The 72089-nt window shown below is 39.9% G+C and overlaps 1 long non-coding RNA gene across 1 annotated transcript; it reads left to right on the top strand.

Moving 5' to 3' along the window:
• The first annotated feature begins 28830 nt into the window (after positions 1-28830).
• On the top strand, positions 28831-42967 carry LOC116655683. The gene is made up of 3 exons (XR_004310749.1): positions 28831-28896; positions 28937-28939; positions 42951-42967. It is a non-coding gene; the product is annotated as an uncharacterized LOC116655683 (long non-coding RNA).
• Positions 42968-72089: the final 29122 nt, after the last annotated feature.

Consider the following 72089-nt stretch of genomic DNA (forward strand, 5'->3'; position numbering starts at 1 on the left):
TGAGTTCCGGGACGACGGCCGAAATTCAAAGATGCCTCCCCATCCAGATCATTTTTCAAAAGCTGGACCCTGCCACAAAGGCCAAATGGGAAGACTCTTTGGCAGGAAGCACCGATGATAGCCTGCCAGCTTGGGAATCTATGGCTCGGTTTCTGGAATAAAGGTGCCGTACCCTGGAGACGGTGGATTTGGCCTTAGCTCCGCATTTGTCAGCGAATCAAGCGGGCCGACGTAGGCCATTTAACAACCGATCCTGCATGCTTCGTGTGCCCTGTGCGGCATCCTGGCACACGCTGTGCCTTCTTGCCCAAGGTTTCTCGCCTTGTCAGTTGAGGAACGATACGATGAGGTCCGACGTCTTGCCCTGTGCTTTGTGTGCCTGAAGTCTGATCACTTAGCCCGCGGATGCTCATCCCCCCGCTGCCCAACTTGCAATCAACGACATCATGCGCTATTGCATCCTTGCGAGCGTTTATCTAGCGCCACTTCCGTTCCTGCTTCTGGATCGAATCCGGCCAATGTAGCTGGGGTTTCGACCTCTCAGGCTCCTACTGCTAATGCTCTTGATGCACAGGATCGCACCGCTAAAATAGTGTTCGTGCCCACCGCCCACATTCTCGTCCGTGGCAGATCAGGAGCCTTTCTTCCTTGTCGAGCGCTACTTGACTCCGGCTCCCAAGTTCATCTCATCACATCACGGCTGGCCAGCCAACTTCAGCTTCATCGGTCCAAATGTTCTGTAGCAGTGACTGGCCTTGGAGACGCTGAGTTTACTACGGACGGAGCATCGGTTAACGTTTGCCTGAAGTCTCGCCTATCCACGTACTACGTTTACATTGAGGCAATTGTGGCGTCTCACATCATAGAGCGTCAACCTGGCCTGAACTTAGATGTGTCCAATTGGAAGGTTCCCGCCAATGTGATTCTAGCTGACCCGGACTTCCACCGAGCTCAGCGTGTGGATCTGCTGATTGGAGCAAGGCTGTTATTTGATCTGCTCTCAGTCGGGCAAATCCTGCCTCTGCTGCAGAAGACACGTTTTGGATGGGTAGTTTCTGGAGGAGGCTGCACCCCGGAACACCCTCGCTTGGCCGCCTCATGTAGGATGATTCCTGCTGACCCAGCAAACTCTGTTGACGATCGCCTCGATTATCTTCTCCGCCAATTCTGGGAAGTAGATGCCTGCGTTCGGGCTACTAAGGAGGAGCTCGATTGCGAGGCCCACTTCATCATGCACCACGTCCGTCTTGAATCTGGTGCCTATTCAGTTCGTCTTCCAATCAAGCACAGTGTGGAGCTGCTAGGGGAATCCTACGCACAGGCTTTGCGTCGGTTCCATTCACTTGAGCGCAAGCTGGATCGTCATCCGAATTTAAGACCCAATATTCGTCTTTCATCAAGGAATACTTGGATCTGGGTCACATGCCTCTGGTGCCGCAGGAATTGCGAGGTAAGTGCCAGTATTTCCTTCCCCACCACTACGTCCTGAAGGAAGAAAGTTCCACTACTAAGCTGAGAGTTGTGTTCGATGGTTCGGCAGCTACGGCCTCTGGCTATTCCCTCAATGATGTCCTGATGTCCGGCCCCGTGATTCAGCCTAAGCTTTTTCACACATTGCTTCGATTTCGGTCTCACCTTGTAGCTTTGACTGGGGACATTTGCAAGATGTACCGTTGCGTAAGGGTCTTACCGGATGATAGTTTTCTGCAGTGCATCCTCTGGAGAGATTCTATCCACGATGACGTGAAGGTTTTTAAGCTCGACACCGTGACGTATGGCACAAAGCCAGCGTCTTTTCTATCTGTTCGCTCAATGCACCAGCTGGCTAAGGATGAAGGTGCCGGTTTTCCCGTTGGCCCTCGTGTTGTCCTCCAGGATTTTTATGTGGACGACCTTATATCTGGTGCCCCAACGAAGACTGAAGCGCTTGAGATAATATCTCAAACAACGAGCCTGTTGAACAAGGGTCAGTTTCAATTAAGGAAATGGTGCTCCAACATCCCAGAGGTTTTGGAAGGCGTACCCGAAAGTGATAGAGAGTCATACTTGAAATCGGACGATGGCAGTCCGTTCACATAGACTCTTGGATTAGCATGGGATCCTTCTGCTGACCTGCTGCTGTTTTCCTTTGAAGCTCTTCAGCCCACCGCCAAACCAACCAGGAGATCGATACTATCTTCCGTCGCTCGGTTTTATGACACAATGGCGGTTTTTTGACCAAATTAAGCGAATCAAGTTTCCTCGGTTAGTCATACCCTACCAAGAAAGGCTGGAGGTCCTTGGGTTCTGCGACGCTAGCTTAGATGCGTATGGAGCTTGCGTGTACGTATTGTCAGGTTCTGATTGTCGGCTGTTATGTTCAAAGAGTCGAGTGGCACCCATTAAAACTCAGACAATACCGAAGCTAGAGCTATGTGGAGCTGAGTTACTAGCAAGACTGATGGCTGAAGTTGCTGATCTTAGGACATATAAAGGAGATTATTATTGTTGGTGTGACTCCTTGGTTGCCCTATCCTGGATTCAAGATGAACCTGCTCGGCTTAACGTGTTTGTTTCTAATCGCGTTTCTTCCATTCAGGAGCTTACCAAGGCAATGAAATGGCTTTATGTTCCTACAGCCGTCAACCCAGCCGAGCTACCACTGGTTCTCTTCCCACTGAGCTATTAAACTCCCAGCTTTGGTCCCAAGGCCCTCTTCGTGGTTCCAAGGATGATTGGCTTACCAAGGCAATGAAATGGCTTTATGTTCCTACAGCCGTCAACCCAGCCGAGCTACCACTGGTTCTCTTCCCACTGAGCTATTAAACTCCCAGCTTTGGTCCCAAGGCCCTCTTCGTGGTTCCAAGGATGATTGGCCCATCGCTATTGTGGCCGAAAAGGCAACCATTGAACTTCGCGCCAGGACTCTATTGGCTACGGCTCCACCTAGGGATATCGCCGCATTGTCAAGGTTTGCCAACTCGTTTCCATCCCTACAGAGAGTGTTCGCCTACGTTTACAAATTTTGCCGCCGCATCCGTCACGAAGGGATTTCTGTTCAGGATCTCAAAGGAGGAACCCATCTGCTGTTGCGCGTCGTCCAGCTTACCGAGTTTAAGGTAGAGATAAGCTTACTAAAGTCACGCAGATTGTTTCCGCCCTCAAACCCTCTGGCCTCGCTTGCTTTCTTTGTGGATGATGATGGTTTGCTTCGTGTTGACGGGCGATTGCGGACGTCATCTGATCATTCTTCCCAGAGGCCATCCCGTCACTTCGGCTATAGTGACTCACTTTCACGAGAAGAACCTGCATTCTGGCCCTCGGGCACTAGTGGCGAAAATCCGTTCTCAATCCTGGCCCATTGGGGGGAGGAAGACCGTTTCAAGGGTTGTGAATAAATGCGTACGCTGTTTTCGCGCAAAGCCTCGTCTACTGGAGCATGTCATGGCCGATCTTCCTACCGAGAGGGTTGAAGGATTCCAATGTTTTGATGTCACCGGTGTGGACTTTTGCGGACCGTTTTTCTACAAGGCAGAGACTCGGAATAAGGGCCCTATTAAGTGTTATGTAAGCGTATTCATATGCTTCAGCAAGAAGGCAATCCACTTGGAGTTGGTTAAGGACCTTTCCACCGCTTCGTTTCTGAGCGCCCTCCAACGTTTTATTTGTACGCGACGTAAACCCAGACAGATATGGTCGGATAATGCCACCAATTTTGTGGGAGCCAAGAATGAGCTAATTTAGTTAAAGCGAAGATTCCTCAGCCAGGATCATCAGGCTTCTCTGCACGAGTTTTGCCTGTCTGAGTCTTTTGAGTGGCGATATATTCCTCCACGCTCTCCCCCTTTTGGTTTTTAAATGGCGGACCGCCTTCAACATTCATCGAGCCGGACCTTACTGCGCTAAACTTTAATCGGCTGGATGGGTGGCAGAGAGTCTCCTTCCTACAGCAGGTTTTCTGGGCTTGTTGGAAGGAAGAGTACCTCACGCTGTTGCAGCAGCGTTCCAAATGGCGCACCCCTGGCCCTGTAATTGCTGTTGGAGACATAGTCCTGGTGAAGGATGAAAATCTACCCCCAATGAGGTGGCCTCTGGCCAGGATACTGGAGCTGGTTCCTGGGCGTGACGGAGTGAACGGTGTAGCCGTTCTCAAAACAGCGGTTGGAATGACTAAGCGTGCGGTGTCACGATTGTGTCTGCTGCCTGTCAAGGATTCGGTTGAAGACCCAGCCTTCAACGGGGGGAGGATGTTGAGCCAAGCAGAAAAGGGCGAAGCTGCGTAAAATAAGTTACATATATCATAAATCTGAGTAGCGGCGGCGGGTTATCGGCAGTTCCGGTTTTGTTTACTTCTCCCCCGTTCGCATGCGCTTTGCTGGTATTTGTAGCGCATGCGCTTTGGGGAGCTTTTTGTAGAGCTGCTGCACACTAGCAAATCTTGCATTTGTGTGCGTTCATATTGCTAAATTCATATTACTAAGCTTTGCCACTTGTATTATTGTTATTGATTTGAGCGACTGCAAGTTGGGGTTAGAGTTGAACCCCCGAGAATAAATATTGAAATTGGATTGAAAAATTGAACTTTGGATTTTAATTCATTTGGCCGCTATTATAAACTATTAATAGCCCAACACGGACAATGAACCAAGTTTCACTTCAGCACAATTCCGATCATTCATAAGCAGAGGTGGTCTAGTAATACATTTCGCTGATCCAAGACACAGCACTTCGAATGGGCAAATTGAAAGAGCACATTCAACACTTACAGAAATCGCTAGATGTATCAATGACGAATATAATCTTACAGATTATTCCGAAATAATTATAAGAGCAGCTCAAATGTATAATCTGACATTTAATATAATAAAATAAATCATAACGAAATCCCAGTTATACTACAACAAGCTCAAACTAATATGCACTCATAACGATGATAAAAAATAAAAAACATATAATGTAGGAGGGATCACATACGAAAAAAAATATGGGGAGAAAAATAAACTAAATCCAAGATACAAAAAACAAGTAGTTAAAGAAGATCAAAAAAATAAAGTAATAATAAATAACAGGAATAAAAAATTCATAAAGATAATATTAAGTTTTAAAAATACTTTTTCTTATACAGGTGACAATGATTTTTGCACTACTACTATTTCTGATCATAGTATAAACAACATCCGAAATAATAAGCAAATCATGACTTCTTCCTTTACAAAGACAGTAAAGATGTTCTGACCTATGACTCTTATGCTGAATTATTTCATGTCACAAACATTAGTTTTTATAAAGAAATTATTGATACAGAATACAACCATATAAAGAATACTAACAATGATAAATTATATAACAATTATATGTCGCATAAGTTAAGCCTTCTCCTCGCGGGGTCTCGGGATTTCTTTGTTCGTTCCCCTGGTGGTGTGCCATGCCTTGTTCTAACTGATGCAGCGAGTCCTCGTTGCTTTTGTTGCTCATCTTTTGCCAAATAATGTTAGCAGTAAAGTCCATACGTCTAGCTCAATACGAAGCAGAGATGAAAAAGAAAGAAGGACCAGATCTAGCAACACAACGAAGCCACACACGGCCTTAGTTCGCAAACTAAGTCCTCATCATACCAGGACTGATATATTTCAGCCCGACCAATGGTCACACCTTAAAGTCTAATGTCTAACGAGAGACTTAATTACCTCCTCTCCGACAATGCCATCCTGACATATACACGTCCTCGTGTCTATAATCAACATCTGAATTTCATTCCACTTTATAATTTTATTAAATGCTTTCAAAGAACTTAATCACATAATCTTAACTTCATATAATGTTCATCAACATAACTAAACTTCTATTTTTAACATATCTCTTATGTTCTCTAATAAACCATTTCCATACAAAAGATCAATAAATCGTTTTCAAACTGTACATTAATCAGTTAAAATGGTTACTTCGTAATCCAAAATACATAACTAAACTTTTAAAAGCCGATTTTCAAATTCTTCGCCAAACACATTGGCTTCACACATTTTTAAACAAATTAAATTGCCCATCGCCCAAGAACACGGCTTCACAAATTCATTAATCTCATTACTCGTCCATCGCCCAACAGTTGGCTTCACGAATTCATCAAACAAATCTTTCGCCCATCGCCCAACACTTGGCTTCACGAATTCATCAAACATATTTCTAAAGCAACTCTCGTTCATCACCAATCACATGGCTTCACGAATTCATCAAACACATTTCTAAAGCAACTCTCGTCCATCGCCAATCACATGGCTTTACGAATTCATCAAACACATTTCTAAAGCAACTCTCGTTCATCACCAATCACATGGCTTCACGAACACTTTCTTTTTCAACAGACTTTTCCAACTGATATTGTTCTTTGTAATTTACATCAAGCTCTTCTGGAATTTGCACTACCGGTAACTTTCGCAAACTTTCGTGTGGATACTTGTAACGCCTATTGTTCTGTGTAGACTTTAAAACGTATCGGTCTCCGTCCAATACCTCGACCACCAAAAAGGGTCCTCTGAACTTAGGATCTAATTTAGTTTGCTGTCTCTCGCTGTTTTTAAGCAGCCCAAAGTCCCACACACAGAACCTTATTACTTTAGCCTTATTTTTATCAAATTTTATCTTCTCATATCTAGCGGCGTTCTCCATGTTCTTAGCGGCCAACTCCCTTGATTTAATCTTGTCAATTTCATCTTCGGTATCACTAATAGGTATCAATAGGTACCCTTGTGGTCGCCCAACTTTACCAATCAAAAGTTCTAAAAGACTACACTTAGTGCTACGATTAACTGTACAGTTAAGAGCTAACTGTACATCCCCTAGTGCGTCCTGCCACGATCTAGAGCTTGTCTCAACAGCCGTCAAAAGATTCTTCAGTGTACTCATGACCCTATCAACTTGACCGTTGGCTTGACTTGCGCCCGTTCCAATTAGATGTAATTGTATTTTTTGGCTAGAACAAAATTGCACAAACTTTGTGCCCGAGAAACTGCGCCCCTGATCGGCAATTAAACGTGATGGTACGCCAAAAATGGCAATCGAAGATTTCATTGCGTTTATACAAGTATTGGCATCCAAGGAAAAAGAGTGATATAGATAAACGTATTTTGTAAAAGCGTCGATTTGTACAATAATATATTCCTAACGATCGCTTTTTCCGCTCAATTTACCCGATATATCTATGTGAATTGTGTGCCAAGGAATGCTTATTTTTGGAATTGGGTGTAATTCCATTTGAGGTTTTCCTAACGTACCCTTAGACACTCTGCATGTAATGCAGTTTTCCACGAATCTTCGAACATATTTTGCCATACCTGAAAACCAGTAATGATCATACACTTTATCAAGTGTTTTCTCCCAACCTAAATGCATGATAGACTCAAGCACCTGATTTATAACTGACCAGCGAAAAGTACGAAGAACTACAGGTAAAAAACGAGTTCTTGAATTCCTTTGAATCTGTCTATACAAAACATTTTATCTAATTTCTCATAGTGGCAACTAATGCTAATGGTAAATCGTCATTCTTCAACTTAGTTAAGATTTCTGATATTTCTGGATCCTTTTGTTGTTCCACCAGTATCCAGTTCTCCGATATTTCTATTAAATCAATTCGTTTTGCTTCTACCTTATTTGGTATTGACTTATTTTTTTGACACACCGGGTTCCTAAATAAAAAGTCAACGTGTGCCATACGTTTACCTTCCCTGTATTCAATTTCGAATTCAAATGTTTGTAGGAACTCCCACCAACGATAAATCCTAGGTGACAACTCGACTTCATTTTGAAAAGATTTGATTGAGTGGCAGTCAGTAAAAATTACGAATTTTCTCCCATGTAGATAGTGACGAAAATGTTTTACTGCATTCACAACGGTCAACGTTTCCAATTAATATGATGTATATCTGGACTCGCAGGGGCTAGTTGCTCTGCTAAAGTATTCAACCACAGGGGGTTTATAGTTTATGCGGTGCAAAAGGATGGCACCATTCCCGATAAAGCTGGCGTCGGTATGCAGTTTTATGAGAAATTGAGGCTCAAAAATAATAAAAACAGGCTTATTTGTTAACACACTTATGATTTTACTGCGAATTTGTTCACGTTGAGTTTGCCAATCAAATCTAATTTTTTCAGATGTGAGAAAATATAAAGGCTTCATCAGTTGAGAAAACCCTGGAGTGAATTGACGAAAATAAGACGCTAGCCCAATGAACTGTCTTAAAGATGTAACTGACTTTGGTGGAGGCAACGCCACTAGCCCAATGACGCTAGCCCAATGAACTGTCTTAAAGATGTAACTGACTTTGGTGGAGGCAACGCCACTAGTGATTCTATTTTGTTAGAATTTGGTCGTACCTCCCCCACTTGTATCTCATAGCCCAGGTAGCGCACTGAAGTTCTCAAAAAAAGCACTTTGAAATGTTAAAAGTGTATCCTGCCTTCACTAAAACGTCTAATACAAGTTTCAAACGTTCATACGCTTCTTCCTTCGTTTCTGAAACAATTAATATGTCATCCATATAAACAATTACAAACGAATGAGCAAGACTGCCGAGTGCCTTTAATAAAAGATAGGGAATGTTGCTTTAGCAATGATATTAAAATTTACTTTTCATTTTCGACCATTTCCGTTTCAATATTATCAAAATTAGTAGGTTGAATGGTTTCACAAATGTCTACAACTTTCGAATGAACAATTTTAAAATTATCATAGGAGACTTCTACTGTAAACCCTTGAGCCAATGTTTCTCTGCCGATTACAATATTATTTTTCATACATTCGTCTGGTCATGATGTTTGTGAGGTACTATAGGTATTGGCATTACCTATCCCCTTTAAAGAAATAACGTTATGAATTCTCTTACCAGCTAACTTATTAGAAACGCTTTTCTTAATTCAGCACTCAGCTCCCGAATCAAATGTAATTGGAAATCTCTCACCATTGACCAGCATACTCGATTGAGGCTTAACTATAGCGCATAGTTCCACTCTTTTTTTCGGCTCTGACTCCAAATCCAGCGTTCTGCACTTTTTTTTGACAATTAGTGGCTATGTGTCCCGGCTCCTGACATCTGAAGCACGTTACGTTAGTCCTTCCATGGCTGCGCTGACCGCCACTTCTTTCCAGTTGTCGAAACCTGGGATCCGGATATACAGTCTTGCTTTTTGTGGCCTAGTTTTCCACACTGGTAACATTTGATTTCCGCAGTTTTAGCTCGCTTCGTCTCTGGTTCCCAGTTCGTTGCATTAGGGCGCTCTCTTAGCACTGAGAATACTTGCAACTCCGCTTGAAGTTCTCGTCGATTGCTAACATGCGTTGTGTGTATCATTCGCTGCAAACGCCGGTCAAAATTACCCATGTGCCCAAGAACCAACGCAATGGAAATTTGTTCTGAACTCAAATTGCGAAGTTTTGTGCACAGTGACGTCACACAGCGACTTGCAAAAACAGGCAGGCTTTCGCCATTGCCTGGACGGCTATTAAGAATATTTAAAATGACGGCGGCCGGCGTCTCTGAAGTTGCGCATCGCTGCTCAAACAATTGCCGAAACTGTTGCCAAGTTATTCCCGGGTAACATGTTTGGGATAACCATTGCGCCGCTGTGCCTTCCAAAGCTTTACTTAACGCTAATATAAAAGCGCTGTCACTTAATGGTTTTCCTCGTAAGATGATGTCGACCGTAGCGCACCACTGCGTGCCATCCACACTAGCAACGTCCGGATTATATTTCGGCAGGCAAATCTCACTAGTCGGTTGCAACTCACTCGCCGGCATCTGTAGCCTCTTAACCAGTTCCAGAAAGTTCAGGTTTTAGAAGTAGTTTGGTTAGGGCCGTATCCCACTTCTGATGTCGGATAAGTTAAGCCTTCTCCTCGCGGGGTCTCGGGATTTCTTTGTTCGTTCCCCTGGTGGTGTTCCATGCCATGTTCTGGCTGATGCTGCGAGCCCTCGTTGCCTTTGTTGCTCATCTTTTGCCAAATAATGTTAGCAGTAAAGTCCATACGTCTAGCTCAATACGAAGCAGAGATATAAAAAAAAGAAAGAAGGACCAGATCTAGCAACACAACGAAGCCACACACGGCCTTAGTTCGCAAACTAAGTCCTCATCATACCAGGACTGATATATTCCAGCACGACCAATGGTCACACCTTAAAGTCTAATGTCTAACGAGAGACTTAATTACCTCCTCTCCGACAATTATAAATTATATAGAAGATGTATTAATCAATTGGGAACTGTTTTAAAGTGGTTAGCTGGCACCCCGGACCATGATGATGTTGTAACAACAGAAAAAAAATTAACGATCTAATTGAAAATAATAACAAACAGCAAATAATTAATTCCAAATTGTTTGAAGAAATAAAAACACTGTCATCAAATTTAAAATCAGTCTTTGCAAGCCAAGAATTACCTTTAAGAAAACATCGCTTACACCTGATTACTTATGATTTACAAAATTTAATGGACACAATAACTTTAGCAAAGATTGACGTATTTAATACAAAAATCCTTAACAATGATGATATCGTGGAAATATTAAAACATGAATTAAGACCTGTAGGTATTACAGACTTAATGGATATTTCAGAATTTAAAATGGCTTTACATAAAGAATTACTTGTCTTCTAAACGGTGAAAAATCATTGTGTAATAAAATAAGAGAAAAAATAAAAAAATAGATATAATTCAAGAAGGTGCTACATTAATAATTGGAAATAATATTGTAAATGATTCTTACTTGCAAGGATCATATCTTATAACGTTCAATAGTACCACAATAATTAATAATATATCATATACGAATATCGAAAATAAGATATTACATTACATTACGGCCCATAATTATAATAATTATAAAATATCCAAATATATAATATCAAACCGTTCGGAATCATCATTTGATAATATCAATACACTAAACCCGTTTATTTAAATTAAAAAAACAAGAATACCATTAACACTTATTGTAATAACACTATCGTCAAAATATTTAGTTTGGCTAGCAATTTCAAAATTAAGAAAAATTTATTTCACCATAAAACCACGGCTTAAAAAAAATTTTGAAAGAAATAATCTGCCAGACGAAGAAAAACCAGAAGAAAATATCGTGGCAGAATTAACGGCTCATTTAAACTCCATCTCTGCACCGTCTTTTGAATCAGGACGCTTCAACTTAGAAGGGGAGTGTTATCCAACCCCTAGTTTGACTAATCTAATACAATATATAAACATTATTTTAAATCGCAGAAGCCTCTGCAGGATGAGTCATATCCTATTTATCAAACTTACCATTATTCGTGTCTGAGAACCCCCAAGTAATTATCCCAGACTTAACATCCAGCTCTAACTGTAAACATATTTCTAAAACTTTTTCGCGGTCTGAGCCAGACTGATAAACAAATGAACGGCTCGCCGTCGCCAGTCCGAATTTGATATATCTTCCGATCTTATCCCTTTTCACCAATGAGTCAATTATTGCATCAGCCAATTATCCGTTTCTCTTTATGTCTCTTAGGACAATTGTTTAGATTTACAAATAGCCCCTTTTGAGGTCTCTCTCTTAAGCCGAGGTTTGACGGTAAATCGATATTGATAGCGAAAGCAGTCTTAAGTCGGGATTAAACCAAGCCTGAATAAAAATATATCGGGCCTGACACTGATGGGATTCCATCGGAAAATATTGCTTCACAAGCTCTTATAGCGCTTTGGCCTTTGTGAAATACTCATTCTCTGAACTTAGGGCTAGCTCATGGAGCTTGGCATCATTTTTTTTTTAAATGGGTCCCTGAGTGAGTGAGCTGTTGGAGTCTCCCCTCGAAGTAGTCCCCTTCCTTGAGTTTACGCTCTGCGGAGTCCTTAGTGAAGTTTCTTATTAGCCTTTGGATGGATATGTTGCTTTCCATTTGTTCATCAATGAGCTTTTGGATTACAGGGTCTGATTCTGACCCCATGGTTGCCCCATGGTATCTTTTTTTTTTTTCGCTGAGTTAAATTGCGTTGCGGCTTGTTTTCAGGTTGTGATCCTATAGAAAAGGATCACATCGGGGTCATCAATACATAACGGTAGGTCCCGGAGTAGTAGTCAAAGAACCTATAAAAGTTTTGACTAAATGTAAATGTATTCTGCACTGGACTGATCGGGTTGACCAGGCGCTTGCTGTGATCAGGCTGGAGTTGATGTGCGATACTTGAAGTCCTGGGTTGGTTCTCCTCAAGAACGGATTTTACACAGGAGCTACTCGAAGTAGGTTCGATGACGCAAGTTCTACTTGTGGTCCGTATACACTGAAGCCACTCGAAGTAGATAGTATTAAGAGAGTCCTACTGGTGGTCCGTTTTACACAGGATCACTCTAAGTAGATTTGTTTTAAGAGAGTCCTACTTGTGGTCCGTTTTACACCGGATCACTCGAAGTAGGTTGGTTTTAAGTGCCGTACCTTGAAACTGAGAATCGAACCGATCTACTCTGTATTCGCAACTACCTTTATTTCATAAGAACAATTCTTATATAAGATTCTAAATTATAAATAACTAAGTCCAGGAAAGGTCAATGTTATGAACGTGTTAATGCCAATGTTAATGCCAGTGCCACCCACCTCTGTGTCTGCTGACTCAGATTGCTTGTTCATGCATTGATTCTAAACGCATTTCGGCTTAGCTAGCTGGCTGTGATTGCTTCGGCCAGTCGGTCATTCTTCCCGCTGACACTGCTGATTTCCGCTTCTGGCGCCGTCTACAGTGCTGAATTATTAGGTTTGATATTGTTTTATGCTTATTGCTAATTATTACTAGGGGTGCCAATAGATTGGAGGGGCTGATTACACAGGCCAACAGCAAAAAATCTCCACCCATAATTTCACCTGCAGACATCGCGAAAAGCCGCATCCATCGTGGAATATGGCAAAAGAGTCCTTCCACTATATGGCATGACACCGAGACCCCAGCTCCAAACCAGGACCCAAAACCACAGCCCAAGAAGAAAAAATCCCAGGATATGCCGGGAGGACCAATGGCGAAGCGGTTGCGCACACAGCCAAAGCGATCCTTCGCAGACATCGCGAAAAGCCGCATCATGCTCGGGGTTATCGACAGGGGTAAACCCGACGGTAAAGTTCCAAGGGATAAGTGGAGATGGGAAGAAGCAGCCCTAGCAGAAAAATGCTTGTAGCTCCTGGCCCGGGAACCAGGACCCCCTCCTGTCCTGTTCAAAATGTTGAAGGTTGAACTGTCAGATGTCCTTACGGATTCTGCAGATAAACCTCCACCATTGTAAGGCAGCCTCAGCTGAACTGCTGCTCCATCTGGCCGATAAATAGCCGATAGAGCCGATATAGTCCTAGTCCAGGAATAATGGAAAGCAGGAGGTAGGGTTTCTGGACTAGCGAACAAGGAGTACAAGCTAATAATAGCTAACATTGAAGGTAAAATTTGAGTCTGCATTTTAGCTAAAAAGCACCTTAGCACATTTTTGCTCTATAAATACAGCAACGAAAACAACGCGGCAGCGCGTTCCACCTTGAAGTCCCAAACGACTCCTGTGCAGTTACTGTCGTCTTAAATGGGCTATGAGAGGCCGGAACCCCCCGACGAGCTACTAAAAAAGCTAGTACAGGGCAGCGCTCACCACTCACAATTGACGAACAAACGACTGCGGTGAGTCTCTTTTCAACTTTATTCTTAGGTCAAACCTTTTCCTCTGCAATAAGGGAGATGTCCCCACTTTATTAATGCAAGCCGCAGGGAATCTATTCACACTTGTATCGAAACAGATACTTAGCCACGTAACCCTTTGGGAGGTCCTAGACCAAATACAGGACCACAGGTTAGGTTTTTCAAACACTGTTCAAACAACTAAACACTGTTAAAACTATTGCACCAAAGCCACCTGACTATCCTCAAAACGTGGATAAAGAATTCACTAAGCCAGCAACAATACCCTCAAAAAAGCACGTCCAAGAACAAAACCAAAACAGCGAAATAGGCCACCCTGGTGGTCTTCAGAGCTAGCGACCGGCCTGCTTAAAAGCCGGAAACGTGGAGACACTTTGGACCGAATACAAGGTCTCTTTTGTCTTTGTAAAAAGTCCATCCGCAAAGCGAAGCGCTCCTCATGGAATTCTTTCTGCACAGACATGGAAAACAAGGCCACAACTCTTGGCTAACTCGGCACTTGGACAAATACAAGTGGAGGATCTCTAGCCACACTGCTAGAAACCCACTTCCCAGGTTCCACCAGGTTTTCATAAAATTTGTTTATTATCTTTCCATAAACAATCGGTGTTTCTTTCTATTAACATAAAAAATAAAAATATAAAAAAAATTGCAATTCATAGATCCGTATCGCTTTGCGTGTGCAGTGATATATTTGGAGGTTAAATAATAATTTGATTAATTTTTCTTCCAAACATAGCCCTGCTCTGCTTCTTCATCTCTAACGGAGTTGCTTCTATCCTATTGCTTCTACTCTCGCTCAATAGAGATTCTTATCTCTATTCTTTGCATTTTAACTAACTCGCACTAACTGCTCTCTTTAATCTCCCCCTTTCGTTTCCCTGGTACAGAGGTACAAGGTTCATCAATAATATTAATAAACTAGCAGTACCCTGCAACGTTTCGCCGTGGCATATTGTTGTTGCACGCATAAAAAATAAGTCAAACAAAAAAGAATAATTTTCAAATTAATTAAATTCGGTAATACTTGTGGGTATACAATATTCTTTGTTTCTCCTCCTTAATCATTCATTATTATTTCTGTATTTTAGTACATAGGTTGCTCTTCACTTAAGCACCTTGTGATACACGACATTTTTTGTTTTATTATCAGGCGCAAAAACAAACAACGCAGATGGTCTTCCGACCCGTGAACATGCCACGTATAATTGACCATGGGAAAAACATGAATGTTCTAGATTTAAACCACAAACTTTTAAGGATTGGCCTTGTGATTTGTTGATTGTCATGGCAAATGCAAGACGTATCGGAAATTGAAGTCTTTTAAATTCAAACGGCATATCGGTTGGGATCATCGGGATCCTCGGAATGAGAACTTCCTCACCTTCCTATTAATGATGAATTTTCCTATCATTATCGTAGCGTAAATTACATTGTTCATCAATTTACTAACCACCAAACGCGTACCGTTGCACAGTTTTGGTTGGTTTATGTTTCGAAGCATGATTACTACGGAGCCAACCTTTAGGCGTAAATTGTGCAGATGGTCGTTTATCTGCTTTGATGACAACTTTATAGTCATCATTTGGCATGCGCTCTAAAGCACTCTTAAACAACCTGACCAACGCATGATGTTCATGAAGCAGACACTGCAAGTCTTGAAGAATTGCTCGCTTCATTCCTGCATTGATCCCTAGGCGTCGATCAAGTTGTTCTTCCATGTTGCCCATGAAATATATTTGTAAAAATTTATTCTGTGTATCTTCGAAAGGTAGTAATGATCCAATTCGATGGTGAATCTGTCCTTGTATCTACAAAATAAAAACCAGATTCTTTAACTACATTCTATGTAAGTACAAAAATAAATACCTTAAATGTCGGATTAAAACCTCCTTCTTCGATAATGTCTGCCCCAAATGACGTCATTTGGAAACAACTATTGTATTTTCGAGTATTTGCAAGAAAGTGGCGTGATTCTTGTGTTTCGCCGCAAAGCAATGAATACAATGGCTCTTGTGGCGGAGTCAACACTGGCAATTTCACTTTACCATTAACGCAGCATAATCCAGGCGTTTCTCCGGAAAACTTTAATGCACCACAATACTCGCAAACAACGTCCATTTGCCCAATGCAAACGCTAGGATGCAAGCTGTAATCATTGCTGCAATCGTATCGAAACGCAGCTCGATTCAAATCAGCTAAATATCTGCGTCGCAAATTGAAATCTATTTGAGAAGCACGAAGTCGAGCCATACTATTGCGGCGCTGTTCACGTGCAATTTCTCGTTCTTCTTCAGTCCTTTCATATGCAATATTTTGTATTCTTCTTGCATTACGGCTTTGTCGGGAAAGATTCGACCGTCTTGGTCGCGGCATTATTAATTAAACTTCACTTCACTTCAATCCACTTGTTAATTATTTATTTAATAGAAATAGTTTTAATATTGATTTCAGCGCAACACAATCTTTTTGGTTCGTTGTTAAATTTGAGAGCCTGACTATGAATTTAACTTCGTTTGTAACTGACATTTTGACATTTGACATTTTCTTCTTAGCTGTCTGCCTAAATAAAAAAGTATGGGCCAGGGAGGAACGCTGTCGAACGGGACAAAAAGTATCCTATGTCCTTCTCCTGGCTCTAAGCTACCTCCCTACCAATTTTCACTCAAATCTGTTCTTCCGTTCTTGATTTATAAGTGGTGTAACATAAAACACGATGTTCTTTTATATATATATATAAGATTAATTATTGAATTTTTAATAACTTTTAATAAATAAAATATTTAATTTTTAATAATTATGGAATTTAATAAAACTTGTAATAAGACAATCTCGTCTTCCCAGCCTACCATCCACTGCTGGCTTTGTGAAAACGTTTTACACGCTAAGTGTGCCGGGTTCACGGCCTCAGTTTTGGATGCAATCTCACGTAGGTCTGGACTCCACTTTTGCTGTGACGGTTGTCTTGCTTTTCAGGACGAAATGAGATCGTTCATGGCGAAAAGCGGATTCAAGGAGTTGATTAGTGGTTTTCGTAAAATCAATGACGAAATGCGCTCGATACACAGTTTAGTAGTCTTCAACTACTAAAATTCGGCATCCGAATATCTCAAAATTAATGAGCAATTGTCCGATATGTCCACTGTGGCATCGCTTCAAGTGATCCCAGACCCAATAATTCAAACCCCCGTAACAGTCACCAAACAGGGTAATCAACCGTCCCACAATTATACAAGACAATTTCATGCCCACTTTTAAGGTATTATATAAAAATATTCAAGTTTGTATTAAAATATATATATAGGAAATAATTAATGGCCAAATTTTAAAAAATCACAGATACAAGGACAATTTTATCACTTACTGGGAACTCTGATACCACTACCTGATGCAGATCATCAATATTTAGTAATATTCAGTATCATCAAATATCAGTAAAATTGCCACAATTGGTCTCAACACCAGATCCTTTACGCTCTTTAGTTTCTGGGATTGGAAATGATTCAAAGCACTTCTTGACCAACATTCAGAAATATAACAAGTGTTTCCAGATGACATCATTTGGTGCTACTAATATGTGTATTATACAATTTTGCCCACTTTTAAGGTTGTTTGGTCATTGAGATTTTCCAATGACTTTTATCCAAAGTAAAAACAAAGTAATTATTTGTTTCGCCACGTTATAAAAATGTTTATTTATTCGCATATGAAATCGAGACAGAAAGCTCCGATTTATGATGCGTATGCACTGAGATAAAGAGTTCAAGTGGGCCCGCCTTTTAGCATACATAGATCGGGCGAAAGCTCGTTAACTTAATACAACAATAAAAATAAAGCCGAGCGGCTGAGAGTCGGCTTGCGACTAACAACAGGGATTAGAAAATGACTATATGTTAAACTATAATTAATACATTTATATAATTAAATATCTTCTTCAAAAATAGTTTGAAAAAAAATATATTTTTATTTGAGTTCCGTTTTTGATACAGTGTGATTTTTAAAACTGCTTAGAATTTTTGGAGTTTCAGAACTAACTTAACTTTGGGGCTCTAAGTCCCTTTTATAGCTACCCTTGCTGAAGCTTTTTGCAGATCAAAGCTCGAAAGAAGCTTTTCTCTCAGAGAGGCTTTGTTTTCTGAAGGAAATCGATTGAGTCGGAACCTATTACTTGAGGTGTCAGTTGACGTGGAAGACTTTGGGTCTCAATTAATCGAGGTGACAAGAAAATGTGAAATTTCCTGTGAAGTGGATGCCCAGTTAAGAATGGTTTGAGCTGTTTAGTTTTATTTCACTTAAAAGGAGTGAGAAAGATTTGAGTCGGGATTCTGTTTACCAAAATATTGTTTTGGTTTTCAATCTGAAGTGGCTCTTAGAAATTGGAAATCTTAAATGAGACTGTTTTCAGCCGAATTGAAAAATTAAATGTTTATGTTTTTACAAAAATTGGAATGATGCAATTTGCAGCTGGATTACGAATTTCAATACAAAAGGCTTCAGCTTCGGTTTACAAAATTGGTTTACAAAATTTACTGATATACACTTAAAGAAATTTTGTTGATATGTTACTTCCCCATCCTTAAGAATTTATCCTGTCCTCAGGCGGTTAGTTTGGGGTATAACTGTAGGTCATGTTCTTTATTCTCTGAACTTATAGTTTCTTTTTCGGGAGTTATAACCTTTTGTTTTTTATAATTAATTATTATCCTTTTTGGGATGTTCTTAAATTTATAAATCAAATATATGATTATAATAATAATTATTACTACTAGTAGTATTAGTAAAATTGTTAGTAAATTTGTATTGTTTTGAGTGGTTTTGGAATATTTCTTTGGCTACGATATACGATAAAGGTTCGAGTTTAGTTATGTTGTTGTTTACATAAATAGTTCGGGTGTAATCAAGCATAGTATTTGTTATTATTACATCTTCTATTTGTATAGAACAGTTGAATACTTTTATTATATTGTTTCCTTCTGCTATTAGATCTTTATTTATACAATTCTGATTTAACAAAGTTTTTGGTAAATTCCATGTTATTATAATGTTGGGTTCAATATAATTTAATTCGAAGTTCTTGTACATTTTTGTATATCTACATTCTGTATTTGTTTGTCTTAAGAGACCTATTATACATTTATTATTTACTATTTCTTTTGTTTTTACTTTAAAGACTTGCTGATTTTTTATGTAATATTTATCATGCAATGTTTCGGTTATTATATTCTGATTCTGATCCGGATACGGTAAAATTTTGTAAATGGGGGTTTTAATAATAGTACGAGGAATATGAGAAATTATCAATATTTCGTTAGTATTAACTTGTAACCAAGTAGATGTTTTAATATTTAACAATTTTTCTGAATTAATATATTTAAGCGGGTCATGTTTTAGGAGCTTTGGGTTGAATATGCCTAATCTTGTAAATTGCATTCCTAATTCAATGTCTTCTATGTATTCTGTAAATTCTTGTAAATTGAAAATAAGGATTGCTAACCTTTGGTTTTCATTTTGGTTTTCATTTAAACGATTTACTGTTTCTATTCCTTTATTAATTGCATCAATAACTTTATTTAATTCGTTGATCTGTATACTATTTTCGGACAAGTTATCAATTTTTGATTCTAATTCTTCCCTATCTTGTTGATCCAATGTGCCAAATAAATATTTATAAAAGGTACCTACAAAATTTGCAAATCCTCTTTTGTTTCGTTGAGCAATTTTTATTCCATTCATTTCTCTATTTAATTTTTCTTTTAGATATTGAATTTGATCCAAATGTTCAAATTCTCGTGTTTGTTCCATTAGATTTTTATAAGTTTGTTCAGTTTTAGTTAAATTGACTGTGAGACAATGATATTCATAATTAGTGGGCAGATCTATGTTACCTGTTTGGAAAATTAAGTATCCATTTTTTGCTTGAATTGGATTGATATCTATGTTCTGACACATGGCGTGATATATAAGACATAATAAAGTTATTATATAAAAGATAATTTTATTAAGCTGGGTTGCTTCCGGTGGAAATCTGGAATTATTATATTTGCTGGTATTAATTTTCTTTTTCTTTTTAAATTTCGATTTATAGTGTGTGATTTCTCTACCTCTATTTTTTTCTACATAATGTTTTTCGTCAGTTTGTGTAATTTGGCCTGTCTTCCTAAAAGGATTTGTTGTTTTAGATTTTATAAGTGGAGCTTGTCTATACCTAGTATCAATATCGAATGTATGACGATTTTTATTAAGCTTGTTTATTTTCTTTATTTTATTCACTTGAATATTATAACTTGGAGTTCCGGCGAAAATAAAAATGTCTGCTGGTGTTCTACCTGTAGAGCTATGTTTTGTTTTATGATTATAAATATAAACGATTGTTTCAAATTTAGTAATTATATTTTCAGGATTCCGTTCACAATTTATAATTCTTAATTTTTCATTAATAGTTTTATGAAATCTCTCTATGTCAGAAACGCCATTTTTACTTGTGGTTATAGTTATTCTTACATCTTCTGATTGCAGCCAAAGTTGCAATGCTGAGCACATAAATGCAGAGTCTTTGTCGGCTTTAATTTCTTTTGGTTTACCCATTACATTAAATATCATGAGTAATGCCCTTTTTGCTTCTAACCAATCCCTACTGTTGACATTTATTAAAGCAGCATATTTGGAATAAATATCAATGCAAGATAAGAATTGTTTATTATCGATCATGTAAAAATCTATAACATATTTTTCTCTGGGGTTAAAGGTTTCTGGGGTTAATTCAAATGTAAGTTTTGTATCTCTGTGTTCTGTTTTAGCAAGGTTACAAATTTCACACTCATTTATAATATTCTGAATTAATCTCTGATAATCGGGAAAATAATATTTTTCTTTAAAAAGGCTTGTTTGTTTTTCTATTCCTGGATGTAATAATTCTACGTGAGCTTTAAGGACAATTTCCTTGAATTCGGCGAATATTTGGACATCTGTTAATATTGTACTAGTTTTCATAACTTTGGTTAAGTTGTTTGGGCTGATGATTTCTATATAAGCATTTTGAAATATTATGAAGTCCATTTCACAAGGAAAATAAATAACACTTTTTTTAGAGCACAAATATTCTTTAATTAATTCTTTTGCATATTCATGGGTCATTTCTTTATAAATTATTTTAAGGTTGGTTTTATGAAAGTATTGGCTCAATTTGACTTCATTTGAGTTTCCTCTATGAAATTCAATTTGTCTATTGTAATAGTTTAAAGGTCTTTCCGTTATTTCTATATAATTCTGATTGTCTTCATGTGCACTATGAACTGTTGCTATTGTGGGTAATGACTCGGTATTATCCGGTGTTTCTCCTAAAAAATTTTCTTCTAGCTTCACTCTTGACAGAGCATCAGCTACCTGGTTTTCCTTTCCCGGCAAATATTTAATAGTGAAGTCAAACTCGTTTAATTTTATTCTCCATCTTTGTAGTTTCATGTTTGGTTCTTTTATATTATGAAGCCAAACTAATGGTCTATGATCGCTAAGGATTTCGAATTTTCTACCAAAGAGATAAGACCTAAAATATTTAGTGGCCCAGACTATAGCCAGAAGCTCTTTTTCTATTGCTGAATAATTAATTTCATGTTCATTAAGAGTTCTACTTGCATAACAAATAGGTTTATGATTTTGCGATAATACTGCGCCTATGGCGACATTGCTAGCATCTGTTGTTAAGGAAAATAATTTTTCAAAGTTAGGGTAAATTAAAATTGGGTCTGATGTAATAAGAAGTTTTAATTTCTCAAATGCTTCTAAATATTCTTTATTGGTTGAATTTATAGTGGAACCTTTCTTTAAGTTTACAGTCATAGGTTTTGCAATTTTAGCAAAATCAGGTATGAATTTTCTATAAAATCCACAGAGACCTAAAAATGATTTTATTTCTTTTTGGGTTTTTGGTATTGGAAATTTTTGTATTGCCTCAATTTTTTGGGGGTTTGGCTTTATTCCTTCTGTTGTTATTATATGTCCAAGGAATTCAGTTTCCTTTTTCATAAACTCACATTTGTCAAGTTGAAGTTTAAGATTAGCTTCTCGAAGTTTTGAAAACACCTTTTTTATGGACAATATGTGTTCTTCTAATGAAGTAGAAAATATAATTATGTCATCCATGTAAACAAGGCAATGCTGGTATATTAAATCTTCTAATAAATTGTTCAAGCAACGTTGGAAAGTTGCAGGCGCATTTTTCAGACCAAATGGCATTCGTGTGTATTCGTAATGTCCATTTTTAGTAGAAAAAGCTGTTTTTGAAATAGAATTTTCATCCATTTGAATTTGATGGAAACCCTTGGCAAGGTCAATTGTTGTAAAATATTGACACTTTCCAAGTTTGTCAAGTATTTCATCCATAACTGGTATCGGATACTTATCATCAATAGTTATTTCATTTAGACTTCGATAGTCTATTACTATTCGAAATTTCTTTTTACCTGATGCATCTTCTTTCTTTGGGACTATCCATATTGGAGAACAATAAGGGGATTTCGATTTACGTATTATTCCCTGATTCATCATTTCTTTAATTTGGACTTCTACTTCTTGATCATAAGCTTGGGGGTATTTATAAGGTTTTTTGTAAATAGGATCTTCATGTTTGGTTTGGATTGAATGTTTTATAGCACTGGTAAAGGTCAAATTTTCACCTTCCCTGTACTGGATATCCCTAAATTCAAATAAAATGTTATTTAATTTAGTTCTTTCTTCTTTATTAAGATGATTTATTCGAAATTTATTATTTTCTTCTAAGTCATTATTAATTGAAAAATTAAAAGATATATCCTCAGATGAAGGTGGACTGAGATAATCTTCCAATGTTTCAATTTCGGAATTCTTGAAATCTTCGTGGTTATATATCATGGAAAAAACAAATCCGCTCAAAGTGACTGTTTCCTGTTTATAATTAATAATTGCTTCACATGCTTCTAAATACTCTCTTCCTATCAATATGTCATATTTTTGCGAAAAATTGTGAACCCAAAATGGTTGATCGATCGGACAAAGTTTACTTGATTTAAAATTTACGGACTTATTTAATTTAATTACACCATTAATTGTGTGCACTTCTAACGTTTTTAATGTTTGTGGGAAATTAAAATAATTTTCTTTTATTAGGTTTATTGAACTTCCTGTATCTATTACACATTTAACCCTAGACGGTCATGCTTATTTTTCCTACGTTAAGGTTATGCTTCGTCGAATCGACGACGCCAATTTTAAAATAAGTATAATTGATAAAAAACAAACAATATTGTAAAAAATTTTTTTACTGCGTTTTATTCATAACGTTATCAGTTCAAAATAAGAAATAACAATTCATTTTTACATTAATAATACACTTAAAAACTAAAAAATAATAAACAACCTTTTTTTCATGTTTTTTTTTTTGGACCTTGTTTCTTTGGCCAAATTAGATAACAAAAATCACAAGTAGTTTCTTTACTTCAGTCGAATCTTAATATTAAGGCTTAAAACTAAACAAAAATGTGAATCAAGATGTTGCAAATTATTTTTTTACACAAGAGGCACACAGATCAGAGGTCGTTTCGACGACGCTAATTCTCAGAAATGATACTTACATGCGACCGACGGATTTGTACGTTTGCACACAGCTGCGTCTAAGCATCGACAACAGCTGTACGAAAAACGAGGAAAAAGAATCAAAAAAATACTGGAATAATCGAACAAATGTGACCATGCGTCGTCGAATCGACGAAGCATGACCGTCTAGGGTTAAATGCGCGATTGTTAATAGTTATTCTGATGTAAGGATTTCTATTTCTTCTATTGGATCCGAGGCTATTTGATGAAAATTTTCGATTTCCATTCTAGATTGATCGCTTGAATATTCACGCTGTCTTTTCACTGGTTTGTTAGAATTATAACCTTGTAAAGAAGATGTTGGCTGTTGATAATTCATAGGATTCTGAGCTCTACCATGATTTAAATTTTGCTGCAATTCCTGTTGAAATTGTTGTTGATTGAAATTATTTGGTTGTCTATAGTTACTTTGCTGATTATAATTTTGTTGATTATTATTATTATAAAAGGAATTATTTCTTTGGAAATTATTATTTCTTTGATAATTTCTCCTATCTTGTCCGTTTTGTTTTGAATTATGTTGTGATTTAACTTTATCAGAACCAGAATCATAACAACCTTCTTGTTGTGCTACTTGTTTAAGTTTACTGACTGTAGTTATATCGTGCCTTGCTAATGTCATGAATAACCTGTCAGGAAGTTTTCTCATTATTACATCTTTTACAGTATTATTCATGGCATTATTATAAATCATTGTATTTAAATTGTTATTTTCTAACGACAATTTGTTTGTTATGACAAATATTTTATATTCTAGATCCTCGACGAACTTACGAATGCTTCCATTGAAAGGGGTATTGTAGAGTCGTCTTAGTAATTCCTCGCATGGGGTTTGGGTTTTATACTCATCGATGAGAGCAATCCTTAGATCGGGCCAATTGGTTGCTGCTGATATCTGTGACACTCGCTGGGCATCTCCTGATAATTGCATCTCGATTGCACTGAAGAATACAGCTGTTTGACGCGGATCAGTTGATGGATACAAATTTAAAATGTATTCGATCCGTCTGATGAATGCACTTAATTCCCTGGTGCTTCCATTAAAATTGGGAACTTGCCTAATCTGGCTTAAAGCCTGATTAAGGTGTAGCTCGGAGAGTAACTGGACTTGTGCTACTGGTTCGGCCATTGTAGTGTTCGTATTTCTTATTTGTTTCGGTAGCGGTCACACTATGAAAGCGGGCTACTAATTTATTTTAGGTTTTTGTGTTTTGTATATTTTCGGTAGCAGTCACACTTCGAAAAGTGGGCTACAAATTGAAACTAACACGTAAGTTCTTTTGCGGATGTGAATAGCGATTAACACTCGCGGTTAGTATTAAGGCTGCAGTTGCATTAGCACAAAATACTTCAACGATGTTCTATGATCTCGATTGATCACTGGTCACTTTTACACATCCTACCGACTGCGCCAATTAAATATCTTCTTCAAAAATAGTTTGAAAAAAAATATATTTTTATTTGAGTTCCGTTTTTGATACAGTGTGATTTTTAAAACTGCTTAGAATTTTTGGAGTTTCAGAACTAACTTAACTTTGGGGCTCTAAGTCCCTTTTATAGCTACCCTTGCTGAAGCTTTTTGCAGATCAAAGCTCGAAAGAAGCTTTTCTCTCAGAGAGGCTTTGTTTTCTGAAGGAAATCGATTGAGTCGGAACCTATTACTTGAGGTGTCAGTTGACGTGGAAGACTTTGGGTCTCAATTAATCGAGGTGACAAGAAAATGTGAAATTTCCTGTGAAGTGGATGCCCATTTAAGAATGGTTTGAGAGCTGTTTAGTTTTATTTCACTTAAAAGGAGTGAGAAAGATTTGAGTCGGGATTCTGTTTACCAAAATATTGTTTTGGTTTTCAATCTGAAGTGGCTCTTAGAAATTGGAAATCTTAAATGAGACTGTTTTCAGCCGAATTGAAAAATTAAATGTTTATGTTTTTACAAAAATTGGAATGATGCAATTTGCAGCTGGATTACGAATTTCAATACAAAAGGCTTCAGCTTCGGTTTACAAAATTGGTTTACAAAATTTACTGATATACACTTAAAGAAATTTTGTTGATATGTTACTATATATATGTTAAATTTATTTATATATGATTCGATTTATGCCGTGGCTGCTGCCTGACCCGACATACTCCCCCCAGTTGAGGCCTGTCCTTCAACTTCATCCTTAAGGGGCAATAGGCAAAGCTTGGTCACTGCGCGCTTGGTTGTTCCAGAAGCGGTTCTAACCACCGCCACTTGGGGCAATCCATCCCGACCAGGGACTAGATCCAGAATTCTAGCCAACGGCCATTTCATGGGGGGTAGGTTCTCGTCCTTGACTAGCACTACATCGTTAATCGCCAAGGCAGGAGCGGACGCACGCCATTTGGAGCGCTGCTGAAGAAGGCTTTTCACAACGTCCTTGCGGGCTGTGGCTACGAACGACTTTCTCTCCAGTTGTGAACCACCGCCACACACAACCCATCCAAGCCGGGTTTTCTGCAGCACCGGTAGGCCAGCTGAGAGCTGGATTTGACCAACACACAGCAGATCATAGAATAGACTGGCTCCGATAAGTAAATCGATCCGCTGCGGTCGAAAGAACTGGGGATCAGCCAAAGTGAGGTTTGACGGAATATTCCAGCTGGAGACATCCAAGCTAAAACTAGGCTGAAGGTCCGTGATGTTGGTGGCGATTACAGCGTTGACGAGGGCCGAATATCCAGAGCAATAGGATCGTAGGAGCACATCAACAGAGAATCCGTCTGTCGCGAAGCCAGTGTCGCCAATGGCCGACACTGCCACGTACGATTTGCGTCTACGAAGCTGCAGCTGACTAGCCAGTCGTGACGTAATCACGTGCACCTGCGATCCAGAATCCAAAAGAGCCCGGCATGGAACAAAAACCCCAGAACGACTCCGAATGAGAATGTTCGCTGTGGCCAGTAAGGCTATCTCACCTCTGCGACCCTGGGCAACTAGTGCATTAGCCGTGGATGGTGAAGCGCCTATTGGCTCGGCGCACTCGGCTGCGGCTGATGTAGACAGCACAGCAGAAGGCTGGCTGCTGGAAGGCTGTAACTCCAAAAATGCAACAGACTGTGATGCCTCCTCCCACAACTGCGACAATTATCAGCGGGGCACTCACGCAGGTGATGGCCAGTTTGGAGACATTTCCGACATAGACCTAGTCCCCTAGCCTCGCCAAGGCGGCTCTCAGGGGGCAATGACAAAAATCTTGGGCATGCAGAAACTACATGGGACCACCCACCGCATAATATACAAGGAGAGGCAGGTGAATTAGTAATAATATAGGAGGCTCTACTGTTATCTGCGACTCTACGTCTTCCCACCTGAGTGCCTGGCGCGTAAGCGGCCAAGGCCACATCCATAGCCTCCAAAGTCCTGCAACGCTGTTCCAAAAACTCTGCCATCGACTCCCAAGTAGGGATGAGATCCGAGTTCGAAGCATTTTGACTTTCCTCCCACTTGGCCTGAGTAGCTGGATCCAACCTTTGAAGAAGTACCTGGACAATGATGCAGCCGGCGATCTTAAAGCTCGCATATGGGCATTGAACTTATCGGACAGCCCTCGAAGCGCTGCCACAGAGTCACCTTCCAATAGATTGAGGCCCAAAATCTCGTTCACATGAGCCTGAAATATCAACCGACGGTTATTAAATCGATTCTCCAAAAGCTGCGACATCATAATTCTCCTCGGAGATTTCCGAGGAACCTCTGAATCTTTTCCACCTTACTTATATAAAGATTGCAGCCTACGATCGTCGAAAAGACCGAGTGAAACTCAGCCCATTCTGAATATCCTCCGCTGAAAGTAGGAAGAGGAAGAGGAGGCAAGGCATGAAAACTCCGACTAAGCGCTGGTTCCACCTGAACACTGGAAACTCCGCTGGCAAGGGTGGAATGGGCAGCAATTCGAGCAGAGCACAACGACGTCTCGTGCTCGATTTCGGCATGCATCGTAGCTACAAGCTCAGACACTGTCCATCGCAAGTCGCTGCTTATTTCAGCAATGTCTAACTCTTCAAGCTCCCCCTGGATTTTTAAAAATATGAGATTAAAAACTCCAATTTAATTGAAAAAAATTTTGTTTAACCACCTATAATAGTTTCAATAAAATTATTTCGAGTTTTTCCTTAAACCCAAAATTAAAACATAGTATGATCTACTGATTTCAATAAGAAAATAAAAATCTTCCATGGGCAAATGTTTGGAAAAAAATCATAGAAGACCAAAAATTAATGTAGAAAATCACAGATTTCAACTTTGGATGAGTATTCCAAAGATATGGTAACTGCTAGATACCATTTTTTAATTTTAATTGGTACACATACATTTCAAATATGATATGTACTGGAAACAATGATGGTCATCGCCATTACGCGGCCTACATAATTCAATATATGGTAAAATTTGATCGATTTCTTCTCTTAGGTGTAACGCGGAAACTGTGGGTGATAGAACCTATGTTTGTTCTGGACTTTGGTTCAGGGGATCCTAAAGGTTATGGAGCAGGTAAAATTATTCGTGGAGGAAAAAAAAGTTGGAAATTGTCGGCCTGTGTTATTTGTTTCACCACGTTATAAAAATGTTTATTTATTCGCATATGAAATCGAGACAGAAAGCTCCGATTTATGATGCGTATGCACTGAGATAAAGAGTACAAGTGGGCCCGCCTTTTAGCATGGGACGGGCGAAAGCTCGTTAACTTAATACAACAATAAAATAAAGCCGAGCGGCCGAGAAGAGTCGGCTTGCGACTAACAACAGGGATTAGAAAATGACTATATGATAAAATATAATTAATACATTTATGTATATGTTACATTTATTTATATATGATTCGATTTATGCCGTGGCTGCTGCCTGACCCGACAAAGGTATTATATAAAAATATTAAGGTTTGTATTAAAATATATATATAGGAAATAATTAATGGCCAAATTTTGAAAAATCACAGATACAAGGAAAATTTTATCACTTACTGGGAACTCTGTTACCACTACCTGATGCAGATCATCAATTTTTACAAATTTATTTTATGGGAAATTCAGATGCGGAATTTATTAATCGTTGTGCTCACAATCCAACAGTGAAGATAACCATTGTCCAACAATTACAAATGTTTCTTCATCAAAATAGCATTAGATCGGATGCCATCTGATAGCCATAATACTGGAAGACTGGCTGTGAAAAGACTGATGAATAACGTCATTGAAGCGACAATCATAAAAGTAAAATACCAAGGAGAGGATGTCTTGATCCCGCGGATTGCGATGATTCCAACGGACATACCATTCGACCATACGCTTACAATTTCCACTACGTCTGGATTTTGCGATGACCATAAATAAATCGCAAGGACAATCATTTGAAGTTTGTGGAATCAACTTGGAGTTTCCCTGTTTCGCGCATGGACAATTAGACGTCGCATGTTCGCGCGTCGGAAAACCGTCTTCTTTGTTTATTTACGCACCACAAAACAAAAAATAAAGTTTATGAGAAAGCTTTAAATTAATTAACAGACTGTATTTTAACAGTGTGTGTCTGTGAATATCAAATTTAAAACTTATAAATAGCCAGTATTTCAGGAAAACTCTGTTTTGTAAGTGTCGCGGAACGGGTTAGAGTTATCGATAGTTAGTCAAGTTTAAACTTAACGCCGCAGTTCTATATGTATCGATATCTTTGGTATTTATGTTCAGGTTATTCGGTCCCACTAAATAGGGAAAGCAGAGGAAAAAAATTTGGCGGAATTAGACCGATTTGCGCCATCACAATGAGAGGTAAGAAACACTGCGGTAGGTTAAAAACTAAGTAGTTGTAAGAGCTAAGTAATCAATGTAACTCTTCCGAACTCCAACTATTGTCCAGCACTAGTGTGTTTTGTTTAAAGGCATTCCCCGTGATCGGCCAACTTGCACCCTGGCAAGCTCGGCGAGTGTGGCTGGTGATCGGCAGCGGCCACAGACTCCGAAGCAAAGTGGAACAGCCGCCAGGAAAGCGGCAATTAACCTGCACCCGAAGCAACGGGACACATTACGGACCCCACAACTGTACAAGTGGCGGCCCAAATGGAAAGGATCGCACGTCTAGAGTCGGAGCTGGAAAAGGCTAGGGCAAGTGGAGGACAAGCAGAGGCCGCCAGGGATCCCGTTGGAATCGGCGTTGGAATGACCGATCCAACTGGAAAGCGTGCGCGATGTGCAGCCAATTCAGGAGGCCAACATCGCAAGGATCGTGCCGTTCGCGACGAAGGTGAGCAACCTGGCAGCGTTCCTGCAGTCAACCACGATCGACAGCCAGCACCTAGGGAACCCAACCCTAATGGAGGAGCTGATCGCCAAGTTGCCGCTGAGTAAGAGGTTGGACTGGGCAAAGCACGCGGTCACGATACAACCGTATCCGACAGTGGTGCCCCTGAGCGAATGGCTTCATGAATTCGCAAGACTGGTGTGCACTATCATGGACGTTGGAGCCAAGAAGCAAACAAAGCGAAGGATCCTGCACGCGAATAGCGTTCGCGAGGAGGAGCGGTATGCCGACCGCCCCAGATGTTGCCCTATATGCGAGGGCCAACACCAGATCAGGGACTGCAAAGAATTCAATGGCGTCTCTACGACGACGCGGATCGAGTCTGCGAGGAAGTTGAGGCTATGCTTCTCGTGTCTGGAGCCCGGACACATGTCCCGGTTCAGCAGGAAGAGCCGCGGATGCAACGTCTACGGATGCTAAATGAGGAATCACTACCTTCTCCACGAGTTACCTGGACATCCTAGATGGCCGTACGTCGCAGAGGGAGGCCGCAGGAGCGACCAGAGAAGCAGTCAGGACCGACGGCTGTTCAGAGACAGCAGCAAACGGAGTGGAATACCACGACCAGTGGATTCCAACAAGAGGAGCCGTTCCACGTCAGCCGCAGTTATAGACGCGGGGCGTGAGCAGGATGAAAGGCGACCGACGTGTGACCGCCAGGAATTGACGCATCGAAACCTGAGCTGCGTTGATTCGATTGGATGCCACCTACTATTCCGGATTCTACCCGTGACGTTGTACGGGGAGAATACGCAGGTCGATACCTATGCATTGCTGGATGAAGGATCGTCTGTCACGCTCATCGACGACGAACTCATCCGCAGCCGAACCTGAAAGGCGAGAGTCGCCAACTGAACGTGCAATAGTTTGGTGGGAAATCTGCCAAAGAGCACACGAAAGTGGTCAGCCTGCAGATTAGTGCAGCGGGCAAGCCAAAGCGCCTTGGGCAGAAGAACGTGTACGGAGTAGCCAATTTGAACGTTCCGATGTAGAGCCTACGTCGGGATGATGTACAGGCAGTGAAGGCGAATGCGCGCCTGCTTGTGAAGCCGTACAACAATGCGACACCGAGGATTGGATTCCTGAGCTGCTACATGGTGACTGCCAAATTGTTAATGAGAGAGATTTGGCGGAATGGAGTCAACTGGGACGAGCCGCACCAGATGATTTGGACGCACCCTTTGAGGATTGGCGGCAAGAAATAAGCAAGATCGAATAGTTCCGATGCCCGCGCTACTACTTCGGCAGTATACGCGTGCGGATGCTACAGCTGCACGTCTTCGTGGACTCCAGTCAGTCGGCGTTCGCAGCAGCGACCTATTGGCGGGCCACTTACGAGAACGGAAACGTGCAGGCGCATTTCATAAGCTCCAAGGCGAAGTGCGCTCCGATGAGGACTATGTCGATCCCGCGACTGGAATTTCAAGCAGCAGTATTGGGCACGCGACTGATGGACTCCGTCAAGCAAGAGCACGGTGTGGCGATCAGCAGCTGTGTATTATGGACGGACTCTAAGACTATGTTGCACTGGATAAGCAGCACTCACCGGAGATACAAGCAGTTCGTCGGTAACCGGGTAGCGGAGATCTTGGAATCCACGAAGGCGTCCCAGTGGAGATGGATTCCGTCTGGCGAAAACGTGGCAGACGACGCGACGAGGCCGCGCAAGGCCGTGGACCTGAGCATCGGTTCGCGATGGCTAAGCGGTCCACCATTTCTACGAGGACCAGAGGAAAGCTGGCCAAGATCGAGCGAGGGGTGGATCCCTCCGACGCCCGACGAAGAGGAAATGTGAGTTTGCCTTGGTCATGGTAAACTTCATATCCTTGCAGAGATTCTCGAACTACAATCGACTGTTGAGGAGCACAGATTTATTCGACGGTGCCGTGGACTTCGATACGATGGAGAGGATCACGGACTGACGTCGATGGAGTGCGCTGAAGCTGAGCGCGCACTAGTACGGCAATCGCAGCGAAAAGCGTTTGCTGAGAACAACCAAGGGAAAGCCGCCAAGGGCAGCCATCAGAGCGAACGGAGGCAACCATCAGAGCGATCCGGCAGAAGTTCTGGATTACGAACTTACGGAGGCTGCTACGAAGGGTGGTGAGCAAATGCAACGTTTGCAAGCTGCGAAGGGCACGACCAACTCAGCCCGAGATGGATCCCCTACCAGAGGACCGGAGCTATCCACTTGGAGATGGCTCACGATTTGTCCACCGATTCCTGCATAATCGCTATTGGGAACTTTATGTGCCGACGTGGACCCATCGTCAGGATTAGGAGCGACAATGGAAAGAACTTTGTTAGAGCCGACCGCGAAGCCAGGAGGTTCAGCGAAGTGTTCGAGCCTGCACAGTCCAGGGCGAGCTGTCGTCCAAAGGAGTCGAAGGGATCTTCAATTGCCCAGTGAACCCAGCTGAGGGTGGCGCCTGGGAAAGGATGGTGCAGTGCGTGAAGAAGGTGCTGGCGCACACGATGAAGAAACTTGCACCCAAGGAGCACGTACTGGAGAACCTGCTGATTGAGGCGGAGATCATAGTAAACTCTCGTCCGCTCACTCATCTACCAGTGACGGTGGACCAGGAGGCTCCACTGACACCCAACGATTTGCTGAAGGGAGCACCCCATGTCCCAGATCTTCCCGAGGATGACGGACAGGAGTTCGTGAGATGCGATACCAGGAAGCAGTGGCGCATAGCGAGGATGATACGGGATCGATTCTGGAAGAGATGGGTGCATGCGTACCTGCCTTCACTTGTGCGCAGGGAGAGATGGTGCAAGCATGTCGAGCCAATTCGCCGAGGAGACCTGGTGTTCATCTGTGATCCTGCCATACCACGAAGGTAGTGGAAACGAGGCGTCGTGGAAGAGGTGTTCACCGGGAGAGATGGAGTACCTCATCGAGCGGCAGTGCGGACTAACGATCGAGCCAAGACAATAATGCGTCCCGCTTCGAAGTTAGCTGTCCTGGATGTGGTGAATGTGGCTGCTTCACGGGTGTGGAGATGTCGCATAACGGATTAGGGTTATCGATAGTTAGTCAAGTTTAAACTTAGCGCCGCAGTACTATATGTATCGATAGCTTTGGTATTTAAGTTCAATTTATTCGGTCCCACTAAATAGGGATAGCAGAGGAAAAAAATTTGGCGGTGTTCGCACCTAGTGCCAAGACCTACTACCTAATCAAGATGCATCAGCAGGTCACGATATACAAGCATCAGACCTACTAGCATATTAATAATGTAAGCAAGTAGTGTATCCACAGATACACTTAATGTATCTGCAAATACCCTAGATAACGAATCCCCCATAAAACCAGTATACCCTGCCATACCTATCAAATCGTATATAAACAACATTCCAGAGCCTACTGTGGGAATAATTCAAATAGGCTAGACACAAACCCTTTCCCATAGCATTATCATTGGCATCCAGACATAAACATAGACATAAACCATTCACACGCCTTTATCGACGACAGTAGACGTAAACATCAAACCCCTTTTGCTCCAAATTCACAAACAAGTGCCCATCCTGGGAACCTACATGTCAGCATAAAGCTCTGACCAATCAAAACTATTCAACCAAAGTCCATCTATGCTGCCAGCGTCGCTGTCACCGATAAAATCTATAGTTATAAGAAAATTGAATTTGTAAAATCAGTTTATAATCAACGATCAATCCAATAGGATATCTTTATAACTCATTCTTGAATTTAATAATAAAACTTATAAAATAAAAATCCTAATTTTTATTTTTTTATTTTAAATCGGGAATTAAAACATATAATTGGCGCAGTCGGTAGGATACAATTATCCTCGCGTGTTTTAAGTATCGAACTAAATACATCGCGAATTTATTGTATCCGCAAAACGAATCTATAAACATTTCTAAACATTAGTGAAATCACGAATGAGGATTTCTAGTGTGAAGTGCAACAAACATTACATAAAAAAATTTTAATACCAGGGAACTCAGCATTAGTCAAATCACGAATGAGGATTTCTAATGTCTATTTGAAATAAACAAATAAAATAAAATTATTAACATAATCAAGACAATTTAAAAAAATAAAAAAAAAACATATATATACCAAATTAAATAAATAAACTTTAAAATGCAATCTGAACAAGCATCCACATCAGCTGCAGCAAGGCACATCCTGTCTGACAGCAATATGAATTATTTCTTCATGCAACTAAAACAAATTGACAAATTTGATGGTGATACAATGTATTTAGCACTATTTATAAAAAGTGTTGATAACTTGATTACCCAATACAAAACAACATCGTCTACTCAGAATGAAATCATTCAAGGAGCTATCCTAAACCTCATCGTTGGACCTGCACGTACAATTCTTCTTAGGAATTCAACCCAGGACTGGAATGAATTAAGAACCTTACTCATCAGTGAATTCAACTCATCAAAACCCCCACCTCATGAGATCATGGATTTACATAAAATTAAATATCAAAATAGTTTACGTAAGTTTATTGATGATTTAGACAAACAGACAAGTAAAATTTGTAATAAGTTAAGTCTGGATAATAATGCAGCAAACACTGTTATATTTTCAAGAATATTAGGTGATCATATAGCAGAAGTAATTCGTGAAAAATTACCATTACGAGTGTACATATATGCAAATACGATATATCAACTCCAACTAAATTAAAACAAGCTGCTCAAGCTGTAGGTCTTTATGATGATGATGATATATATAATTTTTCCCGAAGTGTTGAAAATCGATATAATATACCAATGGTCTCCACATCTAATACTTCTAATACTAATAATTCTAATAATAATCAAAGGGACAGAAACCAAAATTTCAATCAGAATGTAGGAAACAATAGGAGTCAAAATTATAATAATCGTGGGACATATAATTATCAACAAAGACAAAATACTTTTGATTCAAATAGAAATTTAAATTGAAACTATAATAATTATTATAGATACTCTCAAAATCCATCAGGTCAAAACTCTCCAAATTATAATCGGTCTGTTAATGTTCCTCAAAAACAATCAGACCAACAGAATAGACCAGAACCAATGGAAATAGTTGAAAATTTTCAGACACAAGCCTCGGAAGAAACACAACAGCAATAAAAATAAAAATTGATAATAGACCATGCATTTGCCTTATTGACACAGGTTCCAGTATAAGTTTAATAAATGAAAATTTTTTAAAATATCCAATTAAAGAGAATAATATAAAAGTTCAAACAGTAGGAAATTCAGTCACTTTGAATAAATCCATTGAATTTATAATTCCAAAATTATTTAAATCAAAACAAAAATTTTTTGTCAAAGAATTTTCCAATCATTACGATTTTCTTTTAGGACGTAATATTTTAAACCTTACATCAGCCCAAATAGATTTTGGAAAGAATACTGTTAAACTAAATAATTACGAATTTCCAATGATCAATATAATAAAGGAACATAACAAAAATTATACAAACAAGTTAGAGGATGAAGAACACATTTACGCATTGGAAACAGAATTAAAAACTAGTTATATTCGAGATGATCATCTCAACAGTGAGGAAAAATCGGCACTACATTCTCTAATGTCCAAATTCTTTGATATTCAGTATCATGAGGGTGACAATTTGACCTTCACAAATGAAATCAAACATAAAATAAAAACTAAACATGAAGATCCCATTTATAGAAGACCATATACTTATCCCTATATTTATGACAATGAAGTAGAAAACCAAATAGCAGATATGATTAAACAAGGTATTGTCCGCAAATCTAAATCTCCTTATTGTAGTCCTATAGTAATAGTACCCAAGAAAATGGATGCATCGGGCATTCCAAAATTTCGTATGGCTATTGATTACAGAGGACTTAACGAGATAACTATTGACGATAAATTCCCCATTCCCAATATGGATGAAATACTAGATAAGTTAGGAAAATGTCAATATTTTACAACGTTAGATCTGGCAAAGGGATTCCATCAAATTGAAATGGACCCAAGATCAATTCAAAAAACAGCCTTTTCCACCAAGAAAGGACACTATGAATATACTAGAATGCCTTTCGGTCTAAAAAATGCTCCTGCTACATTCCAGCGATGTATGAATAATATTCTTCACGATATAATAGGAACTCATTGCCTAGTATATTTAGATGATATTATTATATTTTCGACCTCCTTACAAGAACATATTCAGTCCCTTCAAAAAGTCTTCGTCCGATTAAGAAAATCCAATCTTAAACTTCAATTAGATAAATGCGAATTCATGAAAAGAGAAACAGAATTTTTAGGCCATATAATTACTACTGAAGGAATTAAAACAAACCCAAATAAAATTCAAGCTATTCACGATTTTAAAATTCCAAGTACTCCTAAACAAATTAAATCATTTATTGGTCTTTGTGGATTTTACCGAAAGTTTGTTAGAGAATTTGCAAAAATTGCTAAACCAATGACCCAGTGCCTTAAGATGGGTTCAAAAATAACTGTCAAAGATAATAATTACGTTGAAGCATTTGAAAAATTAAAAACACTAATTACAAATGATTCAATCCTTAGATATCCAGATTTTGAAAAAACATTTGAATTAACTGCTGATGCTAGTAATTATGCTTTAGGAGCTGTCCTAGCTCAAGAAGGTAGACCAGTTTGCTATGCAAGTAGAACATTAAATGATCATGAAAAAAATTATTCAACTATCGAAAAAGAGTTATTAGCCGTAGTCTGGGCAACTAAGTACTTCCGACCCTATCTATTTGGAAGAAAATTTAAAATTACATCCGATCATAAACCACTAGTTTGGTTACACAATATTAAAGAACCTAATATGAAATTGCAAAAATGGAAAATATATCTTAGTCAATATGATTGTGGTATGAATTACATTAAAGGAAAGGAAAATTATGTAGCAGACGCCTTAACTAGGCTACCTAAAAAAGAATCAAATAATGAACAACTAGAAGAAACATTTCAAAACGAAGATGATTTACAAAGCACAGGAGCTACTATACATAGCGCCCAAGAAGATAATGGCAATTGTATTCAGATTACAGAGCGTCCAATTAATGTTTTCAGTCACCAATTAATATTTGAAAAGGGAAATGAAGATAGTAATGAATTAGTCCGGTATTTTAATAAAACAATTAATACAATAAAATATAGTAACATGACGGAACGTACAGCAAAAGATATTATTCTTAAATTTGTATGTGGACACAATTTTGTAATGTACATAAATAATGACGAAGATTTCGCAATATTTCAAAGGGCTTTCATGGAATTAATTAAACCAAATTTGGGAACAAAATTAATGAAAACATCAGTAATACTTCCTAATATATCTACCTACGCAGATTTTCACGAGAAAGTAATTAATATTCATGAGAAAACTATTCATCAAGGTATTAAAAAAACATATGAAGATTTAAAAGCTAAATTCTATTTTCCAGATGCACAAAAATTAATCCAAAATATAATTAATAAATGCGATATTTGTAATTTATGCAAGGCAGAACATAGAAAAGTAGCATTAACATTTGAAAAAACCCCTGAAAGTAAAAATATCCGTGAAAAATATGTAATTGACTATTATTTTATTGATCAAAGAAAATTTGTAACTTGTATTGATATCTATTCAAAATTTGTTTCAATTATAGAAACTCATACCACAGATTGGATCGAAAGTAAAAAAGCATTACTTAAAATATTTAATATGTTAGGTAAACCAAAAATAATAAAAATGGATCAAGATCCCGGATTAGTATGCAAATCATTACAAAATTGGTTAGAAAAAGAAAATATTGAGATCGAAATTACTAACAGCAAGAATGGTATAGCTGATATAGAAAGAGTTCACAAAACAATTAATGAAAAATTACGAATCATAAATGCACTTAATGATGCGGAAGACAAGCTCATGAATATCGAAAAAGCTACATATGTTTATAATCATGAAATAACACATGACACTACAGGTAGAACCCCTGCTGAAATATTTATTTTCGGTATGAAACCTAATAAAAATTTCCAAAAAATAAAAGAATCAAAAATTGATAAAATTAATGAAAAACGGAAAGAGTATGAGGTAGATTTAAATTATGCAAAAGTTGAAAAAGATATGAAACGTAAGCCGAAACTTGTTAATCCATTTAAGAAAACAGGAAAAATTTTACAAAAAGATGAAAAACACTGGCAGGAAATAAATAGGGGTCACAAAGTAATAAAACACAAAAGTAAATTTAAAAAACTTAAAAAACGCAATTTTTCTCGTTATTCCAGAAATGTTGAAAATTCTGACTCTGATATTGAAAGTGATAATAATAGTACCATGGACAACGTTACCATTAATAACGGCTCAACAAATTAGTACTGTCCCAATTACTTCAAAAAATGGCTATTTACTATTGAATACAGGAACTATAAAAATACCTCTTAATTACGAACACCACATGATAGAAATAAATCAAACAAAAATATAATACCAAGTAATAAATATATACCAAGAATTTATAAAATATGAAAATTTATATAAAACAATTCCAGATATAGCTTTAGCACTTAAACAATTAAAACATGAAATAAAAGGGATTATCCCATCAAATAGAAAAAAACGGGGATTAGTAAATATTGTAGGATCAGCTCACAAATATTTGTTTGGTACACTAACAGAAGAAGATAAAAAAGAGTTAGAAATAAAATTAAATAATATAAAAGAAAATATGATAGAAAATTCAGAATTTAATGAAATCATTGGTATAATAAATAAACATACAGAAGACATAAATAAATTAATACGGGAAGAAGAGGAAAATGAGGCCTTGCACCTTTTTAGATATTCTTTACACATTTTTCTAGAATACATTGAAGATTTACAAATGGGGATTCAGTTAACAAGAATTGGAATATTTAATCCTAAAATATTAAAACATGAAGAGTTAGATGACATTAATGAAGAAAAATTATTATCAATAAAGACTTCAGCTTGGATATGCAGTCAAACCAAAAATACTTTTATTTTAGCCCATATACCAACATCTTTTAATGAAACTCAAAAATACAGAATAATTAAATATCCAGATAATTTAGGCCGCCAAATTGACATAAATGATAAATTTGAATATTTTATGAATAATAATAAAAGTGTTTATTATTTGGAAAATTCTGCAAATCCTTTAGTGGATGTAATGGATCAAAAATATTTAGTAACTGACCAATGTATTTCAAAGATCCTTACAAATCAATTAGCAATTTGTCAACACACTTTTATTTCAGAAAAAGAATTTATAAAATACATTGAACCAAATATTATAATAACATATAATTTAAGTAAAACGCAAATTAACCAAAATTGTGAATTATTTAATAAAACAATTGAAGGAAATAATATTATACAATTAAGCCAATGTACACTTGAAATAAGAAATATCAAATTCACTACTTCAAAGAATATAAATGAATATAAAATAATATTGTCAAGTACCAATGTAACTCTACATGAACCAACACCAATTTTAAAACTTAAAGAATCATTAATCAATCAACAAAAACAAGATATTGTCTACAAATGGATTGTATTTATAAGCCTAATACTTATAGTTGTAAGCATAACAATTTATGTAATATTCACTTATAAGCGTTTAGCCAACCACAAGGAAATTGTTGTCGAATTCAACAAGGATGTTGAAATTTCTAAAGGAGGGGCGAGTAGTGTATCCACAGATACACTTAATGTATCTGCAAATACCCTAGATAACGAATCCCCCATAAAACCAGTATACCCTGCCATACCTATCAAATCGTATATAAACAACATTCCAGAGCCTACTGTGGGAATAATTCAAATAGGCTAGACACAAACCCTTTCCCATAGCATTATCATTGGCATCCAGACATAAACATAGACATAAACCATTCACACGCCTTTATCGACGACAGTAGACGTAAACATCAAACCCCTTTTGCTCCAAATTCATAAACAAGTGCCCATCCTGGGAACCTACATGTCAGCATAAAGCTCTGACCAATCAAAACTATTCAACCAAAGTCCATCTATGCTGCCAGCGTCGCTGTCACCGATAAAAGCTATAGTTATAAGAAAATTGAATTTGTAAAATCAGTTTATAATCAACGATCAATCCAATAGGATATCTTTATAACTCATTCTTGAATTTAATAATAAAACTTATAAAATAAAAATCCTAATTTTTATTTTTTTATTTTAAATCGGGAATTAAAACATATAATTAGCATAAGCCAATACCCAACCTACTAACTCGGCACTAGTCGATGGCTCCGGAAGCAGAATCAGCGTGATCAGCGGGAAGTATGACCGACTGACCGAGGCCAGCCGAAACCAGTCAGCGAAGCCGAAATGCGTGTGGAAAGCAGTACGTGAACAAACAACCCCTGAGTCAGCAGACTCAGAGGTGGGTGACCCTGGCATTAACCTTAGTTTTAGCACGTACAGAACTTTGACCTTTCTTAGATTTAATCTAATATATAAAATTCTCGTGTCACAGTTTTCGTTACCGTACTCCTCCGAAACGGCTTGATAAAATGGAGGCTACAATAATAGTAGGCGCCGGTACGTGATTCATTGTTTGACAGCTTCTCATTATTCTCTGCTCAGTTAATTTTATGTGACAAACCGATATTGTGTTCATTGAAAAATTGTGAAAAATATTGGAAAAATTTTAATTTAAAACCATCAAATCAATCACGTGTATTGTGGAAATTATTTTTCAAATTCATTTGTCTTAAGCCAGCAACAAGTGTATTGTGATAGTGACACTTTATGAGCGGGAAATTTTCTCACTTTGATTAATTACAATGACAAGCAATGCCAAGAAAACGCAAAGGGGTTGATATGAGCCGCAGTACAAGCAGAGCTCGAAAGTTGCAAAATAGCAGATCCGAAAGAACAGAAGAACAAATCCAGCTACAAAATACTGATGCACGTGTCAGAATGACGCGATTGCATCAAGAAGAGCCAGAAGATACACGAGATGAACGCAATGAAGTCAGAAGATTACAACAACGACAATCACGCTGTTTCACAGTCAATAGACGAAGAAAAAATAACCAACAACGACAACAGGTACATCGAGCATTTATATCTGATTCATTCCTGCGTCTAGCATTCCAGTATGAGCCCGATATTGAATATTATGCTCATTCAAAAGTGGTAATTGGTTCTATGGAGACAGAGAGACAGAGAGTCAGAGAGACAGAGAGACAGAGAGACAGAGAGTCAGAGAGACAGAGAGACAGAGAGACAGAGAGACAGAGAGACAGAGAGACAGAGAGACAGAGAGACAGAGACAGAGACAGAGACAGAGACAGAGACAGAGACAGAGACAGAGACAGAGACAGAGACAGAGACAGAGACAGAGACAGAGACAGAGACAGAGACAGAGACAGAGACAGAGACAGAGACAGAGACAGAGACAGAGACAGAGACAGAGACAGAGACAGAGACAGAGACAGAGACAGAGACAGAGACAGAGAGACAGAGAGACAGAGAGACAGAGACAGAGACAGAGACAGAGAGACAGAGAGACAGAGAGACAGAGAGGCAGAGAGACAGAGAGACAGAGAGACAGAGAGACAGAGAGACAGAGAGTCAGAGAGACAGAGAGACAGAGACTCAGAGAGACAGAGAGACAGAGAGACAGAGAGACAGAGAGACAGAGAGTCAGAGAGACAGAGAGACAGAGAGACAGAGAGACAGAGAGACAGAGAGACAGAGAGACAGAGACAGAGACAGAGACAGAGACAGAGACAGAGACAGAGACAGAGACAGAGACAGAGACAGAGACAGAGACAGAGACAGAGACAGAGACAGAGACAGAGACAGAGACAGAGACAGAGACAGAGACAGAGACAGAGACAGAGACAGAGACAGAGACAGAGACAGAGACAGAGACAGAGACAGAGACAGAGAGACAGAGACCCAGAGAGACAGAGAGACAGAGACAGAGACAGAGACAGAGAGACAGAGAGACAGAGAGACAGAGAGGCAGAGAGACAGAGAGACAGAGAGACAGAGAGACAGAGAGACAGAGAGTCAGAGAGACAGAGAGACAGAGACCCAGAGAGACAGAGAGACAGAGAGACAGAGAGTCAGAGAGACAGAGAGACAGAGACAGAGACAGAGAGACAGAGAGACAGAGAGGCAGAGAGACAGAGAGACAGAGACAGAGAGACAGAGAGACAAAGAGACAAAGAGACAAAGAGACAAAGAGACAAAGAGACAAAGAGACAAAGAGACAAAGAGACAAAGAGACAAAGAGACAAAGAGACAAAGAGACAAAGAGACAAAGAGACAGAGAGACAGAGGGACAGAGGGACGATTCTGAACGCAACAAAAAAAACAACAGCTGGCAGTACGAAGTCTGCCGGGACAGCTAGTGATGTATAATTTAGCATCTTATATAAGAGTTATTCTTCTGAAATAAAGACAGTTCCGAAATCAGAGTCAATCGACTCGTTACTCAGTGTCTGAACCACGGCATTAAAATCAACCTACTTCGAGTGATCCTGTGTAAAACGGTTCACAAGTAGGACTCTCTGAAAGCTATCTACTTCGCGTGGCTCGAGTGTAAACGGACCACCAGTAGAACTTTCATCATCGAATCTACTTCGAGTGGCTCCTGTGTAAACTGACCACAAGTAGAATCCGCGGCATACCAGTCTACTTCAAGTGTTGCTCCCGTGAAACGGACCACAAGTAGACCCCGCATTACCTAACTACTTCGAGTGTTGCTCCCATGAAACGGACCACGAGGAGATTCCGCGGCAGACCAGTCTATTTTGAGTGTTGCTCCCGTGAAACGGACCACCAGTAGACCCCGCGTTACCTAACCTACTTCGAGTGTTGCTCCCGTGAAACGGACCGCCAGTAGGACCGGCCGATAAGGAATCAGCCACCGGTACTTGAGGAAAACCACCCCAGGACTTCAAGCACATCAACTCATGCCTGATCACAGCAAGCGTCTGGCCAACCCGAGCAGTCCCTTGCAGAATCCAGGTAAATTTAGTCAGGACTATTTACGGTTTTGACTACGACTCCGGGACCTACCGTTACTTCCGTGAGTTCAAGTTTGACGTAGTTGCCGCATAATGCTCTACGGACGAACAGGCGGAATTAGACCGATTTGCGCCATCACAATGAGAGGGAAGAGAAACTGCGGTAGGTTAAAAACTAAGTAGTTGTAAGAGCTAAGTAATCAATGTAACTCTTCCAGAATAAAACATCAACAACACAAAACGAACTCCAACTACTGTCCAGCACTAGTGTGTTTTGTTTAAAGGCATTCCCCGTGATCGGCCAAGCGGCGACAGTAAGTAAGCAACATGATGTATCGAAAATAATAATAAAACTTCATGTTTTATTCAATAAATGAAGTTGAATAAATTAAGAGGGTACACTTTAATTTTTGGGATTGAAAATGATTAAAATGATAGCTCCGCGAAACTTAATTTTAGCTATCTTCAGTTCTTACTGTATCAGATAATTTTTTTAAGTTTGAAAAATTTGTAATTTTGTCACAAAAGAAGATTTTGAACGCAACAAAAAAAAAACAGCTGGCAGTACGAAGTCTGCCGTGTCAGATAGTATAAATATATATATATTATATATTTATAAAATCTATGCAGACGTGTCTTAAATGAGAATGAAAAAAACATACCATCTCTCGACGTTGCTACAAGGCGGAATTGAACGTATTTAATGCTAAAGAAATTATTGGACTTTATTTAGACTTTTTTGGCAACGCAGTCTAATATTTGTGTAGAGGCCGATTGGGATTGGATCGAGACGTACATTGACGCTTTTAGTGACACATATCAGGCAACCCTAAAGCTACAAGATAAAGATTTAGTTTATAGTGAGTTCGTCATATTATGGTTGAACCTAAAATTAAAATGCGAGAATAGCTTCAATTTAATTAAAAAAAACTAGCGGCACAGATAAACATCAGAGAGACAAAATTGTTAGAAAATGATTGTTAGAAAATTGTTAGAAAATGCAGCGATTTACATGGATCCTCGGGTAAATTGTTTGTTAAAGAACTATCAGAAATCGTTAGCAATTGCTAATTTAAAAAAAACAGCATTTCGTTTATATGAGTTGAAAGAAGTAAGCTGTATACCGTAGAATGTTTGAAATTTGGGTCCTGTTTTGTTTATGTTGTTGTTTTCAGAAACTAATTAAAATTGTCTTCGTAAAAAACTAATACTTTTACTAAACTAAAATCCAAAAAACATTGCATAATTATTGTCGCTTTATTATTTAAGGCACAAACACGAAATGTTCCAGCGCTCGAGACTCCTGAGCATGAAGAGATGTTTGCTTCCTCAGTCTCGTCAATTCTTTCAACCGCATTCTCATCTGAAGAGAAGACGCTGTTCTCGGCTTTTTTGGACGATTTGCAAACCGTTTCAGAAAGCAAAAAAGATCCTGTTTCTACAAAACTTGCCAAAATTTACGCTGACATCGAAAACTTCGACGTAACATTTGGTCGCTTGCCATTAAATTCAAATATATTGGATTTTTTTAATGATTTGCAACTTAAGATTCCGCATATAAGTGCACTAGCGCAGGTTGTGCAGCCCTACACTTTATATTAAGTGAACGAAGAAGTTCGATTAGTGCTGAAAATCTAAACTCCTTACTAGTTATAAAGCTTAACACATAATATCTTAAAAAATTTTACAAAAAATTTTTATATAAATTATAATAAAAATACAAAAATAACATTAAAAAACCTTGTCTGAAATTTTTGTTTTCTTTTTGGAAGCATTATTGTATATGGAATATGGAATCTAAATGAAACTTGTAAACAAAAATATTTGAAAATAAAATTAAATTGTTCTATTAATTTCGTTGCATATGTATTGGTATACATTCACAAGCGTTCGTTTTGCACACGAAATACATTAATTGCAACAACAACGAAAGTAAATGTGAAGACCGTTTGCGTTCAGTTTTTCGGTCAATCGGTCGTTTCTCGTTCCGCTCTTTACGCACTGCTCATTGAACGACCGAAATAAAAAGAGCTCAACGAAAACGCTCAACAGGAAACAGAAATAAAGATGGGGCGAGGGCGAAAGAGTATGAACTTTTTCGGTTGTGCTCGCAACGAGAGCACAAGAAAAAAACGGTCGAAAGTTATTTGCAAACTATGCGGCTTACATCAAAGCCAAAACAAAAGTCGACATAAAGGTGGTGCACATTACAATTTTTAAAAATTCATACACCAGGCACACGCCATCTTTCAAAATACGCGTGCCCTTGCAGATGTTCAAGACGATTCAAAAGAATATTTTCGTCCAAGAACATCAGCCAAGTACGGTGAAAAAAAAAAAATAACCAAACCTGTGGGTGTAAAACTCCCACATGTTACGGCCACTGACCAACCTTCCACCTCATCTTCCTCAGTTTTAAAAAACTAATGTCTTCTCTAACACTTACCCATCAGAATACAAGAGGGTTACGTAGTAAACTTCCCAAACTGTATTCTGATAGTTCTTTCTTTGCATCTCACCTTATTGTATTTACAGAAACTTGGTTAAAGCCGGAGATCTTAAGCTTCGAAGTTTTTCCTAGTAGGTACACCACTTTTAGATGTGATAGAACTCTGCGAAGGGGAGGAGGAGTGTTAACCTCTAGTCTCCAAACTCGCTTCTGAAGAGGTAAAATCACAAGAGTTTGGTGACATTGAATTCCTTTGCATCCAAATCACTTTGTCCGATCAATCTTTGTATGTTATCTGTTCTTACCACCTTCGTCCGAACCGCCAACATACTGGCAACATTTGTCCGCTATTCGTTTGGATTTTAAATCATCTGTCTGATGGTGACCAGCTGATAGCTCTGGGTGACTTTAATATCCCAGAACTCATGTGGTCGACTGTTGAAAATTCACTGTCTTTACAGCTTAACTCCTACCACGACTTCCCGCGGTCATCTTCGACATGTAAATGGGCAAATTAACCACGTTAGAAATTCTTTAGGTCGGCTCTTGGACTTATGCTTTGTTTCTGATCCTGATGGAATTACTCTTTCTAGAACTTTTCCCTTTTGTATCTCTGAGGATCCATATCATCCCACTCTTGAGGTTTCAATCGAAATCAATTGCTTAATTGACCTCAAGTCTACAGATAAATCTCAGAAAGTTCGTTTCTTTCGAAAGGCTGACTTTTTTAAATTAAATAAGTTAATTTCAGAATTTGATTGGTCTGATTTACTGGAATGCACCTTTACCGCATTACAAACATTTTATTACACTTTGAACATATTTTTCGACGTTTGCCGCCCGCTTCAACGAATCCGCCTTGGCACCTTATAAATTTAGGGAACAGTATGAGTAGACTTTTAAATAAACATAGAGTATCTGGCTGTACAGTTAGTTATTCAATATACTTAGTAGCTCAGTCCAATTTTACCGTGCATAACGCAGACTGTTATAGGAGTTATATTCGCCGCTGCCGGATTCAGTTTACTCAGGATCCGAAGCAGTTTTATAACTTTGTAAACACTAAGCGTAAACATGTATCTTTTCCCGCACTGCTTACGTTTGAGAACTCTTATGCAAGCACTGATCAGGCGAGGGCCAATCTCATTCACCTAGCAGCAATTCAGCTCAGCCTTACACTTATAATATCCAATCAGCCAATCTTATATTCCGCTCGTATTATACCGCTCGTTAAACTCTTTAATCTATCTTTGGAAACTTCGATCTTTTGCCCTTATGTGGAAGGAATCTTTCATTATTCCGCTGCATAAAAAGGGAAAAAATCCGACGCTGCAGATTATAGAGGCATCTCTAAATTGTCAGCAATTCCAAAGCTTTTTGAAAAACTTATTACTCCACATTTGAAACACCTATGTAGTTCAATAATACCTCCATGCCAGCAAGCGGAAAAAATCTGCTACTAGGGAAGTTGCAGCTCCAGTAATCGCGGAACAGCTGGATCCTCCCGCAACAATGCAGCCGCTCATTTCCCTTGCTACTTCAAGAGCAGGGACGGTAATTGAAAAGTCAGCACCCGAATTTACCGTAGCAGAGCATAACTTGTCTGCTTTGTCCTCCATGGCATCACTCCAAGTGTTTCCTAGGAATACCCTTGAATTAACCCCCATAGCTTCCACTAGAAATGGTAACCCGCCGCCCGGACCCCCGGAACGGACTGATGCCGCGGTATTACCGACCGTGGCACCAAAACCATTACAGGTAATACCACCTGTTAGACAAATATTTGTCTCACGGCTAGCCCCCGATACCTAGGAAATTGATATCTCGGCTTATATCAAAGCCAAAAGCAAGGCCGTTATTAGAGTGGAAGACATAAGGACATTCTCCTACTCGAGGCGCATGTCATCCTTCATGATGACGATGTTTGTGACAATATGTTCGCCTGGCTTCTGGCCAGAGGACATATTTGTACAACAGCATCAGCCGAGTAAGATAAAGGAAAAACATTCGAAGCCTGGTGGAGTCAAGCTCCCAACATCTGTCCAATCCGACTCTTCAAAAAACTAACCTGTTCTATCCCTAGACTTTATTCTGCTCCCTAGCCTAGAAGAAGCTCCCTAGACTTTATTCTGATAGTCTTTCCTTTGCGCCCCATATTGTGGTCTTTACTGAAACTAAGTTAAAGCCGGAGATCTTTTGCTCCGAAGTTTTTCCAAGTAGGTACACCACTTTTAGACGTGACCGACCTCTGCGAAGAGGAGTAGGAGTCTTAATTTCTATTGACTTCAATTTCGTTTCTGAAGAGGTAAGGTTACCAGAGTTTGGTGATTTCGAATTAATTTGCGTTAAAGTCTTTGTTGAGCCAAGCAGAAAAGGGCGAAGCTGCGTAAAATAAGTTACATATATCATAAATCTGAGTAGCGGCGGCGGGTTATCGGCAGTTCTGGTTTTATTTACTTCTCCCCCGTTCGCATGCGCTTTGCTGATATTTGTAGCGCATGCGCTTTGGGGAGCTTTTTGTAGAGCTGCTGCACACTAGCAAATCTTGCATTTGTGTGCCTTCATATTGCTAAATTCATATTACTAAGCTTGGCCACTTGTATTATTGTTATTGATTTGAGCGCCTGCAAGTTGGGGTTAGAGTTGAACCCTCGAGAATAAATATTGAAATTGGATTGAAAATTGAACTTTGTATTTTAATTCAAACAGCCGCTATTAAAAACTATTAATAGCCGAACATTTTTGTGACCCCGACGTGATTTCAACCCGTTCAATTATTGTGATCAGCATTAAAAGTGCCACTAAAACACCGTTGTTGGTTTTGTTGTCGCAAAGTTGCATTTAATTTAATTGCACAATGGAATCTGGAGCTGAAGCTACTGCATCTGCTGCGTCAAGCCGTGAAAGGATTCTGCAGAGACGCGCAGAGGTAACATGTCAGGAAATGGAGGTACTGCATCGGAAGGTCAAGGCTGCGATGCAGACTGACAATTCAACCATTCTGACCCTCGAGTCTATGGAGAAGCGTCTGCGCGACCGTTTCACCACGCTGCAGGAGGAATTGGAGGAGCTAAACTACAGCGAGATCGGGAGCGATTTATATTGGCGATTCTCTCAGCTGGCTCAACGTGCACGTGGACATCCAGGTGGAGGTGGCCAAGCGTTCTATGCGGGTTGCTGCTCACTCTACGCTGTTGGATGCTACCAATGGTGCTGGGATTTCAAACGCTCCATATAGGCCTGCTCCCTCATTGCCCCCGTTGCCAATGCCAACATTTAGCGGCGGCTATGCCGAGTGGCCGGATTTCTGCGCCCTATTTAGGACAACCATTGACAGCCACCCGCACTTGACCAAGATGGAGAAGCTCAGGTGGCTCATTTCCTGCCTGCGGGACTCAGCCCTGGAGACTGTGAGGGCGCTTGAGATTACCGACGCTAACTATGATGTTGCCCTCGACCTTTTGCGCAACCGTTTCAGCAACCGTCGCTTAATCTTCCAGGCTCACATCAACGAGATCCTGCAGTTAAGGGTGGTTGAGCCGGGATCCGTTGCTACTCTTCGAGAATTATCCGACCGATTCAATGGACATATGCGGGCCCTTATGAGTTCCGGGACGACGGCCGAAATTCAAGGATGCCTCCTCATCCAGATCATCTTTCAAAAGCTGGACCCTGCCACAAAGGCCAAATGGGAAGACTCTTTGGCAGGAAGCACTGATGATAGCCTGCCAACTTGGAAATCTATGGCTCGGTTTCTGGAACAAAGGTGCCGTACCCTGGTGCCGTACCCTGGAGACGGTGGACTTAGCTCCGCATTTGTCAGCGAATCAAGCGGGCCGACGTAGGCCATTTAACAACCGATCCTGCATGCTCCTGAATGCTCCGCCTGCTTCGTGTGCCCTGTGCGGCATCCTGGCACACGCTGTGCCTTCTTGCCCAAGGTTTCTCGCCTTGTCAGTTGAGGAACGATACGATGAGGTCCGACGTCTTGCCCTGTGCTTTGTGTGCCTGAAGTCTGATCACTTAGCCCGCGGATGCTCATCCCCCCGCTGCCCAACTTGCAATCGACGACATCATGCGCTATTGCATCCTTGCGAGCGTTTATCTAGCGCCACTTCCGTTCCTGCTTCTGGATCGAATCCGGCCAATGTAGCTGGGGTTTCGACCTCTCAGGCTCCTCCTGCTAATGCTCTTGTTGCACAGGATCGCACTGCTGAAATAGTGTTCTTGCCCACCGCCCACATTCTCGTCCGTGGCAGATCAGGAGCCTTTCTTCCATGTCGAGCGCTACTTGACTCCGGCTCCCAAGTTCATCTCATCACATCACGGCTGGCCAGCCAACTTCAGCTTCATCGGTCCAAATGTTCTGTAGCAGTGACTGGCCTTGGAGACGCTGAGTTTACTACGGACGGAGCATCGGTTAACATTTGCCTGAAGTCTCGCCTATCCACGTACTCCGTTTACATTGAGGCAATAGAGCGTCAACCTGGCATGAACTTAGATGTGTCCAATTGGAAGGTTCCCGCCAATGTGATTCTAGCTGACCCGGACTTCCACCGAGCTCAGCGTGTGGATCTGCTGATTGGAGCAAGGCTGTTATTTGATCTGCTCTCAGTCGGGCAAATCCAGCTAGAAGACGGTCTGCCTATGCTGCAGAAGCCCGTTTTGGATGGGTAGTTTCTGGAGGAGGTTGCACCCCGGAACACCCTCGCTTGGCCGCCTCATGCAGGATGATTCCTGCTGACCCAGCAAACTCTGTTGACGATCGCCTCGATTATCTTCTCCGCCAATTCTGGGAAGTGGATGCCTGCACTGCGCCTATCGTTCAGGCTACTAAGGAGGAGCTCGATTGCGAGGCCCACTTCGTCATGCACCACGTCCGTCTTGAATCTGGTGCCTATTCAGTTCGTCTTCCAATCAAGCACAGTGTGGAGCTGCTAGGGGAATCCTACGCACAGGCTTTGCGTCGGTTCCATTCACTTGAGCGCAAGCTGGATCGTTATCCGAATTTAAGGACCCAATATTCGTCCTTCATCAAGGAATACTTGGATCTGGGTCACATGTCTCTGGTGCCGCAGGAATGGCGAGGTAAGTGCCAGTATTTCCTTCCCCACCACTGCGTCCTGAAGGAAGAAAGTTCCACTACTAAGCTGAGAGTTGTGTTTCGGCTTCGGTTTCGGTCTCACCTTATAGCTTTGACTGGTGACATTAATCGATAGACCGGATGATAGTTTTCTGCAGTGCATCCTCTGGAGAGATTCTATCCACGATGACGTGAAGGTTTTTAAGCTCGACACCGTGACGTATGGCACAAAGCCAGCGTCTTTTCTATCTGTTCGCTCAATGCACCAGCTGGCTAAGGATGAAGGTGCCGGTTTTCTCGTTGGCTCTCGTGTTGTCCTCCAGGATTTTTATGTGGACGACCTTATATCTGGTGCCCCAACGAAGACTGAAGCGCTTGAGATAATAGCTGAAACAACGAGCCAACGAGAAATGGTGCTCCAACATCCCAGAGGTTTTGGAAGGCGTACCCGAAAAAGATAGAGAGTCATACTTGAAATTGGACGATGGCAGTCCGTTCACAAAGACTCTTGGATTAGCATGGGATCCTTCTGCTGACCTGCTGCTGTTTTCCTTTGAAGCTCTTCAGCCCACCGCCAAACCAACCAGGAGATCGATACTATCTTCCGTCGCTCGGTTTTATGACCCAATGGTAGCTTGGTAGGTCCTGTCGTCACTAGGGCAAAGATCCTGTTGCAGAAGCTGTGCCACCGCCAAACCAACCAGGAGATCGATACTATCTTCCGTCGCTCGGTTTTATGACCCAATGGGCTTGGTAGGTCCTGTCGTCACTAGGGCAAAGATCCTGTTGCAGAAGCTGTGCCGAGAAAATTTGTCATGGGAAGCAAGCCTTCCTCAGTCTCTTCTCTCCGAGTGGTTACAGTTCTGTTCCAGTTATGACCAAATTCAGCGAATCAAGTTTCCTCGGTTAGTCATTCCCTGCCAAGAAAGGCTGGAGGTCCACGGATTCTGCGACGCTAGCTTAGATGCTTATGGAGCTTGCGTGTACGTATTGTCAGGTTCTGATTGTCGGCTGTTATGTTCAAAGAGTCGAGTGGCACCAGACAATACCAAAGCTAGAGTTATGTGGAGCTGAGTTACTAGCAAGACTGATGGCTGAAGTTGCTGATCTTGGGACATATAAAGGAGATTATTATTGTTGGTGTGACTCCTTGGTTGCCCTATCCTGGATTCAAGATGAACCTGCTCGGCTTAACGTGTTTGTTTCTAATCGCGTTTCTTCCATTCAGGAGCTCACCAAGGCAATGAAATGGCCTTATGTTCCTACTGCCGTCAACCCAGCCGATCTACTGTCAAGAGGTTCTCTTCCCACTGAGCTATTAAACTCCCATCTTTGGTCCCAAGGCCCTCCATTTCTTCGTGGTTTCTAGGATGATTGGCCCATCGCTATTGTGGTCGAAAAGGCAACCATCGAACTTCGCGCCAGGACTCTATTGGCTACGGCTCCACCTAGGAATATCGCCGCATTGTCAAGGTTTGCCAACTCGTTTTCCTCCCTACAGAGAGTGTTCGCCTACGTTTACAAATTTTGCCGCCGCATCCGTCACGAAGGGATTTCTGTTCAGGATCTCAAAGGAGGAACCCATCTGCTGTTGCGCGTCGTCCAGCTTACCGAGTTTAAGGAAGAGATAAGCTTACTAAAGTCACGCAGATTGTTTCCGCCCTCAAACCCTCTGGCCTCGCTTGCTCCCTTTGTGGATGATCATGGTTTGCTTCGTGTTGACGGGCGATTGCGGAACTCTGCGTTGGATTTTGACGGACGTCATCCGATCATTCTCCCCAGAGGCCATCCCGTGACTTCGGGTATAGTGACGCTCTCCCCATTTTGGTGGTCTGTGGGAAGCAGCAGTGAAGACGGCTAAGCACCATCTTTATCGCGCAGTTGGTCCCGCAGTTCTTGGCTTCGAGGAATTAAGGACTTTGTTGTGTCGCATCGCCTCAATTATTAATTCTCGGCCCCTTGTGTCGATTTCAGAGAATCCTGCGGATCTAAATGTACTGACGCCGGCTCATTTTTTAAATGGCGGACCGCTTTCAACATTCATCGAGCCGGACCTTACTGCGCTAAACTTTAATCGGCTGGATGGGTGGCAGAGAGTCTCCTTCCTACAGCAGGTTTTCTGGGCTCGTTGGAAGGAAGAGTACCTCACGCTGTTGCAGCAGCGTTCCAAATGGCGCACCCCTGGCCCTGTAATTGCTGTTGGAGACATAGTCCTGGTGAAGGATGAAAATCTACCCCCAATGAGGTGGCCTCTGGCCAGGATACTGGAGCTGGTTCCTGGGCGTGACGGAGTGAACCGTGTAGCCGTTCTCAAAACAGCGGTTGGAATGACTAAGCGTGCGGTGTCCGATTGTGTCTGCTGCCTGTCAAGGATTCGGTTGAAGACCCAGCCTTCAACGGGAGGAGGATGTTGAGCCAAGCAGAAAAGGGCGAAGCTGCGTAAAATAAGTTACATAAATCATAAATCTGAGTAGCGGCGGCGGGTTATCGGCAGTTCTGGTTTTGTTTACTTCTCCCCCGTTCGCATGCGCTTTGCTGATATTTGTAGCGCATGCGCTTTGGGGAGCTTTTTGTAGAGCTGCTGCACACTAGCAAATCTTGCATTGCTTTGATACCCTTCCTGGGTATCAAAGAAGATTCGTTGTTTTCGTAAGGCTGATTTTCGTAAACTTAATTTGTTCAAGCATTGAACACGATAAGAATTCCAGACATAGAATGTAGGAGATTGGACCCATGTGAATAAGTGATTAACAGCATGGTTTGAAAGACGATCTCCTGCAGTCTAACCAAATATTTATGTGGTGCACTTGAAGCACTTAAGAAAGGGTCACATAGCATGTCAGCGAGCAGTCCGTTGATAAGTAGTTTTAAATAGATTTAAGATTTTCATGTATGTTTCTTGTAAGAGAATTGTAAGAAATAAAAACAGTTTTAAAACGGAACTCATTGGAGTAACACTTATTTGAAGGGCTCCTCTTAACATTTGGTCCTTCGAGCCGGATCACTTGCTAAGAGGAGCCCCTATACTAATAAGGTTTCGTTTGAAAACTCATTGGAGTTACACCTTATTATAAGGGGCTCCTCTTATCATGTGGTCCTTCGAGACACCCTGACGTTTTCCCCCCTGTGGTAAGAGACTCAGGTTAGGCTGCGATCTGGGCAAAAAAGAGCCCAGTTTAAAATCGCGTAGTCAAACAAAACAAAAAAAAAAAACTGTTGTTTCCCCCCAAGAGGTAAGGAACACAGAAAATTAAATTATAAAAATGCCAATAGGCATAAGATAAGGCTGCGATCTGGGCAAAAAAGATCCCAGTTTAAAATCGTAGTCAAAAAAAAAAAAAAAAAAAAACTGTTGTTTCCCCCCAAGAGGTAAGGAACACAGAAAATTAAATTATAAATAAAAATGCCAATGAGCATTAAATAAGGCTTCGATCTGGCCCAAAAAGAGACCAGTTTAAAATCGTAGTCAGAAAAAAAAAAACTGTCGTTTCCCCCCAAGAGGTAAGGAACACAGAATTATAAAAATGCCAATAGGCATAATATAAGGCTTCGATCTGGGCAAAGAAGATCCCAGTTTAAAATCGTAGTCGTGAAAAAAAAACAAAACTGTCGTTTCCCCCAATAGGTAAGGAACACAGAAAGTAAAATTGTGTAAATGCCAATGAGCATAAAATAAGGGTGCGATCTGGGCAAAAAAGAGCCCAGTTTAAAATCGTTCCTTTCTATGTATTTTTTCCGGGACAGCACCGGAATAAATAACATATGAAACTATAAAAAATAAAATTATAAAGGTGTTGGCGTATCCGAGGCCCTACATCGAAAAATTTAAAAAACATCAGCCAATGCAGCAGTGAGCACCCCAGCAAAAGCAACATCAGTCAAAGCAGCAGTGAGCACCCCAAGCAGAAGCAACATCCGATCGACAGCAACATCAGGAGCAACAGCAGCCAAAGCAACAACGGAAACAAAAGCATCGGCAAGAGCAGCAAAACAACATCAGCAATTATAGTCATCGGCAAGTTTTGTTTTCTTTTTGGTTTTATAACTTCAATTTAATTCAAAAAAAAAAAAACTTTATTAAAAAAAAAAATAGGAAACAAAATAAGTAAAAATTACAGCCCACTAAAATATCGAATGAAAAAATTTTTCAAGATATCCACTAAAAACAAAAAATTAAAAAATATATATAATATTACAGTCCACTAAAATATCGAATGAAAAAAGTTTTCAAGATGTCCACTAAAATCAAAAAAAATTAAAAATATATATAATATGTAATATGTGTATGTCCACTAAAAAATCGAACAAAAATAATAATTAATTTAAAAATGTAAACACACGTCAAGCACTTTTGTGGCCCCTTGCAGGATGTTCAAACATTAAGTTGAACATGGGAGCTAATAAAATAACTTAAACAATGTTAAACTATTTAAAAATATGTAATAGAATGATATAATTAACAACATATTGTTATCGAAGAATCATAATAATAATATTTTCTAATATTGAAAAAAGAAATTTATAGATTTAATACAAAAGCAGAAATACACATATACATATACAGTCCGCTATCTAGCGTTATCAAAGGACTAATGAATCTAAAAAATATATAAAATGTACACCTTTTTTGTGGCCCTTTGCAGAATGTTCAAGCATTGAACACGATAAGAATTCCAGACATAGAATGTAGGAGATTGGACCCATGTGAATAAGTGATTAACAGCATGGTTTGAAAGACGATCTCCTGCAGTCTTACCAAATATTTATGTGGTGCACTTGAAGCACTTAAGAAAGGGTCACATAGCATGTCAGCGAGCAGTCCGTTGATAAGTAGTTTTAAATAGATTTAAGATTTTCATGTATGTTTCTTGTAAGAGAATTGTAAGAAATAAAAACAGTTTTAAAACAGAACTCATTGGAGTAACACTTATTTGAAGGGCTCCTCTTAATATAATTTATTAATTGATACTTTTGACTGGTCCGATATTCTGGCATGCACTGATATAAATATCATCCTAGATAAATTTGATTTGACATTAAATTCATTTTTTGACTTAAGCGTGCCGTGGAAATATCCGTCCGCTACAAATAATCCCCCTTGGTTTACAAGGTGCCTAACAAAATTAAAAACATATAAAGACAGGCTTTTAAATAAATATAAAAGAACCTGTAGTAGCATAGATTTCTCAAGATACTTAATAGCTCGGCTAAATTTCACCGTGCATAACGCCGAATGTTATAAAAATTATATTCGCCGCTGTCGGATTCAGTTCACTCAGGATCCAAAGCAGTTTTATAACTTTGTAAACACGAAGCGTAAACATGTATCTTTTCCTTCCCTACTTACTTATCAAAATTTATCAGCGACTTCGGATCAGGCCATTGCGGATTTATTCGCAAAATTTTTCTAAACAACGTATTTACCTCATAAAACTTCAGATCAGCCATACGCTTACAACATTCAACCAACTAATCGTATATTTGTTCCATTTCTTTCTGAAAACAATTGGATCTTCAAAAGGTAAAACCAGTTTATTCGCCAGGCCCCGACGGAGTACCAGGCTGTGTGCTAAAATACTGTGCTAGGGCTCTGTGCAAACCTCTTCAAAAACTTTTTAACTTATCTTTGGAATCTTCGATTTTCCCCTTTAAATGGAAGGAATCTTTCATAATTCCTCTGCACAAAAAGGGGAAAAAATCCGATGCTGACAACTACAGAGGCATCTCAAAATTGTCAGCTATTCCAAAGTTATTCGAAAAATTAATAACTCCTCATTTGCAACACCTATGCTCATCAATAATTTCTCCATGTCAGCATGGTTTCATTAAGCGTCGCTCTACCACCACTAATTTATTGGAGTTGACATCCTTTGTTTTAGATGGCTTCCAAAAGGGACTTCAAACTGATGTTATTTACATAGACTTTAGTAAACCACTTAATTCAGTTAATCACTAACTCTTGTTGATTAAACTAAATCTTTTGGGATTCTCAACCGACCTCATTACGTGGATCTCCAGCTATTTAAATGGAAGAACACAGAGAGTCTTATTTAAAAATCAATACTATCGCTTAGTCCGTGCCACATCTGGTGCCCCTCAAGGAAGCCATCTTGGCCCATTACTATTCACTCTTTTTATAAATGACTTGCCCCCATCCATAACGAACGCGCTGGTACTAATGTACGCAGACGATGTTAAGCTTTGTCTGCAATATAAGTTCCCGTCTGCCCAAAACAGACTACAGTCGGATCTCGACAATTTTCAAAAATGGTGTTTAGCTAATGACTTAATACTTAACGGATCAAAATGCAAACTTACGTCTTTTTATCGTACTAGTCCTCACCAGGCTTCGTACTATCTCTCTGGGATTGCCTTAGAAAAATTAACTCAGGTTAATGATCTTGGTGTCCTTTTAGAAATAAAACTTAAATTTTCCGACCATATTTCTTCAATGGTTAATAAGGCTAAAGGTGTTGTCGGTTTTATTAAAAGATGGGCTAAAGAATTTAAAGACCCTTATATTACTAAAAGCTTATTTATATCCTTGGCCTGGTGTCCCCAATACGGTGTTCATCACGACCGCATAGAATCCGTACAAAAGAACTTCTTATTATTTGCTCTTAGGGGACTTAACTGGGACGCAAATCTTCACCTACCTTCTTATAATAGTAGACTCCTACTAATAAACTTACCCTCCTTAAAAAATCGTAGAACAATGCTGGGTGTCGTTTTCCTACACAACCTTATTAATGGTGATGTAGATAGGTAGCACTTACTAACACGCTTACAGTTTAACATTCCGAATAGAAGGACCAGAAACTTTAGTCCTTTATTCTTAAGCCATTGTAGATCGACATATGCACAGCTTGATCCCATTAGGATTTTATGTTCGAACTACAATGGTCTGTATAATATTATTTCTCTTTCTTCCCTGTCAAATTTGAAAACCTCCATTTTAAATTACCTACAAGAGCATACTAATTCTTCCTCGTTTTCTTTATAATCCTTCTATTTAAACTAATATACTATACTCATTATACTAACTCGAATTTATTCCCGCGATTCGAGCCGTACGTTATGCGGCAGGCACACCTCGGTCGGTTGGGCGGGAGGTGGGCTGTACGTATGCAGTGGGAACCGCGCGAAAAAATAAAAAATAGTCTTTTGGGATTCCCAACTGATCTTCTTATCTGGATTTCGAGCTACTTATCTGGGAGAACCTCGCGTTACCCACCCCGCCCGGGGTGCCTCAAGGAAGCCATCTTGGACCCCTACTTTTTACACTGTTTATTAATGACTTGCCCCTTGCCTTAACTAATTCAGTTGTACTTATGTACGCTGATGACGTTAAGCTATGCCTTCAGTATATGCCTTCAGTTAGCAATGTAAACGAAATGTAAACTCATGTCTTTTCACCGATCTAGTCCTCACCAGGCTATGTACTTTCTTTATGGGAACGCCTTAGATCGATTAACTCAGGTTAACGATCTAGGTGTCGTATTAGATTTGAGACTTAAATTTACCGACCATATATCTATGGTTAATAAAGCTATGGGAGTTCTTGGTTTTATTAAAAGATGGTCAAAATAATTGAATGACCCGTACATTACTAAATTTTCTTGAGTATAGATCGTGTGTCTGGAATCCTCAATACGGAGTTCATCGAGATCACATAGAATCTGTACAAAAAAACTTCCTAAATTTCGCTATTAGGGGACTTAATTGGGATGCAAATCTTCACCTCTTCTCTTATCATAGTAGATTTTTACTAATCAACTTACCATCATTAATAAACCCTAGAACGCTTCTTGGTGCCATGAAAATAAAGCCAAAACGTATTTATTTTCCTATCGTTCTTTTTGGGGCACCCTTTAGAAGGACTAGAAACCTTCATCCTCTACTCCACAGCCATTGTAGTTCGATATATGCCCAACAGGATCCGTTCAGGGTATTATGTTCGGACTATAATGGTGTCTACCACATCTAAACGCCTTATCTATGCAACACTCTTCCTCGTGATATCTTACTCCTACTCTTCTCTTAAACTATCTCGGATCTATTCCCATGATTCGAGCCCACGATTCTCGAATGCTGTTTACTGCATTTACCGCACGAAAAACAAGCATCCTTAGATCTCGGCAGCTGATCCGGAACTCATGAGATCCCACATATGCCCGTTGAACCGATCCGCTAGATTCCTTTACCTTATGGTGCAGTAGCTGCATCTCCTGGCAGGTCACCTCTGCTCTTCTCCGCAGCATCCTTTCCTGGCTTGCGGCAGCCAATCCAATAATTTCACATCCAGATTCCATCCCGTAAATTTCCAGCGCGAGTGATGCAAAACGAAAAACAAGAAATGTTTGTTTTTAGTATCACGCAGTTTTTCCAGTTTCTGAGGCAATTAAACTAATTGAATTTCGGGCTATCACGTCGGGGTCACCAAAATATAGCGCTACCAGGTTTTTGATAGTGGCCGAATAAAAACAATTGTAATTTCGGTATATAATTAATTGAGAGCTAATTCCGCGCAATATAATCAAAAAGAGGCAAAAGCGCATGCGCTACAAATGACAACAAAGTGCATGCGACACTGGGAGACAAAAGAGAAGTTTAAATATGCTGCAGCTAAACAATATTCTCGATTCGACTTAGCTGGTGGCTGCTTAACCTAACATTTATCATAATCTAGTGTGAATTTTTAATTAATAATAAACCATATTTTATAATGTTTGAATATTTAACCCTTTTCTCCATGCGGATCGAGAAGCTACCTTCAAAGCTTTTATAAAGGGCCCAAAGAAATTTAATAACGGACTTAATAAACGGAAGCTTAGGCCATGGTAAGGTGGAACAGAATGGGACCAACACAACCTGGAGTGCAAGTTTGTTTGTTTTTAGGTTTTTTCATATTTCTTAACCTTCTCAATTTTTCTGTGGGAACGGCCGGGATCGGTCAACTACATCTTATTGCTGCCATTTAACTGATTGATCGGATATATATTTTTTTTTTCGCGGTTCCCACTGGATATGTACAGCATACCTCCCGTCCAACCGACCGAGTGACGCTGCCGCGTAACCTCGCGGGAATAGATCCGAGATAGCTTAAGCGAGGAGTAGGAGAAAGATATCACGGGGAAGAGTGTTGCACAGATAAGGCGTTTAATATAAGCGATTTAAGATTGTTAGTGGAGCAAAGAAACAAGATGTGGTTGAGACTATTGTAGTCCGAACATAATACCCTGAACGGATCGTGTTGGAGGACGAAAGTTTCTAGTTTCTATTAGTATATGCCATAACTTAAATTTTTTTTAATAAAGTTAAAGGGTTGGGTATTTGGTCAAAAAATCGTACCTACAAAATTTTATAAGGACCGTCAGACTATGGCATAACCTTGCTATTTTTAAAACCTTTCAGAGGGTAGTATAATTTTTGTCAAAAGTGTGTAACGTAGTGAAGGAGACATCTCCGACCCTACAAAGTTTGTATATTCTTGATCAGGGTCACCATCTGAGTCGAAATAAGCATCTCCGTCTCTCAGTTTTAAAGATATCGAGTAGAAACTTTGAACACATCTTTCTTTGTTTTCCAGTCAGTGTATAAGTCGGAACGGCTACATCCGATAGCTGCCATTTATTGATCAGAAATGCCTTAACTTTGGTGTTTTTTAAGTTAGAGGGTTGAAACTTTCCACACATAGTATATTTTTGGCTAAAATATCTTATGTACAAAGAAATTTCAGAAGGATCGGCCGACTATAAGCTATAGCTGTCATAGAACCATCGGAATTGCCATAACTTTGGTGTTTTTTAAATTAGAAAGATAGGACTTGAGACAGATTCCATAGGTACACCACTTTTAGATGCGATAGAACTCTGCGAAGGGGAGGAGGAGTGTTAATTTCTATAGACGCCAAATTCGCTTCCTAAGAGGTAAAATCTTAAGAGTTAGGTGACATTGAATTTATGATGGTCTGATGGTGACCAGCTCTCCGTGACTTTAATATCCTAGAACTCATGTTGTTGAGCTATCAGCGTTTTGATAGCGGCCGAATTAATAGACCAGGTTCAATTTTACAATTCAATTTATTATGGGTCAATTTAACCCCAAATCAAATTCCGCGGCCGGTCCAAAACAATGCCGAATTACAAGTCATAAAACCTAAGAGCTTCGCAGAAGCTCCACCAAAGCTGGACCGCTGCGGCTAGTTACACTGGGAGAATTAAATTGAAATAATTATGTTATTTGATGCTGGCACAAGTCCCATCATCCTCCCCCCGTTGAATTTCATCTTTCAACAAAAAATCCTTAGGGGCATGGGACAGCTTCATCACATAATAATGCTGATGATCTCAAGGTCCATAATTCTCAGTTGCAGGCTGCCGTGTCCATCCAGATCCAGAGAGCGCTCGAGCCAGGCGTCAATAGAGTGGCGAGAGTGGAAGAAAACTTCTTTCCGAAATTGCACGTAGGCGCACCTTTCGACTGCAGGATCGGGAGCCTTCACGGCTGGAGCAGAAGCCACCTTGGCAGTTGCAGACGGCGGCAGCAGCGATGCGGACGACCTCCCCCCATTGGAAGGGTGCAGGCTAGAGTCCAGAATGGAGTCAGACCTGGGCGCTGACTTAATCGGCAACGGTGGCAATAAACCAAATCCCGGGCCAGATGCGGGATTAAGAACAGCAGCTTTAGAAAATCCATCGCAGACAACTGCCAGATGCGATGTGGAAATAGCGACCACGGGGGGAGCGGTGGATAGCAAGGGCACTGATGCGACGCAATTGGACCCGTTCATAGCCAGAACGCCAGATGATAGCATGATCGTTGTTCAGGTTTCGCTCCAATTTCAAATCCTGAGAACCCGATTGAATGTCGCGGTCCAGCGAAGAATCCAGACTGCATGAGCGACGATTTACCAAGAGACCACCATGCACTTTCGTAGCCTCGATGGTTGGTTTTGTCAATGACGGAGCAATGGGACCAGTGGAGCCGTCGAGACGAGTGGAGTGTTAAGGCACTCTCATGGAGTACCTTGCCATTCCCACCTGAATATCAACGCGCACATCAGCGGCAAGCTGGGAGAACTTCCAGAATAGTTCGCTGCCAATTTCACTAGAGCTCAATCGCTCTAACTCATCCTGGAGTGTGGTGAATTTCTTCCGCAACGCAATTTCCAACGGCTCCAGTACCATGATGGTCAAATCTCCCTTCTGCACTGCAGCCTTGACCTTATTATGCAGGCCTTCCATCTCCTGGTAGGTCACTTCTGCTCTTCGCCGCAACAGCCTTTCCCTGCTTGCAGGAACCGAGGCACTAAATAAGTCTCCAGCCTCCATTATGTAAGATTTTGTGCAAGGTGCAATGTAATGGAAACAACAGCAACAAATTTTCCTTTACAAAGTTTCCCTTATGCACTTTAATGATCACAAATCACCAATGTTGAGCTATCAGCGGTTTGATAGCGGCCGAATTAATAGACCAGGTTCAATTTTACAATTCTATTTATTATGGGTCAATTTAACCCCAAAACAAATTCCGCGGCCGGTCCAAAACAATGCCGAATTACAAGTCATAAAACCTAAGAGGTTGCGCAGAAGCTCCACCAAAGCTCCCAAAAGAACAACGAAGCGCATGCGAATCTGGGAGAAACAAAGAATATAATACAGCTGATAACGGGCAATTAGTGGACCACTGCGGCTAGTTACACTGGGAGAATTAAATTGAAATAACTCCCACTCTGGAGATTTTAATCGAAAACTATAGGTTAATTGAACTTAAGTCTACACTTAAATCTTATAAAGTTTATTTCTTCCGTAAAGCCGACTTAATGAAATTAAATAAGTTAATTTTGGAATTTCATTGGTCCGATCTACTGCCATGCAAGGATATAAGCATGACCTTAAAAAAATTGTGTTACACCTTGAATATATTTTTCGACGCTTGCGTGGAGTGCGTGGAGTGATATACAAGGCACCTAATTAATTTAAATAACATTATAAGTAGACTTTTAATTAAACATAATTTATCTGTCGTACAGTTAGTTATTCAAGATTCTTAGTAGTTCGGACCAATTTCACCGTGCATAACGCAGAATGTTATAGAAGTTATATCTTACCTAGGGAATCTTACTCTATTCCGCTGCATTAGAAAGGGAAAAAATTCGACGCTCCAAATAAGGCATTTCTAAATTGTCAGCAATTCCAAAGCGTTTGTTAAGTATGTATAGTAGTATAGTAGAAGCGCCGATCCACCACTACCAACTTATTTTAGCTACCATCTTTTGTCACGGATGGCTTACAAACAGACGTCATTTGCACTGACTTCAGTAAAGCATTTGACTCTGTTAACCATTCGCTTCTTTAAGTAAACTCAGTCTTTTGGGATTCCCAAACTGATCTCCTTATTAATGTATTAATTTAATGTGTTATGTAGATAGCCAGCATTTACTAACACGCTTAAATTTTAACGTTCCCAGTAGAAGGACTAGAAACTTTTGTCCTCTGCTCCTCAGCCATTGAAGTTCGGCATATTCCCAACAAGATCCGTTCAGGGTGTTATGTTTGGACTATAATGGTCTCTACCACATCTTGTCGCTTTGCTCCACTAACAATCTTAAATCCCTTATACTAAACGCAATTTCTGTACAACACTCTTCCTCAAGATATCTTACTCCTACTCTTCTCTTAAACTATCTCGGATTTATGCCCGCGATTCGAGCCGTACGTTAGGCGGCATCGTCTCTCGGTCGGTTGGACGCGAGGTGGGCTGTAAGTATGCAGTGGGAACGGCGCAAACAAACATCTCCAATGTTTTTCAGAATTGCCAAGAAAAAAATAGTGTAAACACCCAACCAGACAAACAGAGTGACAAACTGCTTTCATTTGGAAAGAGCTGAAAAAATCGAATTTCTTGAATAACTAACTTTCTTGAATAACGAAATGTTGAATGGGGTCGGTTGAGGTACTAATCTCGTCTTTAGGAGTGGAGCGAATAAAGAAAAATATTCTATCTGGGGACTAAAATGTCTCCAACAGCCCCAAAATAGTAATTCTAAATTTTTACACTCACCCTAAATTCTCCCAAACCAAATAAGTTTTGAAAAATATATTATTTGGACAAAAATTCTCTAATTAAACACTACCTTTCGATTGGTATATAATTCTTTCAGATCGGTTGCCTACAGAAATTTTTTAATTTTCCTGCTATATATAAAGTCTTCTCACGCACGCCAAGACATGCGGGTCGTCACCTCGAATTTTAACTTTTCTGTGCTTTGAAGTCTTCTAATAAGACAATCTCCTCATCCCAGCCTACCATCCACGGCTGACTCTGTGAAAACGTTTTACACGCTAAGTGTACCGGGTTCACGGCCTCAGTTTCAGATGCCATTTCATGTATGAAAGTCTGGTCTCCACTTTGGCTGGAGACGGCTTCTAAATGCCATACTTAATTCACCAAATCCAGGACTAGCTGGTATTGAAGAAGCAAAGTAGCGGCAATCAGGCTAAGGGAAACCAAGCAACTTAACAAGGGCCACTTCACCATTCTACTAAACGACCCTCTCATTCTCAACAGTACAGACTACTGTACTCGCAGGGAGTAGCCACAAACCACCTTCCAGACCCTCATTCTAGATAGAGAGGAGTGGGAGGATCAAATTCCAGGCCGCATGAAGATTTGTTATCCGAAGATCTACCTCGGCATACTTGATTAGGTGTTGGATACGCAGCAAAAGGAAAGTCAACACTTTCAAGAGTCCGGCACCTTTGCTCCAAGAATCGTGCCATGGACTTCCAAGATGGAAAGCTGTCGTTGTTTACGGAGAGAGTGTCTTCCCACTATCCCACATATTATGGATCCTTCCTCTCTTTATTGTAACGGTTTGAAAAGAAGGGATTTAGGAATACGCCATCTAGCGGGGGATAGACGAAACTCTAGTATTGCCATATGGGGGTTACAAATCACCCATAGGTAGTCAAAATTCGTATGAAGACTATCGATAACATGACTTATCGAAAGCTGCAGAGTACATATGTATATATTATATACGTATATATGAAACGGATATAACCTTTCGAGCAGCCTTGATGTCCCTCGTGGATTTCTTTTCGATCTGACCCTCCATAGGAAAGGTACAGCCAGTGAAGTGTTGTAACAAATAAAGTCGGCTAAGATCATAAGATCTGCTTTAAGACTAAAGTGTGTTTAAAGTCCAAAGTCTAAAGATTACCCAGGAGGTAAATTCCCTGGCTTATTTTAAACCATCCTGTGGTTCATCTGGGTGAGTGTTTAAGAAAGTGATTTTTTTGAGAAGGGTATTGACTCAGGTTTTCACATTTAGGCGGCCTACAAAAAGTTAGAGCCTGCCCCTCAAAATTGTCGGTGTTCCCTAGCTAGGCGTTCGAACGCCGCTTCAAGCGCCGTTTCCCTATCTCAATACACTGGGAAAAGAGAAACATTGGAAAAGTGGATTCAGGAGTCTCAGTGCAGCCCATCAGGAGCCGTCAGCAGCATCATGAATAGATAGATTAAATTAAAGGTTAGGTCTTGTAAAGTTAAACAACAAAAACAAGAAGAGCACGAATTAAAATTAATATGTTAAAGTGAAGTTTTAAAAGATTAAAAATATTATATTATATAATATATATATTATATATATTATTATATTATATTAATATTATATAATATTTACGCTTAAAGGCAATTAAATAATTTTATAAATATTGTCATGTAAAATTGAATGGCTACAAATTTCTTTCAATGCGGCATAAAACGATGAAATATAAACATATATTAAAACGCATGCTTTAGAATAAATAGAAAAGAATCGAAAAAATGGAAGAAATACTGGAGTTTTGAATACCAAGAAGCGAACTAATATTGTAATTAAATGTTAGCTAAATTTGATTATAAAAAAACTCAACTTAGTATCTGTCAAGAAGCATGTATAAGATAAAATTCTTGCAAGGTCAAGTAACAGTAAAAGCTCACATGTAGAATATTAAGAGAAGAAATTATATCCCAAACCAAATAACTTTTGGAATATGTTTCAACAAAAATTATCTAATTGAAACAATACCTTTCGATTGGAATATCATTCATTTAGATCGGTTGCCTACAGAAAATTTTTAATTCTTCGGCTATATATAGTTTCCTTGCGCACGCCTAGGCATGCAGGTCGTCACCTCGTGGACTTCCGTCCACAGTGATTATAAGGTCGCATGAATACCTACGAATAATGCAGAGAGAATTATATGAAAATTTTTAAACAGAGAATTAGCCTACATCTATCATCGTAGAAGAGAATTACTAGATGAAGAGCTGCTAGAAATAATATATGGAATAATAACATGGAAGCGCTTTCATCGGTGGATCAGCAGGTGAGCGATTACGCTAAGTAATGTTTTGGTGTGTCTTGGCACACCAACAAAACTATGTATGTTTATATGCATCAGCTGCTCTGCAGACTCTCTTGTCTTTATACCATTTCATAGCTCATCGAACACCACTACACTTGCCGACGAGACAGAGCCGGATTACAAATGCGTGCAACGCTCAGTCGGGACTATCATCTACTTTAGGTTATCCGTTACATTATCTTAAAGTGGACGGACGTGTATTTTTTGTGCGCACTGCGTTTTTATAAAATCTCTAATTAGATAACTTTAAACATTCGGTGTTTATTTCTATTTACATTTTATAAAACTTTGCATTTTTGCATACCGTTATCGCTTTGCGTGTGCAGTGTTATATTTGGAGGTAAAGTAATAAATTAATTAATTTCCTCCCAAACATAGTCCTGCTCTGCTTTTTTATCTTTTACGGTGTTGCTTCTATTCGCGCTCAATAGAGGTTCTTATCTCTATTCTTTGCATTTTAATAACTCACACTAACCGCTCTTATTAATCTCCCCTTTTCGTTTACACAACAAATAACAACACGTTTACACGTTTACAAATAACAAATAATATTAATAAATTAATTATTTAATTTTTAATAATTTTTAAAAAATTCATTATTTAATGTTTGGTAATTATGCAATCTTGTAATAAAACAATCTTCTCCGCCTACCATCCACTGCTGGCTTTGTGAAAACGTTCTACACGCTAAGTGTACCTCAATTTCGGATGCTATTTCACGTAGGCCTGGTCTCCACATTTGCTGTGAATGTTGTCGTGCTGTTCAGGACGAAATGAGATCGTTCATGAGGCAGACTAAAAATGGATTCATGGAGTTGATCAGCGGTTTTCGTAAAATCAATGACAAACTGTCTGCGCTCGATACACAGTTTAGTAGTCTTCAACTACTAAATGAGTCTCCAAAGTTTAAGAAATCCTCTTTTAGTGATGTGCTTGTGGCGAATAATTCTCAGCCAATCGCTTCAAGTTATCCCAGACCCAATAATTCAAACCCCCGTAAAAGTCACCAAACAGGGTAATCAACCGTCCGGACCCCGGTATGTACTGATGCCGCAGTATTAGTTACGGTGGCCCAAAACCCACCACATTTTGGTTTCCCGGCTTGCCCCTTATACTTCTGAGATTAATATCTCGGCTTACATCAAAGCCAAAACAAAAGCCGACATAAAGGCGGTGGATATTACACAATTTAAATATTCATACACCATGCACACGTCATCTTTCAAAATACGTGTGCCCTTGCAGATGTTCAAGACGGTTTGTTCCGGAAGCTTTTTGCCACATTTTCGTCCAAAAATTACGGCCAAGTGAAGAAAAGTGAAGAAAAAAATACCAAACCTGGTATTTCCCAGACTCACAAACTTCCACCACATCTTCCTCAGCTTAAACAAACTGATGTCTTCCACCAAACCTTACCTATCAGAATAGTAGAGGGTTACGTAGTAAACTTCCTAAACTGTATTAGTTCTTTCTTTGCATCTCACATTATAGTCCTTCCAAAAACTTGGTTAAAGCCGAAGTTCTTAAGCACCGAAGTTTTTCCAACTAGGTATACCACTTTTAGATGCGATAGAACTCTGCGAAGGAGAAAGGGTACTCCTGGGGAGTACCCACTTAGAGAGGAGTGGGAGGATCAAATTCCGGGCCCTGAGAACGCACTAAGCTTCTATACTGATGGCTCCAAACTAAACAATAAAGTAGGAGGAGGGATATACTCCAAACAACTAGGCAATAATGCCTCTTTTAGACTACCCGATCACTGCAGCGTGATCAAATTCCTAAACACATATAACTCCATACAAAGAGGAGTCAACATACATGTTATATAGTGAAAGCCATGCATCTATAAAATTGATCAGCTCGACCAACAGAAACTCCAAAACAGTTGTAGATTGCAGGTCATTTCTTCACGAGATGTCAAACCGTTTGACATAAGCCTCATCTAGATTCCTGGTTACAGGGACATCACTGGCAACTGCATAGAAAATAAATTGGCGCGCATAGGCACCACCACACCGCTCCAGGTATAACTAAAGGATACCGGTATACCCATAGCCTCATACAAGCTCCAACTTGGGGAAGCCAACAAAAATGGAAACCAGCTCAGCTGGGACTCCGTTCCTAACTGCCGGCTGCCCCCAACTCTAGCCCAAAATCTCAAACAAAAGAACATCACAACTACTTATGATGGAAAGAACCCTAATCAGCACGGCTATAAGAGACATCACGGGGCACAGACTAGTGGAAACACATGTTAGGAGAGTGAATTTGCCCCACTATCTCTACTGCCAGAGCTGCTGGGACAAAGAAGAGGAAGAAACTGTCGAGCAGCTTTTATGCCATTGTCCAGCTCTACCGTCTCTCAGACTTTAACACCTGGGCGACAGGTTCCTTAACAACATCTCATTGATGTCAAAAATAGATCCTAATAGGCTACGAAAATTCACCAAAGCCTCTAGGTGGGGGAACTGCTAGACAAAGAAGTCCAGAAGTCCTTCTCCGGGGGGAATTTCAAAACCGGCCCACGGTATCAAGGGACAGATGTTGGTCTAAGTGTGGTGGTCGCCTCCTCAGGAGAAGGCAGCCAGCCGTCTAATCTAACCTAACCTAATCTATTTGTTGAGCGATCAGCGTTTTGATAGCGATCGAATTAAAGACGAGATTCAATTGTTTATATTCAATTTATTGAACTAATTCCGCATAGTAAAACAACTAGCGGCCCGTCAATAACAAGTCCCAAAATGCAAAAACAAGAAGAACCGCTTTTTTTTTTCGCGCGGTTCCCACTGCATACGTACAGCCCACCTCCCGTCCAACCGACCGAGGGACGCTGCCGCATAACGTACGGCTCGAATCGCGGGGATAGATCCGAGAACGTTTAGGAGAAGAGTAGGGGTAAGATATTACGAGGAAGAGTGTTGCATAGATAAGGCGTTTAGTATAAAGGATTTAAGATTGTTAGTGGAGCAAAGTGGCAAGGTGTGGTAGAGACCATTGTAGTCCGAACATAATACCCTGAACGGATCGTGTTGGGCATATGTCGAATTACAATGGCTAAGGAGTAGAGGACGGAAGTTTCTAGTCCTTCTACTAGGAACGTTAAAATTTAAGCGTGTTAGTAAATGCTGACTGTCTACATTACCATAAATAAGATTATATAGAAACATAACACCCAGCATCGTTCTACGATTTGTTAATGATGGTAAATTGATTAATAAAAGTCTACTATGATAAGTGGGAAGGTGAAGATTTGCATCCCAATTAAGTCCCCTAAGGGCGAAAATCAGGAAGTTTTTTTGTACAGATTCTATGTGATCTCGGTGTACTCCATATTGAGGACTCCAGACACACGATCCATACTCAAGAATCGGACGAACCAATGATGTATATAACGTTTTTGTTATGTACGGGTCATTAAATTCTTTTGACCATCTATTAATAAAGCCAAGCACACCTATAGCTTCGAGTAGTTCGAGTTTACATTTCGATCCATTAAGCTTTAGGTTATTTGCAAAACACCAATTTTGAAATTTATCCAAATCGGATTGAAGTCTAGATTGGGCACTAGTGAATTTATACTGAAGACAAAGCTTAACGTCATCAGCGTACATAAGTACGAGTGAATCAGTTAAGGCAAGGGGCAAGTCATTAATAAAAAGTGTAAAAAGTAAGGGTCCAAGATGGCTTCCTTGAGGCACCCCAGATGTGACGCGGACTAGACGCGAGGTAACATCTTTAAAGAAGACACGTTGGGTTCTTCCAGATAAGTAGCTCGAAATCCAGATAAGGAGGTCAGTTGGGAATCCCAAAAGACTGAGTTTACTTATAAGAAGCGAATGGTCGACAGAGTCAAATGCTTTACTGAAGTCAGTGTAAATGACATCTGTTTGTAAGCCATTCCGGAACCCATCCGTGATAAAAGATGTTAGCTCCAGTAAGTTGGTAGTGGTGGAGCGGCGCTTCATGAAGCCATGCTGGCATGGAGATATTATTGAACTACATAGGTGTTGCAAATGTGGAGTGATAAGTTTTTCAAAAAGCTTCGGAATTGCTGACAATTTAGAAATGCCCCTATAATTGGCAGCGTCGGATTTTTTCCCTTTTTTATGAAGAGGAATAATGTAAGATTCCTTCCACATAAGGGGAAAGATCGAAGTCTCCAGCGAAAGATTAAAGAGTTTAAGGAGCGGTTTGCACAGAGCCTCGGCGCAGTTCTTCAGAACACAGCCTGGTACTCCATCGGGGCCTGGCGAATACACGGGCTTGACTTTAAGAAGACCCAATAACACACCACTTTGATCAAAAGAAGGGCAAAATATAAGGTTGGCTGATTGGATATTATAATTGTAAGGCTGACCTGTACTGGTGCTAGGTGAGTATGTTGTTTGAAAAAACTGTGCAAAGAGATCGGCCATTGCCTGATCAGTGTTCGCATATGAGTTCTCAAACATAAGCATAGGAGGAGAAGATACATGTTTGCGCTTAGTGTTTACAAAGTTATAAAACTGCTTCGGATCCTGAGTAAACTGAATCCGGCAGCGGCGTATATAACTCCTATAACATTCAGCGTTATGCACGGTGAAATTGGACCGAGCTACTAAGTATCTTGAATAACTAACTGTACAGCCAGATATTTTATGTTTATTTAAAAGTCTATTCATAACGATCTTTAAGTTTCCTAGGTGCCTTGTATACCAAAGCGGATTAATTGAAACGGACGGATATTTCCATGGCACGCAAACGTCGAAAAATTTATTCAAAGTATAAAAAAATTTAATTAAGGCAATGTTTACATCTTCACATGCCAGTAGATTGGACCAATCAAATTCCAAAATTAACTTATTTAATTTCATAAAGTCAGCCTTACGAAAGAAACGAACTTTATGAGATTTAAGTGTAGGCTTAAGGCCAATTATGTTATTGTTTTCTATTAAAACCTCAAGAGTGGGATGATATGGATCCTCTGGGTTGGAAAGTGGTAAAGTTCTGGAAAGAGTAATTCCATCAGGATCAGAAACGAAACACAAGTCCAGCAGCCGACCTAAAGAATTTCTAACGTGGTTAATTTGCCCGAGTGACATGTCGAACATGCCCGCCGGGAAGTCATGGTGCGAATTCAGCAATAAAGACGGTGAATTTTTAACATTGGACCACCTGAGTTCTGGGATATTGAAGTCACCCAGAGCTACTAGCTGGTCACCATCAGACAGACGATCAAAAACAAACCTAATAGCGTCTAAATGTTGCCAGTATGTGGGCGGTTCGGACGAAGGGGGTACGTAGGAGCACGTAACGTATAATGATTTATCGGACAATATGATTTTAATGCAAAGAAATTCTATGTCACCAAACTCTTGTGATTTAATCTTTTCAGAAGCGAAATTGGAGTCTACAGAAATTAACACTCCTCCTCCCCTTCGCAGAGTTCTATCACGTCTAAAAGTGGTGTACTTACTTGGAAAAACTTCGGAGCTTAAGATCTCCGGCTTTAACCAAGTTTCTGTAAAGACTATAATGTGAGATGCAAAGAAAGAACTATCAGAATACAGTTTGGGAAGCTTACTTCGTAACCCTCTAGTATTCTGATAGGTAAGTGTTAGTGAAGGCATTAGTTTTTTGAAGCTGACGTGGAAGGTTGGTCAGTGGCTCTAACATGTGGGAGTTTCACTCCCACAGGTTTGGTCATTTTTTTCTTCACCGTACTTGGCTGATGTTCTTGGACGAAAATGTTCTCTGGCCAGAAACTGGCGGAACAAATCGTCTTGAACATCTGCGCGGGCACACGTATTTTGAAAGATGACGTATGCCTGGTGTAGTTGTATTTAAATTTAGTTATATCTGCCACCTTTATGTCGGCTTTTGATTTGGCTTTGATGTAAGCCGAGAGATCAATCTCAGAAGTATCAGGGGCAAGCCGGGAAACAAATATGTGTTTCGATGGTGGGATCACCTGCAAGGGTTTTGGTGCCGCCGTAACGAGTATGGCAGCATCAGTTCGTACCGGGGGTCCGGAAGCTTGATTGCCCTGTTCGGTGACTTTTAAGGGGGTTTCAATTATTGGGTCTGGTGGTATCACTTGAAGCGATGCCACAGAGGACATATCGGAAAATTGCTCGTTTATGCTGAGATATTCGGAAACCGAATTTTTCCCAGGTCCGGCCCTTGGGGTGGCCAGAGATATGAGCGGCTGCATAGTTGTCGGCTGAATAGGCTGAAGACTTTTCGCCACGGGCATATCACTAAAAGCAGATTTCTTACGCTTTGGAGACTCATTTAGTAGTTGAAGACTACTAAACTGTGTATCTAGCGCACAGAGTTGGTCGTTGATTTTACGAAAACCGCTAACCAGCTCTTTAAATCCACTTTTAGTCTGTCTCATGAACGATCTCATTTCGTCCTGAACAGCACGACAACCGTCACAGCAAAAGTGGAGACCAGACCTACGTGAGATGGCATCCGAAACTGAGGCCGTGAACCCGGCACACTTAGCGTGTAAAACGTTTTCA

This window comes from Drosophila ananassae (assembly GCF_017639315.1).
Source record: "Drosophila ananassae strain 14024-0371.13 chromosome Y unlocalized genomic scaffold, ASM1763931v2 tig00000093, whole genome shotgun sequence".
In the NCBI taxonomy this organism is placed as follows: domain Eukaryota; kingdom Metazoa; phylum Arthropoda; class Insecta; order Diptera; family Drosophilidae; genus Drosophila; species Drosophila ananassae.